The sequence below is a fragment of the Callospermophilus lateralis genome, chromosome 1 (assembly GCF_048772815.1).
Source record: "Callospermophilus lateralis isolate mCalLat2 chromosome 1, mCalLat2.hap1, whole genome shotgun sequence".
NCBI classification, from domain to species: domain Eukaryota; kingdom Metazoa; phylum Chordata; class Mammalia; order Rodentia; family Sciuridae; genus Callospermophilus; species Callospermophilus lateralis.
In genome coordinates, this window is record NC_135305.1 from 67,579,063 (window position 1) to 67,651,151 (window position 72,089).

General features: G+C 36.6%; 2 protein-coding genes across 3 annotated transcripts; one reads left to right on the forward strand and one right to left on the reverse strand.

Annotated features, from left to right (window-relative positions):
- Positions 1 to 18,759: 18,759 nt before the first annotated feature.
- Positions 18,760 to 27,644, reverse strand: Thap5 (THAP domain containing 5). Of its 2 annotated transcripts, XM_076835161.2 has the most exons (4): positions 27,476 to 27,535; positions 26,444 to 26,610; positions 24,016 to 24,208; positions 18,760 to 23,543 (listed from the first exon to the last, which is right to left on the reverse strand). In XM_076835161.2, the coding sequence occupies exons 3-4, from the start codon at positions 24,160 to 24,162 to the stop codon at positions 22,632 to 22,634; spliced, it is 1,059 nt and encodes a 352-aa protein (XP_076691276.1). In that variant the 5' UTR covers positions 24,163 to 24,208; positions 26,444 to 26,610; positions 27,476 to 27,535; the 3' UTR covers positions 18,760 to 22,631. The 2 variants fall into 2 exon arrangements, with proteins under 2 accessions (XP_076691276.1, XP_076691274.1); XM_076835159.2 differs by lacking the exon at positions 26,444 to 26,610 and having other exon boundaries at positions 18,761 to 23,543; positions 27,476 to 27,644.
- Positions 27,645 to 27,840: 196 nt separating this feature from the next.
- On the forward strand, positions 27,841 to 32,200 carry Dnajb9 (DnaJ heat shock protein family (Hsp40) member B9). The gene is made up of 3 exons (XM_076862846.2): positions 27,841 to 28,103; positions 29,693 to 29,919; positions 30,651 to 32,200. The coding sequence occupies exons 2-3, from the start codon at positions 29,703 to 29,705 to the stop codon at positions 31,100 to 31,102; spliced, it is 669 nt and encodes a 222-aa protein (XP_076718961.1). The 5' UTR covers positions 27,841 to 28,103; positions 29,693 to 29,702; the 3' UTR covers positions 31,103 to 32,200.
- Positions 32,201 to 72,089: the final 39,889 nt, after the last annotated feature.

The window sequence follows — 72,089 nt, forward strand, 5'->3', positions numbered from 1 at the left end:
GAGAAGTGTTCATGAGGATTATGAATTTGAATGAGTAATGTGAAAACATTGTTGTTTCATTTTAAAATAATCTCAAGCTAACAAAAAATAGAAAATACTTATTTTTTTACTCCATTTGAGTGTAAGTTAGTGTATCTGATGCTGTATGCCTTCTACTATTTTAGCATGAATTTTCTATAAACTAACTGTATATACCCATAATATAACCATTGAACTCAGGAAATTAACGTTGTTTTGTGACTACCATCTGACCCTTCAGTCCCATTTAATTGTCATGTTTCTTTAGTTTCCACTAAAGAACTAAAGTTCTTCAGTCTTTCTTAGTCTTCCATAGACTTGACACAAACAAGTTTGTCTTTCGGTTTAATTTTGGTTCATGAATAGATTCAGATTATGTATTTTTGGAAACAATACCACAGAAGTCATGCTGTTTTCTCATTGTTTCTCATTACATGGGTAGTACTTGATTTTGACTTGTCTTATTACTGATGATATTCACTGTGGTGACTTGATTAAGGTGAGATCTGCCAAATTTTTCCACTGTGAAGATCTTGTTGGTCTCTTTGTAACAAATGTTTCGAAAGGAGTTATTTAGAAACTTCTTATAATCCTATCCAAACATAAATTATCAAATTAAACCCAAAAAAGCCTCTTATAAGGATCATAAAATAGTTTTTTTCTGTACTTTTCCTCTCATTACCTACCCTCATCAGAACGTTGAATGTAGGAGTTAGAAGAAAACAGAATTCAAATATAACTTTATAAAAGGCTTGAGTTCAGACTCTTGAAGAAACTGCCTAAGAACTCTAGTTGAATTATCAGAAACAATAGCTACACAGGCACATGAATCTGGTACACTGTGATGGAATATTTTAGCATTTCCAGGGTTGAAAGGAACTGGAGTGATGGGGAAGTGATGGTTTGAATAGAGGAGAAAGCAGAAATAATAACATGAATGATGGGTAGCTGAGGATACATGGCCATCACCTGGCAGCTGTAACCATGGTGACAAACCTTCAGCCCTGAGTTACTGTCTCTAAGATATGGTAGACAAATGCCCTCAGAACTGAGAATGAACATCAAGTTCATTATAAAAAGCATGGAGCCAGACACAGTGGCATATAATTGTAATCCCAGTGACTCAAGAGGCTGAGGCAGAGGGATCACAAGTTCAAAGCCAGCCTCAGCAACTTAGCAAGGCCCTAAGCAACTTAATGAGACCTTGTCTCTAACTAAAAAATAAGAAGAGTTGAGGATGTTGCTTAGTGTTTAATTGCTCTCCAGTTAAATATCCGGTATAAAAAGAGAAAGGGGAAAAAAAAAAGGAGCAAGAAAATGTTGCTGTCATCAATCAATCTAGGATATGAATTGAGGGCAATCAGCATTCTAGAACAAATTTCCATTATCCTCACTCACAGCAGGAACCTTGATTTGAGTAGGTGGCCTTGTAGAAGACTTCTCCAAATGACATTGGCAGGAGTTCAGCATCATTTCCTAAACAAGGTTTGAGATGATTGTGTGGAAACTCCACTGTTTTGCTGTGGTTGTTACTATGGTTACACAACTGTGTTTTGTAGCCCTGAACACTGCCCATCATTACCATGATGTTAGGTCTGCCCTTAAAGAGTCTTATTCTCGACTGAGTTTCACACCTTCACAGAAGCAACATGCAATGTAGTTGCTCACTCAAGTGGATATATTTTCTCCTTTCCACTTATCTCAATCCTGCCAGTCCCTTGAGGCATTCTTAAGGCTCATTGACTTCAGAAAGTCCCCATTACTCCAGTAACATTTCTCTCTCTCTCTCTCTCTCTCTCTCTCTCGAGAGAGAGAGAGAGATTATTGATTCTGCTATCATTTATATGTTATGTTTAATTCATAATCTTATCTCCTGTAATTCATTACAACAACAACAACAACAAAACAAAACAAAGAACCTCAACCAAAACCAGCATTTTATTACAGCTTTTATAATATCACAATGCAAATGTAAGCCACAAACTAATATAATCTGCTCAATGGGTAAAATAAATCTCTGTGTTTTTACTGTTTTATTTCTATACTTTACTAGTCACAAGTATTTAGATAACTTTTCTACTCATTTCCCAACCATCGTTACCGAATACAAGCAACTCTATTACTCAGAGGCCTTTCTGTGTCCTGAAAAATGAGGAAACATTTTTTCCTAAAATGCTCATTATTATTAACTTGCCTAGCAAAGAGAAATTTCTGAGAATTGGGACTTGATGGGGGTGGGGGGTGCTTATATGTTCTTTCACTACTTTAAAGCCAAAATAAAAAGAGCTAGCTATATAGAAGCCTGACATCCATATGAGTCTTCTAATGATTTTTAATATGCCCCAATGAGATAATTTTTTGGAGGTATCATTCAATAAGAATGAGGCTTCCTTGGACAAAAAAGGAATCAAGGGCTTTATATATTGACTTTATTTATTATAAACAATTATTCTACATTAAAAATAAAAAGGAAGATTAAAAATTCATAATAGATATTCAATTGCTTCATTTACAATTTCTAATTAATTAAGTTCTCATAAACCAAATTAGTTATTAGGCTTTTACCAAAACTATTTATGAACAAGGATGTTGTTTAAAAAGCTTCAAAGATCTGATTAAATTTCACGGTTTTATTTATATGTATACCTTTGGGATATTATAATTCTTTGGTTAAATCAGCTGCAAAGTTCAGAGTAACTTTTAAGTTATGTGGAACTCCATCAGCATCTAATATAAAGTCTTTTTAACACTAATAAGAGAGAATTTTCTCAAGAAACAAATTGCAGATTCATTTAATTATAGAAATTTGTTTCAATGAATTCTGAATTGTTAGCTATCCCAGTATCCTTAACAGCCCAAACATCCTAGCTCAACCCTTGGGTTCCAACTCAAATATTTCCTTATTCATGAAGATCTTTTCATTCTCTATTCAAAAGGACATCCAATAATCTGGTAGTCCTATTCATTACAGCATTTTGAACATTAAAAATAAGTCTGAATCAGCTGAAGATCAGAAAAAATATAATTAATTATCCTAAATTGAGATAGCAATGTTGGCAGGAACTTCAACAATTTTTAGAAACTGTATACCTCTCCTAGATATACTCTAAAAAGAATTAAAATGGTTTAATACACATTACTTAGCATGGTAAATTTGGGTGAAATTTTCCAGGTTCTTTTCCAATTAATTTGGAATAGCACAGCTGTCATTATAAGGCCAAATGGTAGGAATGTTTGCTTCCATTTGTTCTGGTTTATCTTTTTCTATGTAACCAAAACTTAGTGGTTTAAAAACTTGTTTGCTTTATTATATTTCATGATTCCATTGGTTAAGAATTTAGGCATGAATTGGTTTCTTCTATTCATATGAAATTGACCAAAGTCACTTAGTGGCAATCAGCGAGCAGACAGCCTGATCTGGAGAGGTCAAGATGGCTTCACATACATGTCTGGTGTTTTGGTGGAATGGCTAGAAATCTTGGCTCATAATTCTTGACTACAGCATTGTCATGTGACTTCTAGAGCATGGTGAGCACTAGATAGTCTGACTTCTTACATAAAAGAATTTTCCAAGAGATCTTGGCAGAAGCTGTAAAGCTTTTTACGATCTAGCTCTGGAAGTCCCAGAATGTCAAGCATGTTACTGAGGTCAATCCATATTTGAGAGGAGGTTCTGCCCTCTGCTTCTTGATGGAGTATGGCATGCTTTCCCAGGGAAAGAAATTGATGGTGGCATCTATCATCATGATGACTGGGGACTGATATAAAGCAGTCTATTACCAAATGATTACTTTCCAAAAGAAAAGTTATCTTTAAAATACTGCAATTTTTAGCAGCTATGACCTTCAATTTTTTACATTTATGTTTGAAATATTTCCTATATTCTTTTTTTATTGCTTTACTAAATTGTTCTAGATAAGGAGACCTATGTGACCTAGATTTTCCTTGGTACTATTTTTCATCCCATGAGGGTTTTGACCATGTGTCAAATAAAATTATGTATGATACTTGAGATAAAGATGTACATGGGAAAACACAATGCATTGCACATCACAAGTTAACATCAAACCTTAACATTTTGAGCCAGCAAGTTATATAGTTCAGCATTGAGGCTTGCCAGCATATGAAGGAGATTAAAGATGATACTTAAGCTCAGGGAATAATCATTAATAAGAATAAAAGGGGGGAATGAATATCATTACAGATCCTCTGGAGATCAAAAAGATGTCTAAGACTATTATGTACAACCGTATGTCAATAAATTTGACAAATTACATGAAACCGATTTAAAAAAAATACAATTTATCAATACAAATACAAGATCAAAAAGAAAATCTGAATAGTCTTATTTCTATTTAAAAGAATAGAATTTGTATTTAAAAACCTCTCCACAATGAAAACTTTGGGCTCAAGTGATTTTGCTGGTGAAATCTACAAAATAGTTAAGAAAATTGAGATTATCCAACGTCCAAACTACCAAAAATCTTCTTTAGCAGGACATTTACATAAAACGGGTTAAAAAAAAAGAAAGAGGTAAAAAAAATTCATGTAAAACAAACTTTCCACAGATTCTCTTTAAAACTCACATTTGAAGTGCAGTAAAACAAATTTAGGAAGACAGCACAATCAAACAACCTGACTGAAAACATGACTCAGCTGAAAAAACAACACCAAATTATATTAAGTTTCATTTTTGTCCTACTTAGAGAAATATAGATTACCATAAATTATGTGGAACTTGTGGCTACATTTAAACAAAGACACACACTACTAAGAATGACAAAAACAGCTGAATTATTCCATAAAATGAATTGATACAAGATTTAGGAAGACCAGTAAATGAAGCATAGAATTATTCATGAAGATGTAGCATTTAAAAAGTCTACACTGTGTTAAAGTGTCATGAAAGTGTCTAAATAGATGAATATAGTCTCTAGAACAATTATAAAAAAGAATACATGTCACTTCTAGGGAGTTAGCAACAAATTGTCCATGGCAGTAAGATAGAATGGCATGTTCTCTGTAAGCCTCAAATTACACTTCATTTGCTTTGGGTTCAATTGTGAAAATCTTAACTGAAATATTTATTAGCATTTTTAAAAAACATTTTTAACTCTGTGGAGATGAACAATAAATTTTGGTAGAGTTTAAGCTTCACAGAATAAAATCCAAACCAAGAGATAAAGCATACTAGGTGAAAACAATTGTTTAGAAAAATATCCATTTAGAAAAAATATCAAAGACTTGACTTAAAAAATTCAACTTAGAAATTAGATAAATAAAATACAGGGAAGATTTAGGAACAGGCAATAAATCACTTAGTACTGCTTACTGCTTTAATTTTTTTTAAGTTCTATTTTTTTAAAGTCATTCTACATATTGCAAACAGTAGTCCTGAAGTAAATATTTCATGACTTTCTGAGTTGGGTCTCAAGGCTTTTAAACCCTGACCCTGAAGCCTGCTTTTCTCTTTATTTTTCTAAAGTTCTTACATCCTTTGAAGTCCTAATTTTTATAGCCTCTTCTCTACTTGCTGTTAGGTACTATTGAGATATATATTAGGGTCAGAAAACCAGCACAGAGTTAGGAATAGGCTTTGAGATTGAGGATTATAGTGTTTACAGTATTTAAACTAACTAGATCTGAGCATAACACAATTCACGTTATCAAACTCTATCAAATATAACCACAAGAAATAGCAGATTATTCTGGTGTTTTCCCACAAACAATTGAAGCCCTTTTAGGTACCAAAGATAAGCAAGTTCTGGCTTCTACCTCTTAGGAGCTTGCAGTAAAATCACAGAGATACACATAAAAGGGCAATTACAATAAAATATGATTTAGAATAATGATAATTGATATAATTTTAAAACAATGATATCAATAGAGTATGTGAAGACAGAGGCATGAACAACCAACTAGATGTTACTGTCTTGGTTTGTTGTCTACATTCAGCAAAGAATTAAATAGAATACAGATTTAGTGAGCAAGTAGCAGGTTTATTCAAAAGTGAGAGAGAGTCCTCTCCGAAGAGAAGGGGTCCCAGAGCTGCGTGGGAATCCAGTGAGTTTTGTCCTGCTCTTTTTATAGTCTCTGGAATTTCCTCCTTTCCTTATCTCCTCCTGTGTCCACATACTCCTCACTATTATTGATTGGTGCCCCTCCATACATCTGTTTTAGTTTTTCTATTGGATCCCCTGCTTAGGAACATGAGTACAGAGGTGTCTGTCTGATTTGATCCCTCACTTGTATTCATATGCTACTTTGTTCTGCCCCCAACTTCCTCACTCAGGATCTTGCCCTGGTTGCCTAATCCCTTCTACATTTCCCTCATGGTGAGTATAAAATAGTGGGGAATTACCACATGGAAGAGATGATATTTGAACTGGTTTGTGATAAACAGAACCCTTATTCACACCCAAACCCCCAAAGTTCTGATTTCAGTTTTGTCACGGATTAAAGGAGGAAGAGTAAGAGGAGGATGAAAGAGGAGCTCTGTGGAACTATTTTATTGGGGTTTGGAAGCAAATTCTCCTATGCCATGCAGTAGTTTTAAAACCAGAGTGATCTCTATTCTCCTTATTTTTTAAAAAATATTTATTTTAGTTGTAGGTATACACAATGAACTTTATGTTATTTTTATGTGGTGCTGAGGATCAAACCCAGAGCCTCACAAGTGCTAGGCAAGCGCTTTACCACTGAGTCACAATCTTAGCCCCTAGTCTCTATTCTTAATAGGGTGTCTCTTTACTTCGTATAGTGCTATTGCTAAGAAATGAATATTGCTTTGTATGACATGAGCTGACTTTGGTGTTCTCTTTATCTTATTAAAATGGTTTTGTTTACAGAACTCTTCTTTAAAAAAGAATTTCTATGCTGTTAGAAATGTGCACAGTAATGTACTTCTACATACCCACAGAAGAGACTAAATTATATTACCAAAGCAAGCTGGATTTTTTTTTTTTAATTTTTATTGTTGGTTGTTCAAAAACATTACATAGTTCTTGACATATCATATTTCACACTTTTGATTCAAGTGGGTTATGAACTCCCATTTTTACCCCGTATACAGATTGCAGAATCACATCGGTTACACATCTACTGTTTTACATATTGCCATACTAGTGTCTGTTGTATTCTGCTGCCTTTCCTATCCTCTACTATCCCCCCTCCCCTCCCCTCCCCTCCCCTCCCATCTTCTCTCTCTACCCCATCTACTGTAATTCATTTCTCCCCCTTGTTTTTTCCCTTTCCCCTCACTTCCTCTTGTATGTAATTTTGTATAACAATGAGGTTCTCCTTCCATTTCCATGCAATTACCCTTCTCTCTCCCTTTCCCTCCCACCTCTCATCCCTGTTTAATGTTAATCTTCTTCTCATGCTCTTCCTCCCTACTCTGTTCTTAGTTGCTCACCTTATATCAAAGAAGACATTTGGCATTTGTTTTTTAGGGATTGGCTAGCTTCACTTAGCATAATCTGCTCTAATGCCATCCATTTCCCTGCAATTTCCATGATTTTGTCATTTTTTAATGCAGAGTAATACTCCATTGTGTATAAATGCCACATTTTTTTTTTTATCCATTCATCTATTGAAGGGCATCTAGGTTGGTTCCACAGTCTAGCTATTGTGAATTGTGCTGCTATGAACATCGATGTAGCAGTGTCCCTGTAGTATGCTCTTTTTAGGTCTTTAGGGAATAGACCGAGAAGGGGAATAGCTGGGTCAAATGGTGGTTTCATTCCCAGCTTTCCAAGAAATCTCCATATTGCTTTCCAAATTGGCCGCACCAATTTGCAGTCCCACCAGCAATGTATAAGTGTACCCTTTTCCCCACATCCTCGTCAGCACTTGTTGTTGTTTGACTTCATAATGACTGCCAATCTTACTGGAGTGAGATGGTATCTTAGGGGGTTTTGATTTGCATTTCTCTGACTGCTAGAGATGGTGAGCATTTTTTCATGTACTTGTTGATTGACTGTATGTCAGAAGAGACTAAATTATATTACCAAAGCAAGCTGGATTTTTTAAAAAATTTTCTAGTTGTAGTTGGACACAACACCCTTATTTCATTTGTTTATTTTTGTAGGTGGTGCTGAGAATTGAACCCAGGGTCTTGCATATGTGGCAAGGCAAGTGCTCTACCGCTGAGCTACAACCCTGGCCCTCCCACAAGCTGGATTCTTGAGTTTTCTGAGTACCAGCTCTATTTCCTTCCTATGTCATATAACATTGGTTCCTTTGCATTTTATTATTTCCCAAATTCAGGAAACAAAATTGATGGGCTGGAAGTGGATGTGCTGAATGATGTTTCAGACCCTCAACATCATCTTACTTGATTTTTAAAAAATTTCTTGGTACCAGGGATTGAACACAGGGGTCCTTAACTACCAAATAACATTTTCAGCTCTTTTTCTAAGTTTTATTTTTGAGACAGAGTCTTGCTAATTTGCTAAGGCTGACCTTGAACTTGTAATCCTCTTGCTTCAGCCTTCAGAGCTGCTTGGATTATAGGTATGTGGCACCACGCCTGGCTAAGCACTTTTTAACAAGGCAAAATAAATATTTAACATATTACTTAATGTTCCAAAGAATGATAGACATTTATTACTGAAAGACTTTCCTAGGATTATTTGAATAATCTAAAAATTGTCCTTTGCCTGTCATTCCTCACTTCTCAAAAGCACATTTTCACATTTTAATACCTCACCAGTGAATTGATTGACGTCTTCATGGTTCAGGTACATTCTAATCTAATGCCAGTGAATTCATTTTCATCTAGACTAACCAAGGTTTCAACCTCAATAAAATTAACCTCATTTTACATTTATGATATTCTAGTTCATTGTGTGTATTTAAACATCACACATTTTTATTAATGGAAAACCTGAACCATGCACTAAGCCAAAACAAAACAAAACACTTAAGATTAGGCTCTCTCTGAAATTGGCTTCTGCTTCATTGCTTTTTTAAAATTATGTTTCAGAAACCAAGAAACAAGAATCAAACTTGTGATGGAGGTTTCAAGATGGCAGATTCCTGGCTGCTCTGCAGTGGCATGCAGTCAAGAAAGTAGACAGGCAGCTTCTTAGCAAGGTGGGTGAAAAAATAAAGGACTGTACTGGGAATTAATTTTGGACATTCAAAGAAAATCAGAGACTCAGGAGGTTGGATATAATAAAAGAAAGAAGAAATTCCCAGCACCACAGCTGCTGCCACCACTGATGGCACCTGCCAAAGCAGTCCCCCCCCAAAAAAAAGTGGAGGGATAAAGGAATTAAAGGTACCCACATTTTTAGGAGGCTTGTGGCTTGTCTGGGTACAGAGAGGTCAGAGATCAAAGACATTGCTGGACTAACCTAAAAGGTATGCTGCACAATATGCTTGTTTGGAAAGATGCCACATCTCTCCCACTTGTCCACAGAGGACAGAGAAAGGAGCCATTTTGCAGTCACAGCACAGCAGCCAGCAGCTTGGGGAGCCAATTCCTGGAAAACTCGAGCTTGGCCTGAAATACAGGCCTGGCAAACCCATTCTGGTCAACACAGAGTGTGCCTAAATGACCAGGAGAAAATTAAACATGGAGGGGTTTACACAGGGTAAATCGAAGTCATCCCCCCTTCTTGAGTCTGGTGGCTCTCAGGTCTGCCTGGGAAAGAAGTGCCTGCTCCTGGCCAGGGATTTGGAAAGGGCAGAGGCTGGGACTGACTGAGTTTGGAGACTGAACCTGAGAGACCAAGAAACACAGGATCCATGAGTGATAGAGGGAAGATGCCTGGGGTGTAGTCTTCCAGCATGGGCTGGCAATTGCTGGGCCTTGGAGGTGTGCTGATTTAAAATCTTCAGACCAATTGCCATTCAACAAATAACCTGGAGCCTACCCTAAGCCTAAACCCTGCTTCTACAAGCTCTGCCTACGGGATTTCCTCTCATACCCTAGAAATCCACCTAACACTGCTGAGAATCTTTTGAACTCGAACAGAAAAATTTCTTTAACATTTTATCAAGATTTTTTTTTAATTTTTATTTTTTAAATTTACTTTTTTTTCTATATTATTTTCTCAGTTCAATTGTGACCTAAATGGTTCATGGACACTTATAGTCATCTTTTTCTTTTCTTTTTTTTTTTTGGCACTGGGGATTTAACACAGGGACACTTTATCACTGAGCCACCTCCCCAGCCCTTTTTATGTTTTATTTCGAGACAGAGCCTTACTAAGTTGCATATGGCTTCACTAAGGCTGAGGCTGGCTTTGAACTTGTAATCCTCCTGTCTCAGCCTCTCAAGTTGCTGGGTTTACTGGCATGTGCCATCATACCTGGCTTCATATTTCTTTTTTCTCATTTTTAGAAAATTTTGAAAGCAGTTATTTTTCATGGATCAGTATTTTGAAGACTAGGATGTTTGATTACTATAATTTGGTTTGGTTTTGTATTTTTTTCTCCCACTTATTTGTTTCTCTTGATTCTCTTTTTTTCTTTTCTTCTGCTAACAGCCAATCTGTTTTATTCTCTCTTTCACTCTTCCTTTAATTCTTTTTACTTCTATTGTCTCTCCTCTGTTCTCACCCTGTTCACCATTCAAAATTGTAAACCTTTTGCATTCTGTTTTTACTGTGGGCGATAACTGATCACAACATTTCTGTTTATTGTGACAACTGATATTGTAGATATCATACCGGGAACTATTTGGTTTAATGCTGTATATTGTTTGCACTCATTGTTGTTATTATTCATCACCCCCTAAACTGTTAAGTATTGAAAACCTTCAGGGACACTATCAGTCCATAGGGTAGAAACTCAGCTCCATACTGTTAAATGGGTAGACACACAAATGACAAGAAGAAGCAAGGGAACAAATCACCCCAAACAAACCAAGATACTCTAATAACAGAATCCATCAAAACTACACTGGAAGAAATGTCAAAGAAGGAGTTTAGAATGTTCATAGTTAAACTAATCTGTGAAGTAAAGGGTGATGTAAGGATGAAATCATAGAGAAAATGCAGGCAGTGAAAGATTTATATAAAGAGATGAAGATTCTGAAAAAAAAATTAAGCAGAAATCCTTGAAATGAAAGACTAGGAAAACCAGATTAAAAAGTCAGTGGAAATCATCAACAGTAGACTAGATCACTTGGAAGAAAAAGTTTTAGGCAATGAAGACAAAATATATAATCTTGAAAATAAAGTTGACCATGGAGAAAAAATGTTAAGAGACCATGAAAAAAACTTCCAAGAGATGTGAGATAAAATGAAAAGGCCAAATACAAGATTTGTCAGGATGTAGGTTCAGAGATGCAGACCAAAGGAATGTGCAATCTTTTCAATAAAATAATATCAGAAAATTTCCCAAACCTTAAGAATGAAATGGAAAATCAAATATAGGAGGCTTACAGGACTCGAAATGTAGAAAATCACAATAAGCCCACATCAATGCATGTGATTATGAAAATGCCTAACATACAGAATAAGAATAGAATTTTAAAGGCTTTCAGAAAAAAGTGAGAGGTAACATTTAAAGGAAAAACCAATCCAGATCTCAGCTGATTTCTCAATGCAGATCCTGAAACTAGGAGGTCTTAGAATAATATATACCAAGCTCTGAAAGAAAATGGATGCCAGCCAAGAATACTATACTCAGCAAAATTAAGCTTCAGAATTGATGTTGAAAAAAAAATTTCTATGATAAAAGTTAAAAGAATTCAAAACTAGAAAGTCTGCACTACAAATCATATTCAATAAAATATTTCATGAAGAAGAAATAAAAAATGAAACTGAAAACCAGGAAAAGGAGGAACTGTACTAGAAGAATAGTCAATCAAAGGATTAACTAATTCAAATTAAAAACCAGACATAAATCAAAATGACAGGGAATAAGAATTATTTCTCAATTATAACACTGAATGTCAATTGTCTAAACTCATCAATCAAAAGACATACATTAGTAGATTGGATTAAAAACATGATGCAGCATCTTTTTAATTAAAAACACGATGTCTCTAAGAGATTCACCTCATAGGCAAAGACATCCACAGGCTGCAGATAAAAGGATCAGAAAGAACATAGAATTCACATGAGTCTCATAAACAAGCACTAGGTTCTATCCTCATATCAGATAAAGTAGACTTCAAGCTAAAATTAATAAAAAGGGACAAAGAAGGGCATTTCATACTGCTTAAGGGAATTATACATCAACAAGACATAACAATCATAAATATTTAAGCCCCAAACAATGGAGCATCTATGTACATCAAACAAACCCTTCTCAATTTCAAGAATCAAATAGACCACAACACAATAATACTCAATGACTTTAACATGCCTATCTTATCACTGGATAGATCTTTCAAATAGAAACTAAATAAAGAAGCTATAGAACTAAAAAATAAAATTAATAAATTAGACTTAACAGACATTTATACATAATATTTCATCCATCAATGATTAAATACACTTTATTCTCAGCAGCACATATGTACTTGTCTAAAATAGACCACATCTTAGGCCACAAAGCAACTCTTAGCAGATACAAAAAAATTGAGATAATGACTTGCACTTTATAAGATAATATGGAATGAAGTTAGAAATCAATGATAAAATAAATAATAGAAGCTACTCTATCATGTGGAGACTAAATAATACACTATTGAATGACCAATAGATAGCAGAAGAAACCAGGGATGAAATAAAAAATACTTTGAGTACATGAGAAGAGCAACATAACATATTAAAGTCTCTGAAACACAATGGAGGTGGTTCTAAAAGGAAAGTTCATTGCACTAACCACATTCTTAAAGTGTATGTGTAAAATCTGTGGAATCAGTTTTATTCATTCTTCATCTCTTAATACTCATCGTTTTATGTAGAAAGTCTTCATTTTCCCTTCAAAATATCCTTCTTATTTAGTTTATCATTTCCCTTTACTTAATTCTGTTATATTCCTGTTACCCACTATCTATTATTATTCTTTCTTTGTTTTCATACCTCCAGCATACATTTTCATACCCCAAAGTATAAGTGTTTTATGAGTTGCCTAGCACAATTTCTTTTACAGTGTCAGAGTTCCATGAATATTTGTGAAGTGAACAATAGCACCTACTAAACCATATTTCAGAAACTATTTTGCTGGGTCTAACTCTAACTCCACAGTGAGACAGTGAGTATATAAATTAACCAATTTGCAGCTTCATGACTGTATTATTGACTCATAATTCACACAGACTGTATTTAAAAAGTAACTTGAACTACAGTATTAATAATGCTACTTAAATCTCTCCTAGCATGTTATAACCAGGCTCTACTAAAGATAAAATAGCATTGCTTCCAGACTAGGGTTTTGTATCTATACTATCAGAGGCCTCCAGGAAGGTCATTGGATCCCCTAAAATTTAATACGAAGTTTTGTGGGATAGGCATTTGTTCCTGGAAAAATTAGGAAAATTTCCTATTAAATTAGGAAAAATTTAATTTTCCTCTTAAATTAGGAAAGAGATAAATGATACCCCCAAATTTGAACACCACTGCTCAGGGCAATAATACCTTACATTTTATCTTTGTCAGTTTTACAAAAGTATAAAGCTTTTTACATATTCTTTAAAATCCTAAAACGCAGAAATGACAAAGCTATTATTCTAGATTTGAATACACAAATTCCAGTTCAGGGGCTGGGATTGTGACTTAGTGGCAGAGTGAGTACCTAGCATGTGTAAGACACTGGGTTCAATCCTCAGCTCCACATAAAAATAAATAAAGGTATTGCATCCATCTACAACTAAGTAAAAAAAAAAAAAAATTCCAGTTCATCTATGTGATTTTCATATCCCAAAGTATAAGTGTTTTATGAGTTGCCTAGCACAATTTCTTTTACAGTGTCTAAAAGAAAAATTGACACATATACAAAGCAGCCTGGATAAATTCCATACAGAATTCTTACAAAAAATGCTATTTCACAATTTTTTGGGAAATAAATTCTAATATTCAAATTACTATATGTAAGAAAATAAACTAATGAAGTGTCCTTTTGGATCATGGGAAAATAATATGTAAATTTGATTCTATTTTATTGGTTATTTTAGGTATACATGATACATGACAGAGTATATTTTGACATCCATACATGGAATATAACTTTTTCTGATTAGGATCCCGTTCTTGCAGCTGTACATGATATGTAGCTTTATGGTATATTCATGTATGAACATAGGAAAATTATGACTGATTCATTCCACTGTCTTATTCCCATCCCTCCCCGTGTCCTTTCATTCCATTTTGTTTAATCCAATGAACTTTTATCCTCTCCCTCTCTCCACTTATATTGTGTGATAGTTTCCACATATCAGAGAAACTGTTTGGCCTTTGGTTTTTTGGGGATTTGCTTGTTTCCCTTGGCATTATAGTCTCCAGTTCTACCCATTTATGAGCAAATGCCATAAATTTCATTCTTTATTATGGCTGAGTAATATTCCATTGTGTATAGATACCACATTTTCTTTATCCATTCATCTGTTGAAGGACACCTAGACTGGTTCCATGGTTTAGCTATTGTGAACTGAGCTACTATAAACATTGATGTGGCTGCATCACTGTAGTATGCTGATTTTAAATCCTTTGGCTATATACAGAGGAGTGGGATAACTGGGTCAAATGATAGTTCCATTCCAAGTTTTCTGAGGAATCGCTATACTGCTTTCCAGAGTGGTTGCACCAATTTGCTATCCCACCCTTAAAGTATGAGTGAAACTTTTACCCCAAATCCTTGCCAAGATTTATTGTTATTTGTATTCTTGACAATTGTCATTCTGACTGGAGTGAGATGGAATCTCAGTGTAGTTTTAATTTCCGTTTCTCTAATTGCTAGAGATGTGGAATATTTTTCATGTATCTGCGGACCATTCGTATTTCTTTTTAGGCTTTATTTTTGCCTCTACTACACATCCATAGTCATATATCATTAAAAGTTTTCACTTGAAGAATCTTATTAGATGGCTGAAATGTATAATGCTGGACTTCACATTTTTAAAGCCTGTCTACCAGAGTGCAATTGTGCTCCTTAGTTGCCATTAAAAATGGTCAAACTTGGAGCTGGGGATTTGGCTCAAGTGGTAGCACGCTTGCCTGGCATGCATGTGGCCTGGGTTCGACCCTCAGCACCACATACAAACAAAGAAGTTGTGTCCGCCAAAAACTGAAAAATAAATATTGAAATTTTCTCTCTCTCTCTTTAAAAAAATGGTCAAACTTATTGATTACTTAAAACAATAAAATTTTAACATCTTTCAATAGAAAAAAAAAGAACAGCCTAGGTTTTAATTCCTAAAGTGAAAATAATATTTAAATCATTTTAAAGGGCATACATGCACCCCTTTAAGGACAAAACCCATGTTTCCAATCCAATATATCTTTAAAAGTCCACTTTACCAATCAATTAAAATTTCCTACCTTTTTAAGGACAATTTATAGTCTAAGGTACTTTTTCCTTTTTTTTTGTATCAGGGATTAAACCCAGAGGCACTTAACCCTGAGCCACTCCACCAGCCCTTTTTTATATTTTATTTAGAAGGAGGGTGTCACTAAGTTGATGAAGTCCTCACTAGGTTGTTGAGGCTGGCTTTGAATTGTGATCCTCCTGCCTCATCTTCCCAAGCTGCTCAGATTACAGGTATGTGTCACAGTGCTTAACTTCCAATTTTTTAAAGTCATGTATTTTCTCCTGAATATTAAACAATGCAATCTCTGTATAGTTCTTAGGCAATAAAAATAGTTTTTTTTATCTTCTTAGGTAATGTGATATGGTATTAAAAAGAAATGAAGCTAGGTGTGGTGGTGCACATCTGTAATCCCAGTGTCTCTGGAGGCTAGAACAGGAACAGTGCAAGTTCAAGGTCAGCCTCAACAATTTAGTGAGCCCCTCAACAGCTTAGTGAGACTTTGTCTCATTAAAAAAAAAAAAAAAAAAAAAAAAAAAAAAGAAAGAAAGAAAAAAGAAAAAAAAGAAAAAAAAAAAAAAACCTGGGATGGTAGAGCATCAGTGGTAGAGCACTCTTGGGCTCAATATTCCAGCACCCCCCACCAAAATAGATTAAGTATGAGAAATAATGTTAAGAGTTCACACAACATAATTTATACATTTTGTTAAATATTGTCCAAGTTAAAATATACATAGATGTTTAGAATATATTTATAAGAACACTTAAATTTTCATATACTTTAGAATTGGTCAGTTTGTTTCTAAAGTGAAATACTCATTTGTTTTCATTACTTGAGTGTATACAATCAGATATTCTTTTGAATGTATGCAATGCTGACAAAAATATGGTTCTGTACTATAATACCTAAAGAAGGAATTGAATAGAGAAATACAATCATACATGGAAAAGTTAGAACTTTAACAAGTTAATTTCACACCACAAATGTATGAGATAGAGGCAATATCATAGCCAAAGGTGTAGGATCCAGAAATATGTTTTAGAAAATGAATTCTCTGTAATATGAAAATATAAGAAAATGTTTCTCTACTATCACCAGAAGATATAGAATTCATGGAAAGAAGACAAATTTACTAATGATGCAGGAGAACAATGGGTTACCATATTAGACATTGTATACTATTTGTGTTATATGCTACAGAGACACTATCAAAAAGCTAACTTTAGAAACTTGGGACAAAATCACTGGTAACAGATTGTCCTTAAGGTTTCTGTGAAATAAATTGTAAATAAAATGAGATCAATATTTAGAGCTAGTTTTGTTGAAATATCAAATATATATATATTTTTCTATTAACATCTTCAGGTTATTTATTTCAAACTTGGGGAGGATAGTAGCTTTTATATTAGAACTATTTAGTTTATTAGTTTTTATTAGCTTTAAAACTACTTTGGTATTGCCTGGTTTTTCCTGTGAGAATAGAGAAGTGTTTTAGTGGACTGTTACAAGCTCAGGGAAGGATGAAGCTAGAGGAACTTGCTATCATGGGAAAGGTAATTTATACAAACATCATCATATGTAGTTCGTATTTTATTGCTGCACAGAACCAAAGAAGTTAGCTGTTTGCCATCCAACAGCCTCCTTTGAATAGTTTACCTTTGAGTAGTAATTTACCTCCAAGGTAAATTACTACTCAAAATTTTAGTGAGGTAGCATGGTCTCTGTTGTTCCATGTGACCCTTCCCCACCCTATTTACTGGATGTAACTGCAACCTATAAGACTTGACTCAAGTGATGCCAATTCATAGGTTTACTAGAGTTTCACTCATTTAAAAATGTACAGTGGGTCAAGTGGATCATTCTGTTGGGAATTTGGAATTGAAAAACAAAATGACTGAACTAACTAATATTGGAATTAAAAAAGCTAAAGTACACAAGGTAGTCAAACCCAGGGACCCTGTTTATGAATTCAGATTATAAGATTTGGCTGGGAGCGGGGATGGGGAACAAATGTCCTTTAGGAGGCAGTTGCCATGAAGGAACTGCTTGCTCTTTTAGATGTTTCTCAGTGGCAATTATCATGAGGCACAGCGGAGCTACAATTCCTATCTCTGGATTCTTGAGCCATTCTTGTTAAGATTTAGTCTTCCTTATGCCCCTTCCTGAACTGGACTTTCTGACAACAGAAAGAACCCTAATTCAAATCTTTAGCATGATTAGACTTGCTTTGATCATTGGCTGAAATCTCACACATGTGCCATGGCCATGGTGGGAATGAATTCATTTGCTGGCAAAAACATGCTCTAAATTTGGGGAGAAAACTCTATAATAGTATCTTTTGTATTGCCACAAATCTGGATTTGGCAATGAGCATGTTCAAACACTAATTGTTTCTTGACATCTTGTAACTGATGAAGATCCATTAATTGCCGCAGTCTCTGGCTGGGCACAAATCATGAGTCTCCACACAGCTGTAGATTCAAACAGCAATTCTTTATTCCCGAACTCACACCGGCCGTCTACAAACACGTTCTGGGGGAATCCACGTTCTCTGCCCAAATCCACTCTGCATGGGCTTCTGTCTCCCAAAATATACTGTCTGACCCTAAGCACTCAAGAGGAACTCAGCAGCAGGATACGCCCTATTCTAAAGGGGGAACACCCTAATCTCCTATTATGCTAACCTGCCCTATTCTAAAGGGGGAACACCCTAATCTCCTATTATGCTAAACCGCCCTATTCTAAAGGGGGAACACCCTAAACACGGATCCTGCCCTGGTCCTTGAGCAAGGTCACCTTTCAGAAGTCCTTCCACTAGACAGCATGGGAGTAAGCTGGCAAGGAATTTGTCATACCTACTTGGCTGATGGCTCCCAGCAATTAATAATGAAAGTCTTACTAAAATGAGGGTTAGAAATCCAGACTCTCAACTCACAAAGATGATTTCCTGTTCTGCTCCTGCAGATTGAGGGGATTGAGGAAGAATCTTCACCTGATTTCTCCTTCACAGTCTTGAGCTATTTCCTAGGAAAGCACAGTTGTCAAACCAAATACATTTATATGTCCATCTGTTTTCCTTCCTCCCTCCCTTCTCCTTTCCTTCCTTTTATGGAGTCTTCCTCTCTTTCAGCCATCCATTCATCTTATTTTCCCTACTTCCTTCCATACAAATTCTGAAAAATACTCTGATAATTTTTAGGAGGCTCACAGAGTTTCAAACTTTCTAATTCTATAATTTAGGAAATCTTGGTTTTAGAATGCATGTTTTAGTAGCAAATCTGTGACTTTTTTTTTTTTTGCCTTAGTGACAAGAATTGAATTTCTCTAGCCAGTTCTCATATCTGGATCATGACTGTGAGTTTCCACAGTAGCAAAATATTGAGGAATGACTATAATTTTTTTTTTCATTCTTAGAGGAGAACAGTAATAAAGTCTCTATGTATAAACACAAGAATACAAATACATTTTTTGGTTTTTAATCTAAGACCATTACAAAGAGTAATCAAACAACAATGTTACTAGCTGGCATTTCTATAGCATTTTAGTTTACAAATCATATTTGCATATGTGATGTTATTAAATACAACCTCTGAATAAAGCACTACTTGTATTTCAGTAAAAAAGCTGAGTCCTCAGTAAACTAAGTAAATAAAGTTGAATCTCAGATTGCGACCATATTATTTTACTATTGCTGCGTTAACAATCACCTCACCTTAGTGGCTTGAAACAACATAAATTCCTTATAGTTCTACAGGTTAGATACCAGGTATAGGTCTCACCAGACTAAAATCAAGGTGTTGGCAGAGTGTGTTCCTTTCTAAAGTCTCTAGGAGAGAAACTGTCTTGTTTATTTTAATTGTTGGCATAATTTGGTTCCCTTTGGTTGTAGGACTGAAGTTATCATTTTCTTATTGGCTATAAAATGAGAGCTGTTTCCAACTTCTAGATATTGCCATGTTTCTTGGCTTGCAATCTATTCTTCCATTTTCAAAGCTAGTTAGACGAGTTGGGTTTCATGTGCATTTTTCTTTGACTTCATGTGTAAAGGTTCTCACCTTTAAAGGACTCATGATCAGACTATATCCAGTTAGATAATACAGGATAAGCTTCCCATCTCAAGGTCTGTAGCCTTAATTGCATCTGTAGAGTACCTTTTACCATGTGAGATAACATCCACATGTTACATCTTTGGAGGGGGACAGCATTACTCTAACAAATACATGTTAATTGATTTCAAATCAATTCTTTCACTATGTAATCTCCCTCCATCCACATCTCTGGTCTTAAACCAGAGAGTAACAATAGCAAAACCATTCGAATGAAGCCTTAAATCTTTAATTTCATAAAAAGGGTAACACACTCTTTTGTCATTTTAACTAAAGTATGTAATTTTTTTAACTTTGAGACATTTAAAACATGGAGTAATAAAGCAAATGTGTCTCTATCATTGTTTAAATATTAACATTTTGATACTTTTATTCAGCTTTTTAAAATAAATGAAACAAAATCTCCCATCATCTCTTCTTGCCTCCCCACTGAACAGTACTTTTATTTTTGCTACATATGCAATATAGTATGTATATAGTAACACAATCTATATTACTATGTTGTATATTTAATTATAAATAAGCAGTACACAGTTTTCAAATCTTTTGCAACTTACTCTTTTTGGAATACTGTTTGGGTTTATGTTGATACATCGGATCTGGTTTATTCATTGTAACAAATATAGCTCATTGTTTTGGATTATAAAGGCATTTTAGCTTGGGCTGCCCAAATACCATACACTGGGTGGCTTTTTTCAACAAAAATTTCTCACCAATCTGGAGCCTGGGAGTCTGAAGTCAGGTTGCCAAGCATGGTCAGTTTCTCATGAGGGCTTGCAGACTGCTGTATTGTGGCTGTGTCCCCATATAGGGAGAATAGTTTCCTGGTATTTCTTCCTGTAAGCACACTAACCCTTTGAATCAAGACCCTACCCATATCCCCTCATTTAACTTTAATTCCTTAAATGCCCTATGACCAAATATAGATGCGCTTCAAAATATGTATAGGAGGCCACAATTCAGTCCCTATCAGGGGTGTTTTATGATTGTTTTGATTTTCTCAATGAAGCTTGTCATGAAATCCTCAGGTTGGAAGACAAGCAGGCAGGAAAAAAGTTCACCAATGCTGAAATATAATTTTGACAGACTGGTTGAAGGAATAAAGCAAGCAGACACAGGGACAGATGCATGTCTGGCATCCTTGCAAAATGCTAAGAAATTCAGTGTAGGTAGATAACAGGATAAACAAAATTACAGAGAATCAGATATAACAGTAATAACTTTGGCTTTATCTTATAGGTATTAGTGAGTAATGTGAGATGTCTGAGCTAGAAGTTATGGGGTGGGTGGGTGATAGATTTATAATTTAGGTTAAAAAAATAATAGCAGAATCCAAGATAATATGGAAATAGAAGACTGAAAACATAGGCAAGATTAGCTAAGAGGCTTCTGTAATAGTCCAAATAGGAAATAATGTAGGCCAGAATCTGAAAATATTAATTTAGAGGTTAGCTGGGTTAGGTTGAGAGTATCTTCAATTATTTATAAAAAGGCAAGGGTTGTGAATTTCGCAGTAGAGCACTTGCCTAGCATGCACAAAGCGCAAGTCCTCCAGTATTAATGATTCAAGTATGTGCATATATATGTATGTATGTATATGTGTGTATATGTATATATGAAAGTCATGAAAATAAATACTTATACTTTATTAAGTTTAAACTAAGTTAAAATAATATTTTGTGACTTGTTATTTTTATCTGTGTTATTCACTTTAAATATGCAATATGGGAATACTTAAGTTTTCCCCACCATGGTCATTTAATAAGATAGTTCTGATTTTTTTATAATTAGCAAACACATTATCAAATACCAATTAATTTTATTAGCGTAAAACTTAACTGAATAATAATAAAAATAATTACCATTCATTAACAAAATGATCAGCTATTCAGTTAACTAATAATTATTGAGCACCTCCTATTTTCCAGGTCCAAAAATTATGTGTTACCTCATAGAATTCTCAAAACCATCCTTTTAGATAGTAGTATTTTTTATTTAACAGATATTAAAGAACATATTGTCTCTTGTTCACATTTGGGTTGTTACCAAAACGACTTTGCTTTTACATTTATATTTCTTAGTTCATGCAGATATAAACTTTATTTTTATTTATATCACCAACACTTCTCTTTCCCAAGAGAAAAACTTTGTTTTCCTAAGGACATCATCACTTATCTATAATTTTCTTATAAATTTTAATAAAATATACATATGTGGGAATATATAATAAAGTATTACTCTATTATTTCGGATTTAAAAAATGATACAAGCATATACTTTAAAAGCTATGCCTATTAAGAAATAGATACAGACTATAATTTCTAAAATATACATACATATTTAAAATTAACCTATATTTTTGGTTTATAAATATAATTTTATAAATAAGGATGTTAAAAAACTTAAATGACTTAAACACAGTCAGCTATATATAAGGTACTGAAATATATATTCTTTCAAGTTTAAGGTACCTCTCCTAAAAGCTGAGTTCAACTGAATAAAAATTAGAATAGCCATATTTTCCTTTATGTAAGATAACCTAACTATAGCCAAAAGGTCAGAGAATGCAATAATAGTGAATATCAAATTCTCCCCAATTTCTATTAGATAAGTACATATAATCTTATAGAAAAACTGTTTTAACAAAAGAATCAATAAATACAAAGGGAAGGGACTACAAAGAAACCGACTGAGTTCTAGTAAGGGCCCTTATTTTTACAAATTAGGGATTATTTTACAATCTTGATAAGTACTTTGGTCATGTCATGTGTCAGTGGTAGAACCAACCTCATCTATTTTGGGGTGTTTTGACCATATCATTGGTCTCTTATTACTGACGTATTATCTATTTACTATATTTTAATTTGGGAAACTACCCAATAATATAACTATTTTTCTCTTCTTCACAACAACTATTTTTCTTATTAATGAGCATTTTAAGAATAGGATGCGGTTCATGATATTAGAGCACTTTTGTAACTTCATCAAGATGAGAACATTATACAGGAAAAAGTTCACTTTACAGGAAATTTGGTTTAGCTGGAAAAAGCATATATAAAACCATAGCTTTAAAACTTCTTTATATCATAGTGACTTCATATGTTGTGAAATGGTTTTCTATAATCTTGACATTTTCTTCTGATAACCAGTTTTCCTGTTTTAGCTGGCTTATAAGAGCTTCCAAAGACTTTAATCTTCCTAGAGTTTGTTGCTCTTGTAGCTCTAGAAGGGTTATCTTTGAATGTAGTTTAGAGACTTTTTGCCAAAGATGTTCCTTATTTATGTCTTGTCTACAATAAGAATGTTCAATTTGTAAAACTTCTGCCCCATGATCTATATTCTTATATAAGGAGTCTTCAGTGTCTATGTCTTCCATTTCCATGGTTTCTTTGGGGGCAGGTATAAAGGAATTAACTACAGGTTTAGAATTTTCTGTGGGCACAAAAATGGCAATAACAGATTGTTTGTTTGTGTTTATATCTTCAACTGTTTGATTAACTGTGCTGAATAAGAATGGATTTTCCTGTGATTTAATTTCCATGGAATTATTTGTAAAGTTTGGATTAGCAAGATGACTGGTTGTCATTTCAAATACTTCTTGGCTTTCCAAAGACTGGTGACTACCTTCTGAATTTGAAGTTGTCAAAGTAATAGTTGTAGAATTTTGATTCTCAAAAGATGTATGAAATCCTCTTAAACCTAAATCTTGGTTAATTGATTTTTCCAGGGTAGATTTCAGTTTTTCAGTGTCTTGCTTAACTAGATTAAGAGTTAATACTTTATTTTGTAAGCTTCCTGGCTTTGGAGCTGTTGGCTTCACCAAGGCAGATGAATCAAGCAATTCTGCATGTTCAGGAAGTACATCTGTGTTAACTACTGTAATATTCTTTGCCTCATTTGATGCAAATGATTCTTCTGACCTGGCTTTTAGGCACACTTCTTTCTCTTCCAATTTTTTCTTCTGAGATTTTTTTTTTGAGAGGTCTTTTCCCTAGAAAATAATATTTTCAAATTCTAAAAAGACTTATTCTCTTATTAATTAGTCATGACTACTTAATTGTAACTTTAGGCACTATGCTGGGCAAGCACATTTGTTTAGTTAAAAAAATACTCTAAACATATGATTTAAATATATCTTAAAATGCTTTTTGAAAAGCATTAAGCACATTCAATATATAAAACATTTCAAACCATTAAAACACCCAACGAAAAAGCTTAACTTATTATTAATTTATGTTAATAACTTAAGATTGTATACATTATCTTCTGTTTCTTAAACTACACTTCACAACAATTTAAATTTTTAAAAACTACATTGCTTTTAGTAAAAGTGCAAAATAGTGTCCCTTTTCCTCAAGTATTCATTTTCCCAAAAGTTATCTTTCCCTCTTACTCTCTGTACCCATCACCTGCCACCCTATGATGTGTCACCATGCTCAGTATTACTGCCCCCACTCCAATACCTGATAGTCTTCAGGCAAAGAAAATATTGTTGGAATTGCAGTTTGTTTTAAATAACGAATACCCCATCTGATGTCAAGAGAGTCAGGAGTAAAATGGTCACTACATAGGAACTGGTATTTACTAGGAACCCAAGAATCACGTTTCATATTCTTTAACCACTTTTCAAGTCTTTCTTTGTCATGTAGAGGAAACCTGAAATTAAAAAAAAAAAAAAAAAAAAAAACAGAAAAAGAAAATTTGCTGTATGTTTACATTTTGTTAGATTCTAGACATATATATCTAGCACTATTTGTCAAGTGCTGCAAAAGCAAGATACCCATCCCCACTAAACAAGAGCATCTTCATGACAACTACCATATTATCTCTCTACAGTAAGAGTACTAAGACACAATATAATAGAAGCCAAAGTTTTTGCCTGAGAATAGCTTGTAAAACAGAATTCAGAGTCCCTTCAAGTAAAACAGGTATTGCTGCAAAGGATAAAATCTACTCATATTTTCTGTGGATTATGTTGCACCTTTATTTTATTATACAGTTTGACTAGAAGTAGGAAAGAGCATTGCATAAATTACAAATTTCCTCTCAAAAGTACTTCATATTAATACTACAAGTCACATAGTTTCTTGCCTATAATTTTAGGCAGCATTAGCTTTAAACTTTGATTATTTTTAAAATAAGGCAACATTAATTCAAACAAATGATTTAGGAGAATAAAATGAATACTTGCATAAAACTACTAATATTCCATTCTCTTTACTGACATCAGCTTCAATTCTACCCATGTGATATTACTTAATTTCTGTAACCTACTTACTGGGAACTCTAAAATTCAAGTTCTAAAAAAGGAACTCTGAAGCCAAAAAAGAACTAAACATGTTAATAAAGACAAACTTGGATATTTTATTTGAAAGAAATAAGATATAAAAGAGAGAAAGGCAAGATAGTTCTCCATACATTTTGTTCCTTTATTGACAATAACCTGGGTTTAGAGTTGGCTTTAACATATTGCAGTTTGTTTTAAAGGCAAAACTGGACAATGGCAGAATTTGGTAGGAAAAAATTTCCAACTAGGGCTGGGATTGTGGCTCAGTGGTAGAGAGCTCGCCTAGCAACCCGGGTTTGATTCTCAGCACCACATAAAAATAAAGACATTGTGTTGTGTCCATCTACAAAAAAGATTCTCTCTCTCTCTTTAAAAAAACAAACTTCCAACCAGTTTAAATGTTTGCGTTAAAGTGTTCTAAACAGAAGTTTACAGTGACATATATCTCATTTAATGATTTTCCTAGGCATGTTCTAAATAATAGTTCCCTATTTAAAAAAAAATAGTAACAATATGGGTTTCTCATACAAAATGTAGCTATCCCACATGCCCTCTCATCCCAACTACTTAGTTTATGCTTTATAGTAAGCAGAATTTTTTTTCCCCTTCCTAAATTCTGCTAAGTTTATAAGATCCTAGGGGAAGAGAGTCTAGGTATTTTGTAGGAAATATATATCCTATGTGGAAAAAAAAATTAAATGATCTTTGGAAGTTACTACCATAAAAACAATATTCATATGTTTTAAAATATTCTAAGCTTGCATATGACACTTAGATTTAGAAGTATGATAGGCATAACCAGAAAAAGCATTTAAAGGTAAAAAAATAAGTTCAACCTTTTGGTATGTCTAAAATGAGAAGAAGCCTTTTAAAATAATGCTTTCTCATATAATTCTTATGTAAGGATGCTGTTTCCAAATTATTTCCATTGTATCTATAGGGTAAGTTAGCAAACCATTAAAAAAACAACATTTTGTGACTATTCTAATTACTAACTGCAATGCAGTAATTCCTCAACAAATAAATCTTTAAGAAATCTCTTAGGACGTTTCCTGAATAACTGAGTAGCTTCATACTTGTTTAATTTGTCTGGTAATTTTGTTTATTTTATGTAATCCCCCCAGTACATATAAAAATCACAGTATAAATTGGACATTGTATGCCTCTATTTACTGAATTACCATTCATATAAACTTATGTACTACAGCTTGCTATAATGTGAGGATGAGCAAATTCAAGTCTTCAAGTTTGGTAGTTTGGTGCTATTAGGGAATAAAACTGAATTTTTATTTTGTGGATTACACAGGTAACTTATAAAAAAAAACCCAATTTTTAAAAATCTCACTTTGAGGAAAAAGTCTTTACAAAAGATCTTTATAATTCATTTGGAATTAGTTTTTCCTCCTTAAATATAGTAACTTTGAGATCCAAAGAGGTTAAACAATTGATTAGTGCAGGATTATGCCTCCCAAATCAAAGGCCAAATAAACCTGGAAAATATTAGTTTAACATGATCTTTTACTACAAATCTTAGAACCATTAATATAGTAGCATCTGCTTTTTAACTGACAATGGATTAGATTTTTTACTCCCAAAATAACTACCTCTGTGGAAGGGATCCAAGGAGACAATACTGGATATATTGTCATGTAGTAAGAATTACTTAAAGTTATCAATTTTTTTCCCCTCAATACTTCAGATGATGGAAAGCAGCTGAACCATTAGTGAATGATAGATTTTGGTCTAAAGGAAAATGGGATTCACAATACATCTGGTGAAAATAAGAAAAAGAGACAAGGAGATCAGCTCTAAAAAATTATTTTTAAATACAAGAAAAAAGGAAATAGAATATTTTAAATATGTTGATTTTCACAGGCTTTTTATACACATTAAGCATGTACCTCCTGCAAAGTAAGCATGAGTAGGTTCCACTAATATCTCCATTTTACAAATGAGAGAGCTGAGCACTGACAGTTTAAATTACTTGTCATTCAGCCACAAGTAAAGGAACCAGGATTTTTTAAATTTAGTAAAAATATGGCTTTGGAGCCTGGGACTCTTTACACAACACTGCTTCCCTGTTCTGCATGGAAATCAGTACTCTGTAATTTCACGGAAATAATTCGGGGTCCTAGTCATTCAGAGTAACGTTTACCCTGTTCTATTCATAAACAGCATACACATCTCTGAAAAGGGCACAGGTCATAACTCCAGCTTTGACACCAAACTTTGAAGGTCGTCTTTCCTGATCAAGTTTCTCAGGAGGAAAAAAAATGGATTTAAATTACACCTGTGCGATCTCACAGGGAGTGCAAATTAACTTTGGGCGCACCTTCCCACCTAGCAGGTTTGATGTACCCTAAATGGTGGTAAATGTCATTTCAGGAAATGAGGTCAGGTAAAGTGGAGTAAAGGTTCTGAAAAATCATCGAGCATCTCTCAAGATTCACTGTTTTAACTCCTTTGTTGAGCACCAACAGGCCCCTCAAGATATACACTGAACACTCCTCTTGCGCGATGACCACTACGCTCAAGCGGCTGAAGAACTGACACGAGATACCCAGGTCCTAGCTCCAAAGGCTACAGGACCACGGCCTAACGCTAACGCTAACGCTTCTGCCCAAGGGACTACTCACGGGTAAAAGCTCAGCTTCCGGTCTTTATTATTCGGTCCTCGGCGGTTTTTACAGCAAATCGCTGCGCAATAGCGGGGCATCACTCGGGTAAGGTCCCGGAAGACCGGGACCAGCGAGGGGCGCAGGCGGGCTCTTCTTCCTGAGGCGGGGCAGCAGGTCCAGCAGCCTAAGCCACCGCGCCTGCGCAGAGGTTCGCCCAGGGGAAAGACGTAGGAAATGTCGACTCACTTCCGCCTCCGCATGCTTCAGTACGGCCCTTCGAAGGGGTGGGGCAGGAAGTGACGCACAGGCTGAGCGGCAACAACAGTTTTCCACGTGCGCGTAGGGCGCCAGGGTCAGGTGGGTAGGTGGGAGCCAATGGGGAAGCGTTTCGTGTAGGTCTTCTCCTGAGGCCGTGGCTCCAGCAGCAGTCGCCCGCCAGTTGGGAGCGGGCTGAGAGGGGACGCGGTGGCTTAGGCGGTGCGGGAAGCGAGAGGTGATTGTGCCGGAGGCAGTGGGGCACGCGCCGGCTCCAGGAGGCCGTGGAAGCTGGGGTGAGGGGCCGAGCCCCAGCAACCGAACGGAGCGGTTCGTGAGCGTCACCGGCGCCTCGGCTCTGTGGAGGAGGAGCGGTAACTGGAGAGTGCGGGTGAGGGACGAGGCCGGGAGTCGCTGGTAGTGGGATTTGAAGCGTTCCCGGAACAGTGGCTTCTTGTTTGGGGCAGTATTGGCCTCCATGTTTGTCGCGGTCGCCGCAATGGTTTCGGGCTGCGGGTTCTTGGCGAAGGAAACATCAAGAGATGACCAAACCACAAAACAGAGTGTTCTGTGTGTTGGGTTGTGTGGTTGGCTTTCAGACAGCTTCTCGCTGGACTGGGCCCCGGGCCTCAGGGAGCCCTGGTGGTGGGGCTTGGACGGACAGGGCTGGTTGCCTTGTGATGAAGGTTGGATGGTCCAACCGCTGGCACTGGGAAGTAAGGCCCAGGCCGCTGTCCAGCGGGTCCGAATGAGAAGTCAGCTTAATGGAAAAGTTAGAGCACTAAAAAATTATCAGATGTTCAACTTGAAACCTTGGAGTAACGTTTATTAGCCATCGAGGTGCCTGTCAGTGGTTAGACCCGCCCTTGGAATCTGGATCAGCCCGCCTTGGATGCGGTGTCCACTGGACATGTTCTCTTTGTGTTCTTTACACCAGGAGGTTGCACTTGATCTTTGGTACCCGTGACTATGAGTAACGCTCTGGGGAAAAAAAAAGTAATACACCTGCTGACTATTCCCAGGAAAGGCCACAGGAAAGGAAGGCAGGCAGTTTCAACAAACCATAATGCCTTTTCGTCAGCCTTGTTAGGTCATCATAGGTTATTAAGGATTTCTATGGTACAGCATTAAAAAAACAGGATCACTTCGTTTTGAATCTCAAATCATTAAGTATATATTATCAGGAATTCTTAAGTTGAAATCTAAGTTAAAACTTCTAGTAATTTAAAGTTAAGATAAATATTTTAATTACTTAGAAGTTTGAAAATAAGAATCTGCTTTAAAGTACCCATCAAATCACTTCATATTTTCTGACAGCCTTAATAGAATTCTTAAATTGGAGTAAATTTAAACAGAACTTATTTGTCCATACTTCTTTGTTGAACATTTGGGATCTTGCATTTGTACAAGTTTTATAACTTACAAATTGTGTTGACCTTTTAAAGAACAAGTAGAATTCAACCAAATTGAGAAACATCTTTCTTGGTTTTGCCATCCACTCATACTTGAGTCAAACACAGAGGAGACACAAAACTTTTAATCACTGATTTTTACTAGATATTATTGAAGACCCATCATATATACAAGCATAACAAAAATTAAAGAAAAAAATGCAAAAGTAATTTAAAAGATCCCAGTCTTCCTTTCAAGAATTTGTATTCTGAAAAGAAAACAATGTATTTAACTTCACAGGGGGAACAGTGCATTACCAATGTAAATAGCCCAGGATATCTAAATAGTAGAATTCTTCCTTCCCTAAGAAAGTCAGCATTCACTTCAGCAGGTAAGCCAGACTGGAAATAGAGATGCAGTGTCACAAATACTAACACTACCAATACAATAGAATGTACAAGATAGTATTTGCTGAACTTTTTTGTGCTGCATTGTTTACTTCATATATAAAGGTTCATTGGGTTTCTTTTTAAAAAAGTGTTAAGATTAGTTCCATGGGTAAAATTTTTTTTCCCCTTTCTCTTTTAGGATATTAGAAATGGCTACTCCCCAGTCAGTTTTCATCTTTGCAATCTGCATTTTAATGATAACGGAGTTAATTTTGGCCTCAAAAAGCTACTATGATATCTTAGGTGTGCCAAAGTCAGCATCAGAGCGTCAAATCAAGAAGGCTTTTCACAAATTGGCCATGAAATACCATCCTGACAAAAATAAGAGTCCTGATGCTGAAGCAAAATTCAGAGAGATTGCAGAAGGTAAAATAAATGATTTTCCTTATGTCTCATGGGTATTAACCGGTAAAGAGAATGCTAAGGAGTCTATGTATTTGAAGGTTTCATGGAGATGGGAGGACACACAAGTGAGGAATTTACATGTAAATATAGTGAGATTGTGAGACTTTTTTTCATAACAGATAATACTTTGGTTCATGAATTGAATGAATAGACATTCAGATCTTAAAATATTGAAAATATTATTTTATTATTATTTGTAAAATCACTGCTGTTTCTATGTAAAAAGGAATTTAAAAAAGGAATTCTTGCAACTGATTTATGAAACAGAATATTAAGTATGTAGATTAAATATAAAAAACCTAATATAGTCTCTGACATTTTCTTCATTTAATCTGTATTTCAAAACCCATTTGTCTTTAAAGGAAAAGTATGAAAAACATTTTAACTTAAGACTAGTTCTAAAATAAATTGCACTTTGTGAATATTCAAGAGTTGATGGTAACTGATTAGGGAGTTGGAATTAAACTTTTTCATTAAGTAGTAAGGAAGTGAAAAATCAAATTTCTTAGAACTTTGTAATTGTTGTTAACAAATTTCTTTTTGGTAATGGTAGCATTCATTTAACTGATATTGGTTATTCATTTAATGTTTGTAGGGCTTTGCTTTTACTTGTGATATGACCTCCTTCCCTAAAATATAGAGTTGAAATCATATTTGAAGAAGTTTGAATATATGTAATTTATCTCTTTCAGCATATGAAACACTCTCAGATGCTAGTAGACGAAAAGAGTATGATACCCTTGGACATAGTGCTTTTACTAATGGTAAAGGACAAAGAAGCAGTGGAAGTCCTTTCGAGCAGTCGTTTAACTTCAATTTTGATGATTTGTTTAAAGACTTTAGTTTTTTTGGTCAAAACCAAAACACTCGGTCTAAGAAGCATTTTGAAAATCACTTCCAGACACGCCAGGATGGTTCTAGTCGACAAAGGCATCATTTTCAGGAGTTTTCTTTTGGAGGTGGATTGTTTGATGACATGTTTGAAGATATGGAGAAAATGTTTTCTTTTAGTGGCTTTGATACCAGCAATCGACATACAGTACAGACTGAAAATAGATTTCATGGCTCTAGCAAGCACTGCAGGACTGTCACTCAACGAAGAGGAAATATGGTTACTACGTACACTGATTGCTCAGGACAATAGTTGGTTCTTTTTCTTTTCTCACTAAACCCACCTAGTTGACTCTTCGTCAGTATCTTTGATGTAAAACAGTTTTCTGTAAACTATTTTGACAAGTGCATGATTTCACTTACTTTAAGCAATTTGACATAGCTATTACATATATTTAAATTGTTTTTGAAGAATTCAGCAACATTCAGCTAGTAGACAAAAATCTAATTATTAATTTTTCTGATTAGGAAAGGTCCTTTAAAGAGAGAGATAAATCTGCCTGGGTTTTATTATTATTATTATTTTTTCCTTTCTACCTGCCCTTGGGTTCAGTAACATGGCCAGTTTTATCATCCCCTTCCCTCACCAAAAAAAAAGATTGAGTTTGCTTGATACATCAGGATTAAACTTTAAAAGTTATAATTGTGTGAAGTTGAATGATTTTTGCAGTGAAGCCTTTGCTAATTTAAAATTGCATGCTCTGTAGCATCTGAATTGGGTTGCTAAATGTATGTGAACTAATTTATTCAGCAAAGGAGAGCAGTATCTTGGTTAATTGCCACTGAAAGCTTTAGAAAGGGATGGTTTGATATTTACCACAGAACTGTGTCTTTCTATTGTAGAATTGAGGTAAGAGAAATTATTATACTGCTCTTAGTTAAGCTGGAAAAAAAATTGAAAACTTATGAAACATTGCCAAGAGACTGTTATGTGTTTAGTCCCTAGCTAATGATTTTGTAGGGTTGAAATCATAGCTACTTATACATCTTTTTACATTTCTTTCTTAGTTGTTGGTACTCTAGGTCTTAATATGAATTTATGTGTATTTTTTTTTTGTGCGTGTGTGTGTAGTTCTTCCTCTTTGCACTTACTTTTATCTAGAGATTGACTAATACCTCATTCTGTTTGTAAACCCAGCCAGTAATTTCTGTGCAACCTTATTATGTGCAATATTTTTAAATCCTAAGAAATGTGTGCTTTTGTTTTCAGATAGATTTATTTCTTTAGTTCTGCACTTTTTCACATTATACTCCATATGAGTATTAATCCTATGGATACTTATTAAAACTAGTAATGTCTCATACAGCATTGTGTGTGAGTGCAAGAAATATAAATATTTACAACCCAATATTCTCTGTTGTCATTTTATTGTTCAAAGTTTATTATGTGCTTCTGGAGGTATAAAGGATGTATATAAGCAATGGGACATATGCAGATTGTAGAGTGTATTCCCCATGAAGTTACTTTTGTCTAACCCGAAAACTGATAGGATCTTGTTTTATTGTCATTTGATAATTTGCTGTTTTCTTTTCCTTCTCTCCCAAATTTTGGTGGCTTGAAGATTTTATTTACAATAGTTTTGGCCTATTTGCTTTCCCAAACAAGTGTTCTGCCACCAATTTTTTCTTCTTTAGGCCTGGTTGGGAAAAAGCAGAGACTGCAAAAAACTGTAATTGTTAATTACCTTTAATTTGAGAAATTTTTTTTTCTTTTTCTATTTCACAATGTGTGGGGGGTTGAACTCAGGGCATGCTAGGCAGGTGCTTTAACACTGAGCTATATCCCCAGCCCTTAATTTTGAGAATTGTTAAGAAAATTAATTTATTATGTTTGTGTTCCTTACTTTTTTCTTGAATGTTATACCTAGTATTTTGGGGTTTTTTAAATTTTTTTTCGTTGTAGATGGACACAATACCTTTATTTATTTATTTTTATGTGGTGCTGAGGATCAAACCCAGTGTGTTAAACATGCTAGGCAAGCACTCTATCACTGAGCCAATCCCTAGTTTTGTTTGATAATAAAAAAATATCCATATCTTGAATTTGGGGTTGAGGCTCATAAATAGCCTATAAAACAGAATGAATGCTGCAGAAAAGGGTAGAGGTCTCATTTTCAATTTTTTTAACTTAAATTTTATTTTTTTTACAATGACAATAGAATCCGTTTTGATATAATTATACAAGCATGTCTTATTCTAATTAGCATCCCATTGTGGATGTATACAATGGTGGGATTGACTGTCATGTTTTATATATATACATACGAACAATTCATTCCACTGTCTTTCCTTTTCCTATCCCCCTTTCCTTCCCTTCATTCCCCATTGTCTAATCTACTGAACTTCTATCCCCACCCCCTTATTGTGGGTTAGCTTTCACATATCAGAGGAAACATTTGATGGAGGTCTGATTTTCAAATCAGTATTAACTTTAAGGATACATTATCTTTGTATTGTTAGTATGTGTCCCTCTTTTTCTCCAAGGCCTGATTTTCTGATTATTGTTCTTTTCTTCATTCTGAGTATTTATATATTTATTTATGACTTGACTTTTGACTGTTTGGCATAACTTTTTTCCAAGGAAAAATTGGCCCTGAATCATAGAAACTTTAGATAAAATATCAAGAAAGATACTTGGGTAATTGTGTGTGTGTGTGTGTGTGTGTGTGTGTAGTTTGGTATGTAAGCAATTGGAAATTAGACTAATAATCATACATTTCTTGAATAAATGGTTTTCTGGTTTGTACAGATTGAATGTATAAATAGAAGTTGGAAAACTATGAGGAAATGACAATAGAGTAGTGTAATGTGTACTTCCTTCACAAATAAAGTCTATCAAAGTCCCTACCCTGAGTAAAATAGTAATTTTCATATGACTTTTATCTTTTCCTTAAACATTTAAGTGTCTTGAATGCTATAGGAATATGATAGATATAGATGATATTAAGTCCATACAAATTCAGATCTCTCAAATTCAGTTAAGAATTTGTACCAGGCATGATGGTGCATGAGTTCAAAGCCAGTCTCAGCAATTTTGCAAGGCCCTAAGCAACTTGGCAAAACCCTGTCTCTAAATAAAATATAAAAAAATGAGCTGGTGCTGTGGCTCATTGGTTAAGGCCCTGGGTTGAATCCCCAGCACCCCCTGACCAAATTATACATTCTTGGGGTTATGGTTTTGAAATAGTTTTGTTGAGCAATTGAAGGAATACACTAGGCATGTTCTGTGGTACATGGTCTGTAGTCCCAGCGGCTTGGGAGGCAGAGGTGGGAGGATCTCAAAGTGCAAAGTCAGCTTCTGTAATTTAGTGAGGCCCTAAGCAACTTAGCAAGACCATGTCTAAAAATGAAAGGGCCTAGGGATGTGGCTTAGTGGTTGTGCATCCCTGGATTTAATTCCTGGTACCAACAAACACTAGGGAAAATTATATCATTGCCAAACAAAATAAGCAAATATTAGTTTCTTACTATAGAGTAGGTCTCTAAAGTTTTTATATTCTTTCTGTTAATGTTGACATTTTAAATTCAGAGAGATTGAATACAGTAAAGTTATGATTGTTTTCTTTCTTAATCCCAAGGAAATGATAGAAAATAAGAATGAAAACATGAAAGTGCTAGAAAACAAAAGCCAGCAGTTTTGAGACATTCTAGCAGAGTATCAAGTGGAAGAGATTGGACTGAGAAGTTAGAGAAAAACCATAGCCAAGATATCCTGCAGAAGCTTTGAGGCTCATAATGGGGGAAGGAATTTGCCATAGTTTAATCATGTTAATTCATAGAAGAATTGCACTGGGAACCCCTGCTCTTTTCTCTTCCCACGTAAATAGTTGAAAGAAGTAACTTTTCTTCAGGCTGAGGACTAAGAACCACTATTGAAGAAAAGGATTGTTCCTGGGGAGCTCCTAGGGAAGGTATGGGGTTGTGATAGGAAGGCTAAGTGAGTGGAGAAGTGAAAAAAGCAGCAGTTCAGTTCCATAGTAAGGCCTTTTTACTTTGCCCTTTGTAGAGAACAATAACTTCTGATTTGTCAACCACATACTTCCCCAGAACCTAACTCCTGTTCAAAGAGGAGATCTGAAGCAGACACACTGAGGAAACTTTGTCAGCCATTGGCAACTTCATGAAGTTTCCTAGATACAGATTTCCAAGCACTATCAGACATTAACGAAAACTAACAGCTGGGAAGAGAAGCCCCAACAACCAACCCTGACATAAAGAAATATAATTCAGGGACTAGAAAATCTTAAAAAAATTTAGTAGTATCAGATTTTTGATAAGTCAGGTACAAATTCTTGTCTAACTTGCTTATTCCAGGGGTTCCTTCCATATAATGATGGCATCAGGCAAAATAGATGAAGCAATGTTAATCCATATGTAGTTTACATGACAACAAAAGTCAGCAGGGGTGCGGGGGTGGGGGAATGTGCAGTTCATTTGTTTATTATGCAGGTTTACCTTGTCTTACAAAATTCAGATTCTTCCTTGTAACTTTGCTACTCAAATGTTCTCCCCAGGTGGAACTACCTAGGTAATTTGTTAGCACAGTTCCATTTATTGGTATAATACAATAATTTTTCATCATAAAAGGTGACATAATACATCATAAAAGGTGAGGGGGTACTTACATTCTTGTAGAAGGAGACAAAACCATGATAAGCCCATCCCAAAAAACCAAAGAGCAAATGTTTTCACTGATAGTGGAAGTTAAACCACAATAAAGTGGGGGAGGGGAAGAAGAGAAGTTCCATAGATTAGACAAAGGGAAGGAAGGGAAGGGAGCGGGGATAGAAATAGGAAAGACAGTAGAATAAATCTAACATAATTTTCCTATGTACTCATGAAAATACCTAAGTGAATCCCACCATTGTGTTCACCCATAATTACAATAAGATATATATCATGTGTGTATAATTTTATCAAAATTGACTCTACTTTCAAGTATAACTTCAGAAGAACCAATTAAAAAATACCAAAATAAGGTGATAAACTGAGGATAAAGAAAATAGCACAGGAGAGAAAATTTGGTAAGGCAGGCAATTTGAGAAACTGTTGTAATTTTCAACAAGATGGTCAGTGTAGGCCACACTGAGAAGGTGAATTTGCACAGAGACTTGAAGGGAATTATTTACATGTGTGAGAAGCTCTAGTAATAGCACAGAAGCCAGTGTAGTAGCTGGAGGCCAGTGAGCAAATGAGAGTAGCAAGAGATTTGTTCATAAATGTAATAAGAGTTTGGAGGTGGCCCTATAGTTCATGTAAGACTTTGAAGCCTTTGTAAAGGTTTGGCTTTGGAATGTGATGTTTTAAGTAAATAAATGTCTTGATCTTTTAAACATTTTGAAAGGATCACTGTAGCTGCTTGTTGAGAATAAACCATAGAGGGGTAATTTCTGTGGTGGAATAGGAAGACCAGTTAGGATATTTCAGTGTTTTAGACTGAGAAATCCTTGCAGTATGTGCACTGCACCAAGGTGTTAGTGGAATTGAGATGAAATGGTAAGATTCAGATGAACTCTGAAAGTAGAACTTCAAATATTTGCTTATGAATTTTGAATATAGATGTGAAAGACAGGAGGAAAAGGATGATTCTGAGCCTTATATTCTAAGTAACTATGAGGACAAAGTTACCTTTAACGAAGATGGAGAAAGCTACAGGAAGAAGACATTTAAGAGGGAAAATCAGAAGTTGAGTTTGGATATACTAAATTTGAGATAAAGATGTTTTTGGAGTTTGGGGAAGAAAGCTGAGCTGGAAATGTTTATATTGGAATTGTCAAAATACGGGTGATATTTAGAACTTTGATATTGGATGGAATCACTAAGGGAATGGTTGTAGATATTAAAAAGAAACAATTGAAGAAATGAGCCGTCAGGTACCTATAAAGGCATCTGAGAAGCAGCAGCTAGAGAGTCATGGAGTTTTGTGACTTGGAGGAAAGTAAATGTATTAAGTAGTAAGAGGGGGTCAGCCTTGTAAAATGCTGCTGCTAATCTGGGAAGATGCTGACTTGAACTGACCATTGTTTTATTTAGAATACAGATGTCAAAAATGACCTTGACAAGACAAATTCTTACCAAGTGGTGAGGGTGTGTGCCTGACTGCAGAAGGTTTAAAACAGAATGGCAGTAAAATTAAGTGCTCTTAATGGAAGTTATTTGGATAAAATAATTATTGGTGGAGGCATTTCTGGACAAAATTTTCAACACAGGCATTTTAGTAGAGTTTTAGTTATGATTCCTTCAGTGAGCAACAACTTGTTCTTCAGAATGGTTTGCTACAGAATTTTAATAAGTATTCTGTGAAAAAACAATCATGTTCAAATAAGTTTGTGAAATCTGTATTAATATTTAAACCTTGTTGTACATATTATATTTCTTTATAGGTGGATACTGTGGTCTGAATAATTATGCCCCTCCAAAGTTCATATGTTGAATCTTTACTTGCCAGGCATGGTATTAGGAGTTGGGGCCTGTGGGACGTGATTAGGTCATAGGGGCAGAGCCCTCCTGAGTAGGATGCCCTTGTAAAAGAGCCAGAGAGACCACTGGTCCTTTCTGCCATGGGAGGTTACAGTATGAGGACAGCTGTTTCTGAACCAGGAAGAAAGCTCTCACCAGACAGCAAATCTGCAGGTACCTTCATCTTAGACCTCCTAGCCTTCAGTTTGAGAAATAAATTTGTTTTTTATAAGCCACCGACTAAACAGTATTTTGTTATAACAGTTCGAACAGACACTGTGCTTCTTAGAGCTTTCAGTCTTTATCTTGAATCTTTGGTAGAAAATACCCAGTGTTATTTGCCATACTTAGCAGACCATGGAACCATTTTTACCAAATACCTTTAACCATATCCAAGTGTGCTACAATAAAAGCTTGGTGAATACTAGATTAAACAATCAAATTATAACAAATATTTTGAACACATACATAAACACATACCAAATAATACTTAATGTATAGGATCATGGCATATATTAGGCTGATACTTGTGCTCCCATTAGCTATAGATTAAGCTCTGATTGAAAAAGGTTATCCCATCAGAGCCCTTTATGGTTTTCTTTAGACTGCATTTCATCAACGTGCCTTTCTTTTGATTACTGTTCTAACTACTTGAATAATGTTGATAATATTTTTTCTTCAGGATTATTTTTCATCAATAATGACATCAAGCAAATTATGTGATTATAATTTAAATACAAATTCCTTTATTTTCCCAAGTAAATAGAAATCATCATTACTAAATTGTATTTTAAAAATAAGATAGTATTTTAGGAGGGACAAATCAAACTGTGACTATTAGGTTAAAGGGCAAATCATTATTATGACAGTCTAATTCTTTTACTAGTTTGTTAGAGTCTATAAACAAGTCAAGATGGCGCCTGTCATTTTGCAGAGGGAGTGGTTTGTGAAGTAATGCCAGCGAGCCATTAAGTGTGGAGATTCCTTATTGGTTGACTGCTGTGTCTAGTTAATTAAGATAAGCTGTGTGGAATGTATATAAACCCCTCCTGTCCTACAATAAACGGCTCCCACTCCTGTATCAATGTACACAAGTTGCTCGTCACCCCCTGGTTATTTTGCTGCAGCCGGACTGCGGCACTAATTGGACCAGTATTAGCATTTGATGGTCTCAAACAGATTCTGAGAGTTGAATAGTAAACTGAGGTATTTCTCTTCAGTGATAAAATAAACAGTCATTCACACACATACATTATATACATGTGTATGTATTTTTTTGTGTGAAATATCCTTTGTGACTGCAAAATAATGGTATTAATATAAACTGGTCAAAATATTAACATATGTAATCAGTCTTTCTGGAATTATTTAATTTTTTACTTTGTATATATGAAGTAAAAATTATTGGTCTTATGTCATTCCTGATGTAAATTTATATAACAAAGTGCTGGTGAGATGCTGTCTGCTGTAGAAGAAAACAAAGGATTCTTTTCTCTTCCAACCCTCCAACCACATAAAAAAATAAATCAAACTGTGACTATTAGGTTAAAATCAAAAGGATGAAAAGGGAGAGAAAGGGTGAGATGGGAGGAGAAGAATAGAAGGCACCAAGTCTAGATAAGCAATGTATTGAGTTTTGGGGCCTGGAGGCAGGAGAGGGGGAGTTGCAAGTAACCTGTAGTATTTGGTGGGGGAATGTGGTCAACAGAAGTTTCTCTACAAAGTTTTAATTAAACAGATTTATAAAAAGTAATATCAGGGTCTGAGATGAATGAGCAATAACTTTGAAGTTCTGAACAGGTTTTTTTTTTTTTTTTTTTTTTCTTTCTTTTCTGGTACTAGACATGGAACTCAGGTACACTCTGCCACTGAGCCACATCCCCAACCCTTTTTTGTATTTCATTTAGAGACAGGGTCTCACTGAGTTGCTCAGCATCTTGCTGTTGCTGAGGCTGGCTTTCTCCTGCCTCAGCCTCCTGAGCCAATGGGATTACAGGCATATGCCACTATACCTGGCAGGAAAATAGTTTTGAGCCTAGAAACAAAAAGATCAATTATTAATCAAGGATGAGACCAAAAAACAAACAAACAAACAACAATAACAACAAAAAACCATCTGGTACAACCTGGGAAATGAGACAGAGAACTGAATGTGTATTCTCACATAGGCATTAAGAAAGCTAAAAACAAATTGAGAGCAAACATTATAATTTGACATTTGGAAATTTCTTGAAAAAATTTTCTTTCATAGATTTAGTTATTTAATTTATAGTGAATTTGTTTATTATATTACAGATGTTTTCTAATATATATACAAAGCATAAAATATTCAATTGCATTTATAGGTAATTATGTAAACTGTGCCTAACATATGGGAAGGAAATGAGAAGACAAGGTTAGGTTATTAATTCTACCATTTCTCAGGGTAGGTAATCATCTGTCTAAAGTTATAAACCAATACTAGTGATTTAAGGATATTTGAAATTTTAATGACAACCATCAGAAAAGCTCTGACAACAGATACCAGTAATACAACTTCTAAGGAGTGGGACTGGAAGGCTGGGGAAGACTTCTTTTGCTTTTTACTTCAATCTGTAATGTTTGAATTTTTGTTTGTGAATGCATTTTGTTTATACTAGTATAGAGGCTTGCAGGTTCAGGTAACAGAAAATTGTAAATTAAATTTCCTGAAGCAATAAAAGGCTTATTCTCTATCAACAAGTCCAGAGGTTGGGCAGCTCTAGGAGTGGCATGCTTGGAATCTGTTTTGCTTCTTTGAAGTCTTTTTGGCTCTGATCTCTCTGTGTGTTGGCTTCATTCTCAGACTGATAATAAAATGACTATTATGAGCAATGAAACCTTTTAGAATGCCTTGAAAATATTTCCCATCTTCCTGGCCAGAAATGTTACCTGCTGTGACATGTCCATGCCCAAACCAATCACTACAAAAGGGTAATATGACCACCATGATTCATTTAGGTCAGTCAAGACTCAGCCTAGTGGCTCTAGTCCAGTCTCTAAAACAGAAAAGGGTGGACACCTGGCAAAAAGCTGTTCTACAAGGATGGAGGGGAAAGGTGTGCATATACTCTTAACCAGTTGAATATCAAAAGACCTCAGTGGTCTTGAACTTTTCTACTTCGTGATTTCTTCTTTACCATTTAATTATTTAGATGTCTTTAAAGGACATTAGGTACCTCTTTTTGTATTCTGGAATGATTGCTGAGTTTTTGTTTTACTCAGGGACCAACCTTACCTTAAACACTGTAGAATGTTGGCATTAGTAGATATAACATTTATGGTTTTAAAGTAGTTGGGACAGATCTCAAAGTTCCATAATAATAATTTATGAATTTTCTGAAGTCCAAAATTGAACTGCATGTCTTGGTAGTCCATTAATTCAGGTAGTGAGCCTAACTACATATTTAACATCTATATATCGAAATATCTTGGGTGGTTTGTAAATAATCTTTATTTTAGGGTAAAGATTATGTAGGCATTTAAAAAATTTTTCTTTTTTTTTTTTTAGTGTAGGTGAACACACACATTGTCTTTATTTTTATTTATTTATTTTTATGTGACGCTGAGGGTTGAACCCAGTGCCTCACCCGTGCTGGGTGAGCACTCTACCATTGAGCCACAACCCCAGCACCTACGCAGGCATTTTAAGGGGGAAATGTTTTGCCAAATGGTATTCACTGTATTTAAGACCTGAGTCTATCCTCGAGGTCCAGGCTATTCTTTTTTTTCCTTGAGTTGGTTGTTTTAGGGCCCTCTCCTTTCCTGCCAGAGTCAAACCTACATTTTCCTCATTTATTTGAATACTGGCTTTGAATTTTAAACTACTGGCTTTTAGGGAGTCAAATCTATACTAGATTATTTCCCTTAACCTTGGCCCAGCAGAGTTCTTGTTTTCACTCTTTCCTCACCAATTTATGCTGCTTAGGTCCTAAGAATGCCTCTGATAGAATTTTTTTGAGTTACGATACATCATGCAATTGCCACTCGTTAATTAGAAGTTTTATTTTTTTTTTTTTAGTTGTAAATTGGACACAATGCCTTTATTTTATTTATTTATTTATTTACTTATGTGGTGCTGAGGATCGAAACCAGCGCTTCACATGTGCTAGGTGAGCACTCTACCCCTGGGCCACAACCCCAGCCCCTCATTAATTAGAATTTTAATAAATCTTTCAAAAAATTTATACTATTCAAATTTTTAAACTTAATTTCCTATTATTTAAATATAATTTCACATAATCACTTGAAGAAGTGTTATATGACATGTATTAGGGAAAAGTCATTAAAATTCTCAGCTGATGTTTTACAATTTACTTTTAGTTAACTTTTAGTTAGAACTTAAATATATTAATAGGTAATTATTTAAATGTGCTACATCATTTTCTTTCTTTAAATTAATTTTACCATAGCATTTTCCAAATGGTTACTGTAAGATGGGTTATATAGTTCATAATCAGAAGGGACAATTGTTTGATCACGAATGGTATTTGGTTGTCTATATTCACTTTTGTCACTTAAGTAATACTGATTCCCTGACCCAGATCACTAATATAGGCACATATATCTGGATATAAGATATGAAGAAAAACTTTTTTTTTTGCCTTTTGGGGATGGTTATGATCCTTTCATCTCTGTTCCCTTTTCTGTGTAGGCAGAGAAATATGTTAATTAACATAGGCTAGTCAGTGCTATAATGACAACCCCAAACCTTAGTGACTTAACACTACAAAAGTTTCTTTTTTTCTTTTCCTTCTTTCCTGTCTTTCTTTTTGCTTTTTGACAGAACCCTGGGGTGCTGTAACACTGCCCTACTAAACCCAAGCCCACATCCCCCTTTTTTTTTGGTACTAGAGATTGAACCTATGGATGCTTTATCATTGAACTACATCCCGAGTCCTTTTTATGTTTTATTTTGAGACAAGGACTTGCTAAATTGCTGAGGATCTCACTACGTTTCAACTTGTTTTCTTCCTATCTCAGCCTCCCAAGTTGCTGGGATTACAGGTATGCACCACTCTGCCCAGCAAAGTTTATTTCTTATTCACAAAAGTTTCCTTATTATCCAGAGACTTCTCAGAGTCTTTAATATGCTAATTTTCACTGGACATCTCCAAGAAGCAGGTATGCTTTTTTTTTTTTTTTTTTTTGGTGTGTGTGTGTGTGTGTGTGTGTGTGTGTTTTGGCGCTGGGAATTGAATCCAGGGGAATTTTGACACTGAACTCCATCCCCAGCCCTTTTAATGTTTTATTTTGAGACAGGGTCTCATTAAGTTGCTTAACGTCTCACTAAGTTGCTAAAATTGGCCTTAAACTTGTGATCTTCCTGCCTCAGCTTCTTTAGTCACTTGAATTAGAGGCAGGGACCACTGTTCCTGGCAAGAAGATTGAGCATTTGTAAAAAATATGCTTAAGAAACCTATTTTTTCAAGAAATATCGCTCTGGGCCAATTAAATAAAAGAAGAATTCCGTGTGGTGCTCTTTGAAAACTGTGGACTAGATATACCTTTAAATCTAATTAAAGAAAACACTTTTGTGGAAAGGCAAACTTAAGCTTTACTATAAAAGCTTGTCATGAACAATTGCTACATTAATGTTCCCCACAGAGCTATTATGAGCTCTGTGAACATTTACTAGAAAAGCAATTTGAAGAGTCATAACCTAAAAGATGCAAAGTACATGTGCATACTATTATGTTGTTTTGTTATTGTTGTTTTGAACACTAGGAAGGTCTGAGTTGCCCAATCATGACATATGTACTTCATTTTACTGGCCAACTGTGGTCTTATGGTGGCATTTAAAAGACGGGATCTGGAAGAAGGGACTGTAGTAGAGTGAGAAAATGGTAAATGTTAGTAATATCTATTTTAGGGAAGCACTTTATAGGTAAAGTGGTCCTTCTGTCCTCATCTTCTCCCCTCTCTTGCCTTCCTCATTCCCTTTCTCTTTTATCCCTCAGTTCTTTTCTATTTCTGATTATACTCATTTCCTAAGTGACTTCATAGTTTTAATATCAATATACCTGCAGTTCCAAATTTCTGTCTAACCAAGATTCATTCATTCAAAACTCAAGATTCATATATTCAACAGCCTAAATTATACCTTAACTCTCACCTCAAACCTGTTGCATCTCAGCTGCTTGCAAATTAATCCTTCCAGTTGCTCAAGTTTAAATCTTGGAGCGATTTTTAATTTCTGTAAAGCTCTTGCATTTGCACCTGTAGTGAATCCCATTGGATATTCCTTCAGCACATTTCTGGAATCTTACAGCATTTTATCCTCTCCAATGCTAACACCACCATCATCTTTCATATGGATTATTAGGTAAATTTCCATGCTTTACCCCATATATTCTGTTATCAAGAAACACTTAGAATTATTCCTTTAAAAGGTAAACCAAAACTTGATTGTTCTCTGCCTAAGGCCTTCCATCTGCTTCTTTCTCATTCACAGTAAAAACTACATAATTTAAAATGATCTACACAGTCCTATGCAATCATCCCATCCTCCCCCTCAACTAAGTTTATCATATTGTACTTTTCTCCTTGTTTATTCTTGCTGAAAGGTTTACTCTGTTCTTACTAGGAACATGCCTGGTATGCTTCCTTTCAGGGCCTTTAGACTGGAGGCATCTGAACTATTCTCCTATCATACGGTCAGTCCCTTCAACTTCTTTAACCTCTGCTCATGTGACACTTTTTCCATGTGTTTCTTGACCAACTTGCTTAATACCACACTGTGTCCCTCTTCCCCCATATACCATATCCCTCTCTTTCACTCTGGTTTTCTTTTTTTGCAGAGCACTTATTTTATTATTATTATGGTATTATCTGTTTCTTCGTGATGGAATGTAAGCTACTTGAGGATAAAGATCTTTGTTTTGTTCACTGTCATACCTTAAGTATCTAGATCTGGGACTGTCACAGAGTGGATTCTTATTACTATGTAGTGATCGAATGAGCTAGATGTCTCATAAGATGTACTTATCTCATAATTTGGTTTTCTGAAGTGTTACAAATTCCTTCATTTATAGGATATAATAGGCTAATCTGAATTGGGAGATTTTGATTATACCAAATGACATCTATTCATGAAGATATTGATATACTGATTTAGTCATGCACAAAATGTTTTAAAAATCCCTACTAACATCTCTCTTTTTTTTTCTGTCATTCTATCATTATTTTTCTTTTGGGTATTTTAATGTGAGAAAATAATTTTCCATTTAAATGCTATTGTCTAAATTGTCAGAGATACTATCTTTTAAGACATATGGTTGAAAGGAGACAAAATCAGCTTATATAGCAATATTGGTGGATCTTCAGATATTTAGAAAACTTAGATTTAGCCCTTTAATTATAAAAAAGATTATAGGGGAACTTAAAACTTTGAATGAAAGTAGTTAAAATAAAGTGTTAACTCTTATATAGACACCATTTCCTGAATGGGACTGCATGAGTTTATCTTTTAAAGACCTATGAAAGATTAAATCCTCTGAGGGCTATTTTGTGGGACTTGACAAAGAGCTTTCATTAAGAATTTTAGAGCCATTTAGCCCTGGATCCAGCTATTCCTGAAACCAGCCCTTCTCTTTGCTTAAGCCAGTCTGAATTGAATTCTATCGCTTGTCACTCAAGTGGATGGACCCTTTATCAAGTGTCAAGAGCAACTAGGAGGAGTTATACTGAATTGCTCCACAGAAGGAAAAAATAGGAGTCCAAAGGAAGCTAGTATCTATATAAGAAGATGGAAATGTGCTGGGCTGGGGAAAGAGAGTCCTCCTCTGAGGGAACTGGGAAGAAGTAGGAATGGCTGATTAATGAATGGCAGAACTTTTTCTCCCACACAGCTGCCTGGAGACCCCATGGAGTTAATGCATGCATGTTTGTGATTTGTTCCTTAAGTGCCTTGGTCTTAAGATCCAGCGGTGTGAATCTCTGTGACCAATCCCATGGTCAGTGCAGGCTACAGGGTTTCCCAAATGTCCTGTGGCATAACAGGGTAATCCAGCTGCCCAGTATATACTAGAAAAGTATTTCCATTTTTGTTGTGTTTTCTGATATTAAAAAAGAGGTTGGGAAGTATTCTTAGAAGAGGATTGACCTATGGAGCTTCTCTCACACAGCCTGTAGTATGTTAGTCTTCCATCCTCAAAGATGTTCACTTCCTAATCCCCAGAAACTATGAATATGTTCAGCTATGGCAAGGGGGAAATTGAGGTTGCTAACCAGCTGATTTGAGAGCATCTTGGATTATCCAGGTGGGCACAGTGTAATCCCAGGATCTATAAATGGGGACAGGGGGGCAGAAGAGTCAGAACCTGGGACTTGGCAGAACACTGGACCTACCTTTGTTGGCTTTGAAGATGGAAGAAGGTGCCACCATTTAAGAGCTATAGGCAGTTTCTGGAAAAGCTGAAAAAAGAAAATGAATTCTCTCCCGTGGCCTCTAGAAAGGAGGTTTTAAACTAGTGAGGCCCATTTTGGACTCTGGATCTCTCAAATTGTAATGTCATAAGCTTGTTTTTAGGCTGTTGAGATTGTGGTGATTTGTAACAGCCACAATAGGAAATAAATACAATGCTCATGGAGGGCACAAGTTCAGCGCTTGTTAGCAAAAGTCAGTAGTAGAAGGAGGATCAAAAATGACAATGACAAGTGAAAGTCAGGGCCAGGCCTCTCACTTCTGTTGTCACCATGTCAGTCCAAGAATTCCTGTGCATTTCTCAGAGGGATGGCGTGCACCAATAATGATGAAGTTGACTATCTCATCAGCAAGCAGCAGGAAGATACAAATTATATATATATATATATATATATATACACACACACACACACACACACACACACACACACACACATTTATATTTGTAGTGCTGCCAGGGCTTTGTACATGCTAGGTAAGTGGTTTACCACTCAGTAATCTCCAGCCCCAAACCAGATTTAATTTCATTTGGGAAATTACTAGAATGTCATGGAGCAAGCTTATATTCAATAATTTTCCTTATCAATTATGTAATATCAATTTAGAACTTTGTTCACTTATAGTCTTTTGAAATCACTTTTTGGAACAATGGTAACTTCTTGAACTATGTCTGTCCTTTACCTAGTAGAATTCTACTCTTATAGAAGTGCCTAGCTCTCTGCTTAATGTTATCCTCATCGGTAATAAGCACTACTTTATTTTTGTTGGCAATTGTCTCTAAACATTTGTAACATGTTCTTCAACTTGCCTACACTTTGAGCAGTACCCATCAACTACAAAGCTTATCTCTTCTCCTATTCTTGACTGCTTCTTCTACCTCAGTGATCAACAGGAGGCCCAAGCCCTCCTTATTTGTCCTTCCATTCTCATTTCTGAGGACATCCTGTGGTCCTGCTGTCTTAAAGATACAAATCATCTAAATGATTATTAAGTTATCATACGCTAAGTTTCTTACTAGTCTTCTTTCTATCGAAGCCCTGTTGCTTGCAGTTTGTCAAAGACTTTCTTTTTATTCCATTCTCAGATCAATACCTTACTCTCTTCTTTTTTTCCACTAAACTCTAAGCATTATTAAAAATAATGACCATTTGTCCAATCAACTGCCAAAACCTTTAATTAGAAGTTGATTTGTATCAGTGATATGGGTTCATCACATAATGAAAATGCAGAAACATTAAATTCGGTTTCCTTTCAAATGGAAGCACACCACTAATTGGACTAAAATGTTCTCGTATTAGTGGTACCTAGTCACATTTTTGCCACTCACTTTTCTATATCTGGCTGCTCTGAGTCGTCCTGGGAAACTGTAGTTTAAACTTGCAGTTTTACTTGTTGACTGTGAGTGGATGGTCAAATGCAATTTTTCACATATCTTAAAGTATTTTCCATAATAAACCACAACAAAAAGAGTAACTTTGCAGCTTTCAGTGTGCTATTATTTTTCATAAAAATCACATGTCATATATTGATTGAATTGAAGTTCTAATGTAGCATTTGTTTTAATCAGATGAATCAGATGCCTTAGGGCTAAAATGTTTTTTTGAAATGGTCATATTCTTCACTTTTCCGCTATTATTAAGAAAGAAGATAAAATCACCCTTATTCTTTTTAGCTGACTGCCTGAGGGACAAAATTTTTTCATTTAGTTTCACTGATGCATTAGCATTTGTGACACAGCAGAAGCTGGAACATTACAAATGTCTGTAATTGTTTGCATTGCTGTAGGGAATATAATGTTGTTAATATCTATTACTGGACTAAATGAGTGAATTAAGTAGCCAAAAACAAATATGATTGTCAAGGATGATTTAGTTGGCGTATAGCTTTGGAACAGCTGCCAAATTTAATATGGAGGGTGGAGGAGGTTTCATAACATTTGCAAATACCAATGTTGGACACCTCCATTTCCCCACTAGATGGAAGCCTTGCTTTGCTTTAGATCTAGTATAGCCTGCAGTGTGGTGTAAAACGAATAAGCTTCTATTGATTTTTCCCTTTCCTTCTGTATTCCAGTGCTCCGCTTCTATTGTTACCTCATGTATGCTTTGGCTCCTTTGTAGTGGGCCATAAAAATAAGGCCAGATCAAATCTGAAGGAGGGAAGGATGGAGAAACCAGAGGGTGAACTGCTACTAGCACAGACCCTATGGTGAGGAAGGTGGAGGTTTTACTTTAGTTCCTCAATTTCCTGGTTAGTAGCTCCTGCCCTGCTCTTTGATTCAAGACTGTACATGGCTGCCAAAAGTCTTTCTTTCTTGCATATTCCTGGTATGTATCCAAATATACCTTCACAATGTACGTTTCTGCATAAAGATTTGCATTCCTATTTGGCATCAACCAATACTGTACTCACGAAATAGCTTTTTTGATTAAGCAGAGGGCTAGGCACTTCTATAACAACCCTCTCATTCTCACAATTCTGAGACAGAGGTTATGATCCATATCATAGCTGGCTGGCAGTTAGCTGTTCTGGGAAGTTAATCTACTAAAAATGTATTCCAAACTGGATTGCTGTCAACATTTCCACAGTATTTCAGTATTGTGGTCAAATAATCTTAGAGTATGAAGTGACATCATTGGATTTCCTAAATTCTGTAACAGTGATTCTGATTGTGGGAAGTCCTTACCCCTTTACCCATCAATTATATTTCTGCTGTGTTAAGATTCAAAACCCTTTCTTATATGTCTGAAGATCTTGATATAGAACAATTCTTTTGAAAAGACCAGCTGTTTCTATTAAAAATGCAACATAGAATATCCCTAGCTCTAGCCAGCATCTCTGCATGACTTCTGAGGAAGAGAGGGATTAGGAGCCTGTGAAATCTCCAGGACTGAAGATGAAGTTAACTTTCCTGGCAGGAGGTAGAGTGGAAGCAACCAACTACGGCATCTCTAGTGTGTCATTTTGATTGCATGTGTTTTAAGAGGTCAGTACCTTCTAGGACTTTATTAGATTTAATGAGTGGCATTACTTCTTTATCAATTCCTGGACTATTATGGGTTGTGACTTTCATTTTCAGGTTGTTTCAAATCTGTAGCTGGATTTACTGTTAATATCCATGATATTAACACATATGTATCTACAGGCTGAATTGTGTGAGAGATTAATAAAAAAAACAATGTTTCAGTAAATCAAATGTACCATTTCACAGTAGGGCTGTTAGACTTGGAGGAAATGAAGCTGTGAATTTCTCAGTTCTCCAAAGATCAGGATCTTTGCAGCTGTCTGCCTTGAGATATGCTACAGTCAGCCTCAGATAAGACCTAACATCACTACCCCTCCTGGATTACCTGACTGGATGCTGGGTCCAGCTCACTGGCTCTTTTAATCTCTCTTGGTAATTTTTTTTTTTTTTTAAACTAGGCATTGTACCCAGGGGGGTTAACCACTGAACCACATTCCCAGTTCTTTTTATTATTATTTTTTAAAATTTTGAGGCAGAGTCTTGCTAAATTGTTGAAACTGGCCTCCAACTTGCAATCTTCCTGCCTCAGCCTCTTGGGTCACTGGGATTGCAGGCATGTTAAGTACTCCCACATTCTAAAGCAAAGAGCCAGACATAGGAAAACATGAAATTTGGTTCCACAGCAGTTATCATTTCAATGCCATCTCCAGATGGTAGGGCTCAGGATCTGCTTCTCAGCTGGCCTTTCTGAGTTTCAGTATTACTTACTCCAGTTCTGCCTTCCCCTACCCACACTCACGAGGCGTGCTTCAGGAAAAACTAGGATGGCTTGACATGTGCCTCCTAGAGTGTGAGAATCACTAGGACTGAAATCTGACACATTAGAAGGTCTTGAGACTATGGCTAGAGCTTCTCCAGCTGTGAGGAAACACTGGGTTGTGCTGGGAATGGCTGCCTCTTCCAGAGTCCTGGAGCTGGGGTGCATTGCCATTTGGCTAGAAATGAACACTGTGGAAGGCAACTGGAAAGGATTGTCTTAAGAAGGTTCCCATCCTAAAGACTGCCCCCAAAGTCAAAGCAATCCCACTTTAAGAGCAAATAGACGGTGGGGCAGGAGACTGAACAGGAGGTAGAACAACAGGTGCTACAGGTGGCCCAGCATCCAGGGGATGCAGAGAAGGGTCCTCTGACAGTGTTTCTCCTGGGGCATGCTCTCTGTAGGGCCTCCCAGAGTTTTCCATAACAGTTCTCTTTGGCTATCTACTCAGCCCAGTGGGCCCAAAACAAGATGATGATTTTTCCCAGGCATATAGGATTTCATGTCTTTTCTGCCCCTCTTTGTCCTTTCACGCAGGCCCAACTTTGGGCCTCAGAGAGTCTTAGCAAGTAGAACAAGGAAGTGAAAAGACTATGTCCTGTGATTGCCCAATGCAGGTTTCTGGCCTGAAGGAGGAAGGGGAATAAAACTGAATTAAAAACTGAAGTTTTAGTGTTTTATTTGGTCAGATATTTGATTGCCTTGAATGCTCAGAGGACTTTTTTATGACCTGAGACTGACTTGAAAATAGATGGGACCTGTCAGGATTTCCTGCAAGAGCTCCAGAGAGCAAGCTGAGAGCCACTTGCAGAGCTGAGGGGAGGAGGGACTTACCCTTCTGTTTGCATTCTCCACCCTGTGAGGTCTGTTATTCCAGTAATTGGCTCTATTGGGAGACCCTATTCAGGTGGCAGTGGCTGTTAGGAAGTGGCTGAGGCTAGTCTGATTTCCTTGGTCAACAGTACCCTGGAGAAAACTTCTGGGAAGTGATGGACACATGTATCACCTTGACTGTGGTGATGGGAGTCATCTGTGTTCAAATGTGTTCCAAGTTGTTACATTGCACACATTCAACAGATGCAATTCTCTGTGTATCAGTTGTACATCAATAAAACTGTTTTAAAATCAAGCAAGCAAGATTATAAGATTTAAAAGAATTACAGAGATACTCTCACAACTCTTGAGTTTATCAAGTCTTTTTTTTCCTACCAGAGTGGTTTTCCGGGTCCCTCCTCTCTATGGAGTTTTGAGGTCAGAATGAAGAGTACCAAGATCTGCAATTCAAAGAAATGTTCATGATTTCTTTCCTCTCATTGACCAAAATTTCCTTCTTTGGAGAATGCACAGTGACACATAGTGTCCGTCTCTTATTACCTCAGCTTTCTCAGTAGAGGAAATTGATTCTAATTTAGCTCTTTTTATGAACTTACTCATTTGTTCATAAAACATGTTCATAAACCTCTACAGCCATGGTCCACATTTAAGCAATTAAAGAGAGCCCAGATGAACATTTTTTTTTTTTTTTCTGGTTGATAATGACTGAATGAAGCAACTCAGGGCCTAAGGGGAAACTGAGGCTCCCTTACCCGACATTAACAAGCAATGCTAACTGATAATCCTTGGCAGTTATCCTTAGCACTTTGCAAACATTAAACTTAATACTCTTGTGAGTCAGATGCTGTGTTATCTCTGTTTTTTTTTTTTTTTTTTTTTTTTTTTACAGATAAGGAAACTATGTTAAAAATTAAGAAGCAAATGCAATAAAAGTGTATCTATCTAAGCCTTTGGCTTGTCACAGTCCTGTAGTGGGTACAATGGGAACAAATACATTGTCTCTCCTTTTCTATTCCTCTTTCCCCTAACTAAAAGACTGCTGGAAATTTCAAGGGCATTTTGGAAACAAAATTACTCTCGCCACACCACCACCTTTTCTGCTTAGGTCTTTGAAAAATTTAGAAATCAAGAAACATCTAGCCCTGTAATTAAAATGTGAAAACAAAAGCTATTTGTAGCAGAAAAACATCCCATTAATGTGATTTCCTTGTGGCGGATTGACAAGTTCAAAGCAATGAAGCATGTTGCCATGGGCACCAGATTCTGTTTGCTTGGCTGGTTCATTTTACTTAGCAGCTGAAGGAGGAGGGGAGCATTCAGCCAGGAGTGGCTGAGCACTGTTAGAACAGATTTGTAATTTTTATGTAATACCTTCTCCTTATAAGTCTATATAGATAACAGCTTCAAACTGTTTACAGTTGCTTTAGGGATGGAATTTCCAAAATCTCTTAGGAGTATGAACTGCAGAAGGGGGCAGCAAGTGTCTTTCTCTTTTCTCAAATATGTCATCCGTAAAGAGCTGCAAATAAATATTTGTCCAAAAGATAGGGGATGGACGAATGGGTACTCGATCATGCACTAGCTGCCTGAATTAAACTTTGGGTTAAGGAATGGGGGTTGTGACAGAAATTGTAATGAAGGAGAGAGGGCAGGGAATGTTAGGAGAGGGAAACAAGCAGACATTGTAGCATGGTTTGTAGTCATTAGACACCAGGGTACAGAATTAAATGTTTCTTTTTGTAGAACTAGAGTGGGAGAGAACAGGAGTGAGGGAGATCAGAATGCTACTTTTCCTAAAACTACTGAAGTCAAATACATAAAAAGCAAATAAATAGTGTCAGGCTGATTATGTCCTGTGTCCACCCTCATCTAACTCTTCCTTCATTAGATGCTTAGAGTGCTTAGAGCCTTTAATAGGAAGCATGGTTGGTGCTGGGGGGACTTGCCCTGGAGGGGCAGAAGTGGTTTCCTGGAGCTGAACCAAAGAGTGAAGTTTTGCTTCATTTGTTTCATGTTATCAGGGCCAGGTGACTTTCGTTTTGAATTATGCATTTTTCTTCCCTGACAAATGAAGCCTCCTGCCAATGCCTTCAAATCAGGAAAGTCTCCTGTTCCTTGTATGCAGCAGCAAGCATTTCACAATTTAAAATGATGCCTCCAGGATTGCAATGGAAGTGGCAATATTTCATAGTGATTTTCTCCCTTCCCCCTCACTCCTACCTCCTTGTTCAGTGTCATCTAAGCAAATTCTGGCAGTGTCTTTTGTATCTGCATGATGCCTAAGTAAGCAAAAGACAGGATAAAGCAAATGTCTTCCAAATCTCCATTTATCATGAATACAAATTGTGATTTCAGCTCTTTTGGTTGATGCAAATCAGCTGACAGATGTATATCACTGGCAGCAAACCTTATGACTGACGTGGCCCTTTCTGATGCTGAATATATATCTATTTTTTTTTCTGGAAAGTGATACAATTATGAAATGTAATCAATTGTTGTTAATGCTCTCTGATCTCTCTACTCTCCCCATTCATCACTCAACACAACTTTTCAAAACTCCAGTCCCCAGATGGATTGTCCCCAGGGTTCAGGGTAGCTCTTCTTGGTTTCCCTTTCTGAGAATCAATCTATTCTTCCACTCCTCTCATTTCCTCCTCAATACCTCCAAACGTCAGATGCTACCAGTTACCCTTTACTGTGTTATTCATTGGTGCTTGTGGGTAAACATTTCATGATGATTTCTGATAATGTGATAGATGAATTCATAGCAACCATTAATGTGCAATAATAGCATAGTGCATAACTCCAAGAACATTTTGGTTAAAATCCTCTAGCAAGAGGAAAAAGTGAGACAGGAGGAGATAGAGGGTAGAAGTGAGGGAAGCAGAGCTGGTGGAAAGAAGGCCTGAGGGAAAGTGCTTAAATCTGTTTTAAATTGCCTACTGCTCTAGTTACTAAATGCTTTAGCCCTTTCAAAATTTCCAGCAAAATTTACTCTCTGGAAAGATAGGACATTTTCATCCTGTATTTTGCAACCTCCCTGTACATTGCTGTGAACTTCTAAAGGTGGGTAGAAGTAAATCTTTCCTTCAACAAAGAAATTGACATTTGTTATTTATATTATCCTTTTCAAAGTTTTATTAGTATAAATAGATACCATAAAAGTAATATGTGCCCTTGTAAACTCTTAAAATAGAAGAGTGTGAAGAAAAATGTCCCTTTTCTCAATTCCATTCTTTCAGAGATTACTATTAATAATATACTATTACTATTAATAATAAGGCTATTCTTTTAGACTAGAAATGCATATCAGTATGTGGCTTATGATTTATTATAAATGCTTAATTGTGTATGTTTTATCTTTAATCAATACCTTAGGGCTGATAAGTTAGCTTTGGCAGGCTCTGGTCAAGAGAAACATTCCAGGGATGGCTAGTCACCACTGAAAGACTAATCAGAAGGTCACATTCTAAAACTGTAGCCAGCTATCTATCTATCTATCTATCTATCTATCTATTTATCTATCTTAGTAGAAAAATTTTTTTCTTTAGTAAAACTATCAGTGCTCAAGATATATGAATTGTCTGTGAGTGGTATGACGGCATTCTTGCCCTAACTGCTGAATAGGGATCAAGAATCTGGTTAGGTTCCAAACTATCCTTTTGCACAGCATGGAAGTCTAGGATCCCACTGTGTTCTGTGTGCAGTTATAAGGGAAAACTTTACCATTTATCGCCAACTAGGTGTACTGCACGCTGCAGGTAGACTATTGTCTCATCTGCATTCTGGTGGCACTTTTAATATGAGGTCATTTGCAGTGCCTAAAGGAACAGAGAACTGATACTTCCTGGAACTAAAGAAGAGATCATGACTGCGTTTATGCCTCCCTGTTAATAAATCTTTGTCTCCTCAGCTAACGTGCATCTGAGGCTTGCTTTTGCTGTATCCCCTTGTGATCAGTTGCAGTAGAAGAGGCTCTACTGTCCCCCTGCTTCTAATCTTTAGAGGTTGCAGCTCTCTATCAAAAAGAATCTCATGATTCTGAGTAGATTGGCTTGGGTCAATTCCTAGTACATGTATATAACATGAATAAAAAAGAAATAAGTAGATATTAAAAAGTGTGCTCATTTAAAAAACAAAAAGAGGATTATACGATCTATACTGCTTGTTCAGTGGAGCTAATCAGTAATTATGGGAGTTTTGAGTACCTGTAGGATACTGAAAGAGATTTTGGGGTAAGATGGACTTTAACAAAATGTTCTCAAATTTCTTTCATCTAAGTGAATGTCCATTCTATTGGTGAGGAATTGAATGATCTCTTCATAACAGGCCAGGCATTTAAAAAATATTTATTTGTTTTTTGGTTTTAGTAGTAAAACACATTCATGATGAAATGGTTGAAAAATACAGAAAGAAGAAAGTTGAAATCATCACTAATACTCCCATTAGGAGAGAAGTTATTGACAGTTTGACATTTCTTTCTACTGTGAGAGAGTATGTCTAGACATCTGTGAAAAACACTTATAAATGAAATTATATCTCAGGTGCTTTTAGTATCACGTGTCTCTCATTTAACATTATATGGAGAGCATTTTTCTAGATCATTAAAATGACTTAAAAGCATAATTCTATGGCCATCTAATAACTCTACCATATAGATATACCACAACTAAACCATTTTCCTATCATTGGACATTTAGATAAACAGAATTTTGTTGTAATATTTTCATATTGTCATAAATCAGTGTTGAAAGCTTTGGTCTCATCTCTTATGCTAAAATACTGGGTATTGTTTGGAAATTATAGTTTATACATGACCTATTTCAACCTGCTCTTTCGTCTATCATCCTCCGAAAGTAAACAAACAGATAACGCTGTGACCCTGTGCTGTACTGTTTAGAAATATTTGAAAGGTTTCTAGGAAAAAAAAAAAAAGTAAAATATTCCAAATAAGAGTACTGTCAGTGCTACAAGCTATGTTTTGTTTTGTAAAAAAGAAAGAAAAAAAAAAAGACTCTTTATTCTCTTGAATGTAGTTTATTAGTGTGGGTTTAGGGTTCCAGTCTGACTTGATCACTGCAGGAGTCCCGTGTTCAGGTTCTGTTCCAAGTCCATTCTGTCCCAGTGGATCTGTCTGGTCATATCATTTCAGTGCCATCCACTGGAGCACCCAAATGAGTTCAGGTTATTGAGTTTATTCCTCACTGAGTTCAGGTCATTTCTTGTCCATTGCTGTTTTCTTGAGGAAAAATAAACATTTAAAACTTAGGCAGATGCCAGTTGTATCCGAGGAGCATCCTAGCCTCAAGCTCTAACAGAGCAGGGGAGAGGTGGAACTAGCCATCTTGTTTCACAGTGAAACAGAGAATTCACAGCTGTTCTCTGCCATCCCTCTCATCTCATGAGTCTGTGAAGTGACAGTTTCCATGGGCTCAGGGTAGATGTTGGGAAGCTTTCTAGAGTCCTTTGACCCTGGAAACTGCTAATTAAAGTGCCACCAAGATGCTTCCTGCGACTCCCAGTGAGTTACATATACATTTTAAAGAGCTGACCTTTCCTCCCTCTCTCTCTACCCCATTGTGAGTGCTATGGGTAGTCAGCAAATAATAACAGATAATAATCCTCTCCTGTTCTTTCAAACCTCTACAGAAATGCAAATCGCTGCCTTCAGAAGGAAGCACACAGGCATATGAATTTTATATCAGCAGGGATTGCCAATGAGTCATGCTTGATGTTGTTGTAAAAACTATTCAGGTAGGAAGGCTAGCGCTGCAATAAGAAAATACGATGGGGAGCGACAACCTTTCCTGAATGCTCAATTATGGAAGAGCGCAAAATGCACAACCACTCACACATTCCACCAAACAGACAATTAGATAAAATATCTGTCAAAGTCACCACAGGAAAGGGAATTAAACTCTTCAAAATCAAAATGGTTATCAGAATGCCAAATAGAGCCAATCTGTAAGGTGGTGAGCGGTGCTAATAGGAGGGTGAGTGCCAGAACTCATGCAGATGTGTGTTATTTATGCTCTTAATTGTTATTTCCAGAAGATGTCTGGCTGCCAGTGCACATGACTTAAGTACTGTAAAATAACAGATGTCACACATCACAAGAACAACAGGGAGTCAATATAAGCACCACTGTAAATCTGACTACCTTAGATAAAAAAGAGAAGAAGAAAAAGTACATAAAAACAAATGAGCCCATGGCTATAATTTATAAAACAAATTATTTCCTTCAAATATGTTCTGTAGTAATTATGTATCTGCATTGAACACACTTAGAAAAGCTATCTTGGAATAATATCTTATTTGGGTAACAAAGTTTCCCTTCATTCTTTTTTATTCTTTTTAGAAATACATGACAGTAGAATGTACTTTGACATATTATACATACACGGAGTATAACTTATTCTAAATTTGATCCTATTTTCATGGTTGTACATGATGTGGAGTTACATTGGTCAGGTATTTATATATGATCATAGGAAAGTTATGTCTGATTCATTCTACTGTTCTACTGTTTTTCCTGTTCTCAGCACTCCTCCCTTCCCTTCATTTCCCTTTGTTGACTCCAATGAACTTCTGATTTTTGCCTCCTTACCCCGCAGGTTGTGGATTCCCTTTATTCTTCCTTTTTTTTTTTTGTACTGGGGATTGAACCTCAGGGGCACTCAACCACTGAGCCAATCCCCAGCCCTATTTTGTATTTTATTTAGAGACAGAGTCTCATTGAGTTGTTCAGTGAGGCTGGCTTTGAACTTATGATCCTCCTGTCTCAGCCTCCAGAGCTGCTGGGATTATAGGCATGTGCCACTGTGCCCAGCTTCCTCCATTCTTAACAGGACAAAGAGAGAGAGAGTGTGAGAGAGAAAAAAGAAAGACAAAGAGAGAGATATTGAGAGAGACAGAGAGAAGAAGAAGAAAGAGGAGGAGGAGGAGGAGGAGGAGGAGGAGGAGGAGGAGGGGAGGAGAGAGAGAGTGAATATGAAAGTCAAAAAAGGAAGAGGACCAGCCAGTGACATTTTCTAGTGAAAGGCATGTGGGATGCAAGAAAAAGATTCAAAGAAGCCTTGGATATAAATGTTAAAAACATTGCAAATGATCTGGCAGGAGATGTGCCAGCGAGGCTTATAACACAGCACTAAATGATAGTGATGAGCCCCCATCGGACTGAGACCACCAGACTGAGAGAGTTTTACAAAGACTTATGGGAGCTCAGAGATTTGAGCATAAAGACAAATTAACAAAACAAGATTCGACTGAGGAATGTGAACACAAACACATTTGGGGAAAATAATCTTAAATAAAGATACCCAATTGGAGAAAAAAAAAAAATGTGTAAAGCCTGGATCAGGAGTGAAAGCAGATAGTAAATTCTATCTGAATTGCAAGGTATTACAACAGCTCAGATAGGTGAGAATTCCCTTTTGGGGTTTTCAATGCAGAGCTGCATCATTATGAAGCACTAACAAAGGAATTCCTGTCCCTCTTTACAAACAGAATGAAATCCTTATTACGTATCCTATCATCCTATCGAAGTAAATGAATCTTGTATGCCCTACAGAACACATTTTGAGGTGTGCGTGAACGTGTGCAGTCCCGAGGAACCAACGATGATAATAGCACTTACTATGTGTTGGGCACTGTTGTAAGCACCTTACATATCTGAATTATTAAATCCTTAAAACAAACCCTCTGAATAGGTGCAACTGTGTCCATTCTAAACAGAGGAGGAAAGCAGAGTACAGAGAGCTCAATGAACTTCCCAAGGTCACACCTTGAATAAATAGCCATTCTGGGTGGGATTCTAGCCCGGGCAGACCAACTCAGGGCTCATGCCCTTTTAGCACTACTTAAAACTTCCTGTCTGCAGGCAGGAGGAGACTAACTAGGCATTTCCTGACAGTTTGGCAGATAAACTTGGTCTCTGAGAGTGAAGGGGCTGATGCCACCACTGCTCATCCCTGTGGATGTCTTTCTGTTTCCTTGATCCAGTCCTCTGCCAAGTTCAACTATGTAGCCCACAGCACTGAGATCCAGGTTATATTTGGTGGCTCCAGACCCTGGACATTTGTCATTTTTGGCCCATTGAGCTGCAACGGTCTTTGAGAGACATGGATGTGCTGAAGACTGTGAAGAGCCCAGAGAGATCTAAGGATCCCTGATGACTTTTGTCCTTTAGTTGAGAATTAGATTTGTCATTAATTTTAGGAAGCTGTTTAAAATAATTGCAGTAATTTTTGAAAATTACTCTGTGCAAACATGTGTGCTATTTAAAAAATATTGTTTTATCTAGAGGATACCAGAAATGGTTTGTCTCCCCAGAGTCTTGAATCACAGATGGCTGCCCTGTTACTATGTTTTGAAGGAATCCATAAGATCATGACTATACAATACATGTCTCACCATACCACCACAGTGCTTGTTTTTCCTCCCTGGCTCAAGATCCTCACTATTGAAGTCACTACTTTTATTAAACAACAAAAGCACACTGCCTTTGGAAGAGCATTATACAAATCCAAGTGAAATGCACATGAGTCTCTTGGAAATAATGAAGCCTTCCTCTGGGCATTGGCAGCAATGAGCCTTAGGACCTGAGTTGTGACCCAGTTTTTGCGACTGTATGGCCACCCTTTAGATTCATCATCTTTCCTATTATCATTTTCTCAATTTCTTGACTGACATTATTTTACTGTAATGTGCTAGATTGTTTCCCTAAAATCCATATACTGAATTTCCAAACCTTCTGAATGGTTTTTATTACCATAGTTGTGGGGGAAATATTCGTGGACCACAGAGTTCCTCTTTGTAGTGTAAAAAACCTGGCATGTTTTCCACTCTTGATTCTGCACAAGTACAGCCTTCTCTTGGGCATCTCTAAGCTACTGTGGAGAGAGTCAAATTATGTCAAGCAAGGAAAGGAGCCCAGCTTCATTTGGCTGGATAGCAGCTTGAGTGGGAGGGGCTTATGGAAAGAGTCATGGGAAAGCTGACCCAAAGGGCGTTAGCTAATAGATCACCCTCTTTTCTCTTTCCCTAACCCTGGAGAAATCTTGAGCACATTTTTATCCTTCTTAAAATTCTACAAAGAGCTAAACCAGTCAATATACCCTTAGAGTTTAAGAAGAAGGAAAAGAAACTCACCTAGAAGCATTTGCAGATAATCTATAAACCAATCAAAAGCAGCAATTATGCTCTCATTTTCTTTATATCATACCATTCACCCTAATTTTGTTTAACTAATTTGGCAAACATTTCTTGAGTATCAGATACTGTGCTAGATGTTGGAAATTATAAATGATTAAGATATGATTCCTTTCTTACAAAAGGCAGAACCTAGAGGGAAGAAAGATGGTCACACAATAATTATAAAATAATGTGTGATGTACATTCCTAGTTCTAGGAATAACAGGTTATCATATCTTTGAGGGGGGGGATTAATTCTGACTGGCTTTAAAGACACTCTGGCATTTGAGCTTGGCCTTGAAGGACAAGATAGTTTCTCAGTATCTCATTAGCTTGGCATCCTGAATATAGCAAACACTTAATAAATGTCATTGCCTAATAATCTCCAAGATAGAGGAAAATAGAATTCCTTGAAGGTTAAGTCAATTGTTGTTTCCCCCAGATTTCTGCCTGGATTGCTCAGAGCCCTGCATGGTTCTAGCCTGGCATCATTTGACCCATATAAATAATCAAGGCTACTGAGGTGATCATACAGACAGTGCAAAGGAGTGAGAACTTGACATACTGTGAAGGCCCAATTGTTGAAATTGTTATCTCTCCTATTTTTTCCTCTTTGAGAGTTTTATATTTTTTACGTTTTTGGTCTTGGCACCACTCGTAATAACACCAGTAATTCAACCCAAAGTACATCTTGATGAATGACAAAAATTTATTGCTGTGGTGACACATCATCTGGCCCCAGAGAGAAGTCAATTTAGAGCTGTAAGTTTTAGGTTTTCTAATGAAATTTTGATTAAAACAGGCTTTTTCTCTAGTGATATTTATTCTGTGGATTAACTCAATATTTAGAAAATAAATGGTAAATAGGCTGCTGTAAATTCTTCCATGTAGTTATTTACAACTTTATAGTTAACAGTAATGATTGAATTATCTTGCTGTATTTAACTTCTATTTTCAGGCATCCTAAAACAAACAATTTAAAGTTTGAAAAAAAAAATTGGTTGTTCCTATTGGTTGTTTTGTCTGTATCTGGATAGTGTCATATATCTGAGTGAAAAGGAACAAATTCTACCAATCATCAGGCATTTAAAAAATACCTGAATTAGGATGATATAGAGAAATAACCAGGTAGGTTATTTAAATTTGTCAGCAGATGTATAAAGCCTTGGAGTTCAGGGTCAGAAATAGTGAAATTCTAATACTCACCACAAGGGGGAAGTAGAACACTAAAAGTGTAATGAATTGGCTCCCAATGAAAAGATGTAAAACATATATTTATGTTAAGAAAAACTGTACTCTAAAGAAATAAGAAAATTATAAAAAATGCCAACTAAAATTTAGTAATTCTTGTGGCCTTGTGTCAGATTAATGTCAGTTTCTTTATAGTTGGTTAGATTTCCTACAAATTTTACCTTCGAACTAAATACATAGTTCACAAAATGAAAGAACAGGAGTAAAAATCACCAGTAAAGGGAAATACCACACATCTAATTTTGAATAACATGTGAAACCTTAAATATTCGGAGTTGATTATCAATTTTTTTTTCATGTGATTGTCTGGCTATCTATGGAGTATATATATTTTTGAGGCTGAAGTATCAGTGGAAAATAGGCTCAAGTAATGATAAGCTATGCTTTAGCATTTAAAGAGAGCCTAAAAGTATTTGAAATGGTAAATTTTCCATCTGTGCTTTTGGTCTTGCTTATTGAGCCTTTTATCAAGAGAGAAAGTCCAGCACATCTTCCATTTCTTGTCAAGTCTGACTCAATGCTCTCTTCTTCAGGAAACAGTCTTAATCTCATTGTCCCTGAAGCAGATGCCTCTCCTTTTCTGTGTACTGGAATCCCCTGGAGAAGTTTTGAAAACAGATGATTAGGACCCCTCCCCAGAGATTTAGGTTCCTAAGTCTGGAGCAGGGGCCTAAGATATGTACTATCTGGCAAGCTCCCAGGTGACATGGATCTGCCCGTCTGGGAAGACACTTTGAGAACCATGTTACCATGTATGCTATTCACTACTATTACAGAAAACTCTAAAGATTCCTTGTTTGTTTTACTGGAGTTTGATTTGGTTAATATTGATAGGGGTCCCCAGACTCCAACTCACATAGCCAGCCCATAGATGCCCTCTGAGAAGTAGCCATGGAGCATGGAGGCTGGCGTGCAGGCAAGCCTGCCATGCCAGAGAGGACCTTAGACACCTAGGGCTGAGGTAAGGGTGGATGCTCCGTCAGGGTGGATGTCTACTCCATATGACAACACAGCCAACCGGAACATCCAGGATGGGAGGGCCTCATGTTCCTATTTCTAGACAACTTAGTGGAGCAGTCTGGAATGGGATTGCAGGGCTAGACAATAGAGTTGGTACTTTTCCAAACCCTAATTACACAAAATTTGGACCAACAGCATTGACCCAAGTGCTGTATAACCCCCTAGGCTGGACTGCTCCAGCAGCCACTTGTTTGGGGGGTCATCTCTTGTTCCAGTGAGATCAGTGATTTTCTTTTCTTCACACCTAAATGAATCCTACTCCTTTCACTCTTGCCTTCCATTATCTCCTGAATTTCATTCTTTGGATTTGCAAGAAAAGAACTGGAAAAAAAGTTGGCGGTAAATTTCTGGATTCTGTTGCAACACTGGAGGGCATAGCCTGCCATTTGGAGCTGCAACACAAAGAGCTAATCCACTCCACTTGAATCCGGCTTTGCTGCTGGTCTCCTCCAAGCAACACAGGGATGCATCCCCTGCTGTGATTAGATATTAACTCTGAAAGGACTTTCTCAGATTCTGAGTCCTGCAGTTTAGAACTCTCAAACTCTGGTTTCAACATTACTTGAAACTAGTGTCTGTTGACAGGGGCTCAGAATGTTTTCTTATCTCTGCAGTTGAATTTACTTATTAGAATATGACTATTGTCTCTCACTCTTGAGCACACTGGTTTCTCAGGACATTTTATGTGTCTGTGTTGTATTTTTTCTAAGCACACTGTAATAGGTGGGCTTGCAGCTTTTGTTTCTGCACAGGTCCTGACTCCCCCATTGAGCCAGTGCAGAGCTGTGCACAACATTCTCAATTACCAGAGATACACTCATCTTCCAGTGCACAGGCTACCAGTAAGTAATTCATGCTAAACATAATAACGCTGATGTAAAGAGAGGATTTGGGAAGAAGTTCACCTGGCCCATTCAAACTATAGAAGTCAGCTTGCTGGAGATCCTGAAGATAGCTAATGTAAGTTCTAGTCCAGCCTCCAAGTTTAAGGTCCCAGGAAGGCTTATGTGTCAGGTTGAGTGAAAATGCAGGAAAAGACGGATGATTTAGTTCAAGCGTCAGACAGGAGGAGTTAAGACTTGAAGTGATAAGATGAGAGCCACATGCTTTAGAGAGGGCAATATGGTTTACTCAGTCCACTTATTTAAATGTTAATTTCATCCTCAAACATACTCATACATTACATTATTGCTCACACCCAGAATAATGTCTAACCAAATATCTGGGTACTCTATGGCTCAGTCACATGGACGCATAAAATTAAACATCACACTATGTATCTATCATCATCCATTAAATGGAAATTGATTTATTGTCCACATTTCTTTATATTTTGCTTCAGTGAAAGAAAGTGCAGGACAACTGGTGTGGGGATCTGACTTCTAACTGTTTTGGTCACTAGATTAGTGGGTAAATGGTAGCAGTGTGATCTGCTTTAACCCTCAGGAGGAAGATTAAAATAGTCAAGCTCACCTGAACAGATATAGTGAGTAAGACAACCAGGACTCACCTCTGTGACCAAAAAATTTCCTGCAAACACACAGTACTGTAGATAGTGCTTATTAAAGACAAGCTGTTTTCATGTGTTAGATCATACTCCTCATATATATTCCTTTAAAAGCCACTCTATTAAAAATATAAGAAGTGTATGCAGAAATGCAGGGATCCATTGAGGATAATATAAAGCAATGGCAACAATTTCAAGACACTGAAGATCAACACTGGCTCTTTACCAGTGTGGCAAAATGGGTGTTAAAAGATTTTATATGGCACATGTTCGAATTGCTTAATGAATTAATTCAGGCAAAACAAACTGGTAGACCCCATAGACTCTGCCACTGATTCCTGATTCACAAAAAGTAACACACCTACCCTCCAGAGATTCTGCAGTGTGTGTAATCTCTACGAAACAATCTGTGAAGTTTCCACTTCTAAATCACGATTCTCTTCACTCTACCCTATAAGAAAGTGCAGAATACCCTGCAGGGCCTAAGAAGACACTGGATCTTTCTCTAATACTCCAACCCTAGCTTCAGGGCACCAAATAATAAGGGTTCTTTCACAAAAGCCATAGTTAGAGTGTTTATGAAATGTTTTGAGCCCCTTAGATAAAAGAGATGTTGTACATGTTGGTACACTCTTCTCAAGTGAGATTTTTCAAATAGATTAAAAAATAATGTGTATTTTTTTAAAAGTGAGGAGAAATGAAAGAATTCTATTTACCCTGCAGAATTTGCTTTCGAACTATCCATATTTACCAAAATGGCCATTTCTAGTTGCCTGATGGTGGCTTATACTTGCTGATGTTTACAAACAGGTCATGGCTGCTGAATGTGTCTGAACACAGGCTTGGGAAGTGGTACCACACACCCACCTGTCCATCCTGGCTACGGAGATCTGCCCTTGAATTTTATTCCTCTGACTCCATTTATCGCCCCCTGGCTGCAGCCTCATTCATTTCAGTTTCCTTCTCATTTTGGTGATTTCCTCACTTCTCGCCAGTATTCCCTAGAGGTTCTGAAGTCACATTGCCTGGGTTTAGTTCCTATTAAGTTGTTCTTTGAGTCTCAAGTTTCCTTTTCCCTAAAATGAGGACAGAATCTATCTCAAAGAGAGTTGTTAAGACACACAGAGGTAAGTACAATTCCTGACAAATACTAATGCTCAATTACAGACTGGCTGTTGTTACAGTTTTGTCTTTAGCTGGTCCTTATGTGACTTTGACTCCATGACCTGGTGCTGATTTCTCCTGTTTGTTTCTGTGGCACTGGTGTCTTGTTCCAGCGCTCCTACAGTTAGGTGCCCCCCATCTCTTCTCTTACAGCCTTTGATACCTACCTCTGAGGTTCCTGTGGTCAGGAGAGCTCCTGCTTCATATATATATATATAGTTATAGTGGACAAAATATCTTTATTTTTATATGGTGCTGAGGATCGAACCCAGGGCCTCATGCATGCTAGGTGAGCACTCTACCTCTGAGCCACAGCCCCAGCCCCTGCTTCTTTAGCACTGATATCTTTGCACTTCAGTCTCAGACAACAGCAAATGCTCTTTGAATACTCTTTGGATTTCACTATCTAAGGGGCCAAGTCAGCAGTGGACATGACCTGATGGTTTTACCCATGATTCACTTAGCCTTAGCTATTGTTCTACTCATTATTCATTGATTAATTGAAGATGTGGAATTGGAGTCCCCTTTCCATGGATAATTATTCTAATGCCAGCAACATGGATATTCAGCTTCTTTTGTTTCTAGCCAAGTTTTAGGTTGAGCCATTACTTGCTCAACTTTGTATGCCTTTGTATGCCTAATAACTCATTTGGCTATTAGCTTGAAATATTTACTGACACCCCAAAACCAATTATTTTTGTTTTCCTCTAGGTTAGAGGTCAGGCCTTTGGGGCCCAAGGGAAAAAAAGTGACAAATTTCTGAAAATTTATTTCCTGCTCAATGCAGAAGAGGCAGATGGAGGATTTCTTCCCTTGCAAGATTTGTAGGACACACGTTTTCACTCTGAAGAACTGGTGGGGAAAACAGGGAGTTAAATAATCCAGAAAATTGTACACTATGAACAAAAAAGCTTAAAAAGGGTTTTACCTATGGAATAAGGCATAGCAAAGAAGCTCTGTTTGTAAAGAACTCAATCTTTGCTGGTCCTTTAACAATAAATAAATGATCCTTAATCTCCATTAACTTTGAATACCTGTACTACATTCCTGTAACCAGTGGTTTATCCTTTTGTCCCATGAATGAGCTGAAGATAGGGCCTTACTTTTATATGAAACACACAGATTCTGTTGGATTCTATTGCATTCTCATGCTGCTAAAAAAGTCTTTTCATGTTCAAATTCCACTGTGTTTTCAATGTCAGGTTTTTTTCTTTCAAAAGGAAAAGGGTCCCCTGTGGAAGTTTATGAAAGCTGACACATTTTCTTGTAAAATATCCTTCTGAGACCATATGGTTTATCGTTAAGCACATATTTCTGGACCTTTTAAAATGACTATTATGAAATTAACGTGAGATGTTTTTAGAAAAGTGAATGCTATTGACTCAGTAGGGCAGAATGCCTTTCTCCTTTGTGGTTGTTCCTCTTTATAATTCCCTGCAAAAGACATTTTCAGATAATTAAAAAAGGTATTTTGGTCTGCGGAGCAAAAATACTTATCAAAAGAGGTTATATAACACATGCATGGCAGCCACTTGTCAAAGTTAAATACACCCATTTCTTCCCCCAAAGCCATTAGATCTATTACCACCTAATTGCTTGGAAAATTCATTTTCTTTTTCTCAAATCACAGCCTTAATTGAGGTCTGAAAGCTCACCAAGTGCCTCTTAAATCAGTAAACCTAACTTTTTTTTTTTTTTTTTAATTCTATAATTTAACTTTGTGGCCGAGGCCATCTTTTTTTCTTTGAGACAGTTATGGCAGTCAGTACTAGTAGGAAAACTTCTTTGAGAAATAAGAGAACTGAAGCCCATGACACATTGTTTCTGATCATGCACATTGGGGCCAAGAGTTCATAGCAAAGTGAATAGAAATTAATGCAAGCTTATTATTCAATCATACTGAAACCAAAAGATTTTTTTAAAAAATCAAATTATGTGGGTGTTTTATCCTGTCAGAATGAGAAATGCAAATTTCTTTTTCATTCTGGCTGTGGAAATCTGCCCTCCATGTGGCCATTTGCAAGAGTATCATATAGTGTAACACACACAACCTTATTCCTTGTTATACACACCCTAAAGAATTTACATAACAGGAAATAATTTGCAGCTTTGGTTTATGGAATATCAGAGTGCTTTCAAGCAGAAACAGCGATTAAAGTATCTAAGTTGATATCTGAAATCAGATTTAATTTTAAACACAGAAGAGAAATGAAAATAAATGTGACTTTAAAAAATGAAGTAGACACAATCATTCAGGATAGCATTACTATTTTCAGAAGTTGCCTTGGGAAGCTATGGATTGATTTGAAAAATCCTACCTTTGTCAAAATGCTTTTGCCTGGTCTGGTGGTTCTCACCTACAATCCCAGCGATTTGGGAGGCTAAGGCAGGAGAATCACAAGTTTGAGGCCAGCCTTAGCAACTTTGTTGGAACCTGTCTCAAAATATAAAGTGCTGGTACTATGGCTCAGTGGTAGCATGCCCCTGAATTCAACCCCCAGGATTACCAACCCACTCCCCAAATGCTTTTAAAGGCCTCTGTTAGGATTGCCTCAGAGTTGGTTTTGGACTTATATCTCTATTACATTGTAATTGCACTTTTGTTACTGGTGTTGTTGCCTTGACAGGGCACTTTATTATCAAAATTGTCTCTGGTGATTTTTTGTTTAGAAATTTATAAGAATGTTTTTATGGTTTGGATGTGAGGTGTCGCCCAAAAGCTCATGTGTGAGACAATGAAAGATGGTTTAGAGGAGAAATGATTGGGTTATGAGAGTCTTAACCCAAACAGTAAATGAATACCTTTATGGGATTAATTGAGTGGTAACTGAAGGTGGGTAGGGTCTGGCTGGAGGAGGTGGAAATTGGGGGTATGGCTTTGGGGTATATATTTGTATCTGGCAAGTGGAAACCTCTATCTCTCCTTCCTGATCACCATGTAAGCTGTTTCCCTCCACCACACTCTGCTGCCATGATGTTCAGCCTCACTACAAGCCCCAAATAATGGAGCAGGTCTTCTATAGATAAGACCTCTGAAACGGTGAGCCCTTAAATAAACTATTTCTCCTCTACAATTGTTCTGATCAGATCTTTTAGTCACAGCAGTGAAATAGCTGACTAAAACAGATGTGGTGCAAAAGATTCCAAAATATTTTGTGCTGTGCCATGCTCTCTTGAATGGTTATATACTTCCTTTTCCAATCCAGGACAACTTCGGTTGTAATTGGGAAGGAATGAACTGGATTAATAAGCATCATTTGATCTTCCCCAAAGTCCTATAAAGCAGGTATTATCTCCATTATCCAAACCAGGAAACAGAATCACAATGTTTAAACAATTTAAGATCCCTTAGAACTAGTGAAAAATTGGGATTTATCTGGCAAAAAAATACTTATCCTTCTAAGGTAACAATGCGACTTTGGAATAACAAGTCCTGCTGTATTTGTGACAATTCAGACACACTGCTTTTAAAATATACTGTACATGTCATACCTATATAAGCTTGAACCGGTGTTTCAGGGATATTTTTAATGTTTTGTTAGCGATTATGTAGTTCTGAGAAAAGGCAAATGAATGTCACTTATTTGTGTGGAGCAAGCATTGTGATAGGAAAACTCAACAATACTGGGCTCCATTGACAGTAATAATGTTTTACCTCCTAGTGTTACAAAATTTGCCTCATTAAACAAGATCAAGCCAACGAGCCAGTAGGAAGAAAGTTCTATTTCCAACAAGCAGAATTTAAGAGTAAATAAAACAACCTATGATTCCAGTGAAAAACATGGGGAGGGAAGACCAGAGATGATTTAGGCCTTTACTTCAGACCAAAGAGCCTGTAAATATAATGAGTCCGTGTTTAGGTAGTTATGCATCCTTCTTGCTCAGGTAACTTGATTTTGAAAGGTAATAGAAATGGGAGATATGCAACAATTTAGCTATGGTCTAAAAGAGGTCATCCTCTTTCTAGTATATGCCAATTAAACAGAACTAACATGGATATACTGTTCCGGGTGGGAAAACTAACAACTCCAGCTCTGCCTGGGACTTCCTGGTTTTAGCACTGGTAGTCTTGTTTCCTGAGAGTCCCTAAGTCTGTGCAAACCTGGATGATTGACCTTTGATGCCAGGTTCTTCTCTAACACTTTATATTTTGTAACCCATTTAATCCTCATGACAGCCCCCTGTGAGGTGGGAACTGTTATTATGCCTACTTTTCAGATGAGGAAATACTTGCATAGAGAGTTTAGGAAACCTTGTCGAAGTTGCCATAGGTAGCAGGTGACAGAGACAAGGTTTGAAATCAGGCAATCTAGGGCTATGTCAGATTGCATCTTGGCTTTCTTTCAGATGGACTGCCTCTAAGAGTATCCTGTTTTTCACAAAAGGGAGAAATAGGTCTCCTTGGGGATAAAATGATGGCTGAAAAAAATCCTCCCACTGTCATGGTGTTTTTTTTTTTTTGGGGGGGGGGTTGTTAGTCAAGAAAATGGGCAATCACTAGGTCTGAGGGGTGGGGGGAAGAACTCCTGGGAGAAAGTAACCAGCCTGAGGGTAGGGACTGCCAGAATGTGAAGGCCCACATCTGCTTGCTGTGGAGGGGTGGCCATTCAGCAGAAATATCTCCTTAGCCTTCAATACTGAGAGCTCATAGAACTGACAACAATGTCTATGGCTGTAGAAAAGTGAAAATTAATGTGAACCACCCTGGACTTCCAGTGAAGCAAAGAACAGGGTGAGGAAATCTGGGTATCATCAATTGCATTGTGAGTGTCCCCAAGACCAGGGTAGTGTCTGTCTGCAAGTCCATGTGCTCCATGGAAGACTGGGTTAGGGAAATCGTGCCACTGAGTTGGGAGATTCTTAGGCATGTCCGTGATGGGAACATGCATACCACCACCACCACAATAACCACTCAAAACAAAGAGTCAAGAACAAAGTGAAAATATTAAAAAACAAAACTTGGAATCATTTTTCTAGAGGGAATGGTACTATGTTGCTCTTATGCAGAGTGATTAGCAGGTTTCAGAGCTACTCCCTGATTTAAGCCTGATTGGTAAGAGAATAATGAAACTCTTACACATAGGTTTGCTCAGGAATGTCTTAGATTTAGCACAGAAAGTTCCTGTCCCAGAAGATTCCTTAGTCCTGAGTCCTGGATCAAACTGGACAGTTGGCTGCTGTATCTGAAGACTGGCTCTGGAACCATCAAATCCCAATCCAACAGTTTGCTCCAAGTTCTACAGCTTTGGGAAAATCACTTCACTTCTTTTTAACCTCAGTTTACTCATGGTAAGAACACCTACTATATGGTTATCACAAATATTAAATGATACCTGTCATCATTGAAGCCCCTTGCACAAAATAAGTGCTTGATTAAGTTTAGTTATTATTAGGAAATACCACTAGGAAAGGGTTTTTCTACATGTCTAATATGTTTTGTCTAAACCTCCTGACATAGGCTTAGCTCCCAGCCTGTGATACTACTGGGATCTTTAGGAAGTGGGCTTAGTGGAAGAAATCATTTCCAAGGTGGCATGCACCTGGAAGGGAATTAAGATCCTTGTCCTCTTCTCTTTCATTCTTTGCTTACCAACTCCTATGAGGTGATCAGGACTCTTCTACCATGTGCTCCTATTATGATGCACTTTGCCACCAGAGACCCGAAACAACAGGGCCAAGAGACCATGGACTGAAACCTCTGAAACAATGAGCCAAAATAAACATTTTTTTATTATTAAATTGTTTATTTCAGGTATTATGTCACAGTGACAGATAGCTAGGACATCTCCCTAAAGCAATGAATTTTGATGTTTACCAAATATTTTTTGGTTCCTTGTTTAGGTACATGGTAGGATTGATGTTAGGGTGACCATGTGATTTGTTAATGAAAAAGGTGAAATGATAAGTGCAATATCCCAGTGGAAGTTTCCAAAATGAGTACATGGTGGACTATGCTGTCTTTCTCTTGTAATTATCTAAAACATTCCTGGGAAATGGGTCCTGAACTGAGGACAAAGAAGAAGAAAGGCCCTAGTCTACCTGTAATAGATTCAAGACGTTAGTGAGAATTAAGTGTTTGTTGCTTAAAGTTGCTGAAGAATCCTGGATTTGTTGCTACAGCACAAAGTAGCCTACACCAAGGAGGTGACTGGCAGTTTCTAAGCAATGCCAATCATAGGTGCTGGAGTCAGGACATAGCTGATGGACTTAACACACTGTCCATTTGATTGGAAAAGAAGTTTATTTTTGACTTTCAATTATATTTTCAGTTTTGTTATATGAAGAACCTGAGGATTCTGTGCATGCTCTATTGTGATTTGGCTTGCATTGGCAGTGGTGTCAATCTCTCGTACACCGTGCTTATTATATTTTACCTTACATTTGCTTGCTGTTTCTGTGTAATCTCTTTGTTATTCACAACCCTGGCTGCACATTATACTCTTCTGGGGACATCTAAAAAGTATCTCCATCCAGATTGTGTCCTAGACTGGTTGTTTTGTAGAAGTTCCCAGGTGATTCCAATGTGTAGTTAGAGGCTTCAGCCTGAACCAGATCATTTACTCCCAATGAAGGGCTATGACCTGAAATTGCTGGATACCCTCATGTCTATTTTAAGAAGAAGGCCATAACACAGAGGGCCATGGCACCATGAAGGGGAATGAATGACATAACTTAGAGGAGGGCAGCAGACCATTCTACCATATTTTGAAGTGGTATTAGCCAACCCAGAACAAGCACTCAGCAAAGTCAGACACCTTTTTGGGAGGGTAATTCAGGGATGTAGGTGCCAATTAAATTCTTGTAGAGTTTAGCATGTTAGGAATGTTCACACCATCAGGAAGATGTAGTCTCCTTAAGAAAGAGAGGACCACTTCTTGGTAGGCATACTAACAGAAGTTCTCCATTTTCATAGAAGGATAAGGCTGATCTACAAGCACTGTAGGGCGACTCTCTCTGGGAGGTGACACCATGTCTCCTACTGTTTCTTTAGCTTCCCTTGTAGCTGACCTTGGGTCTTTTACTATTGTATCAACTGTTCATTGTCTTTTTGTTCCTGGTTTCCTCCAACGGACACGCATACACTTGTAAAGGCCCTAGGATTTTATTTCTGCCTCTGTCCTCATTTGTGCTAATGAATGTCCCTTTATGGTTTGGATCTTCTCATCCTGACTCCTGGTGGGTACATGGAGCCTGTGTTGCTGCCTCTGGGGAGCATCGTCCATTCTCCTCTCTTTGTTGCTTTGCCCACCTGGAATGTTTCTATTTTTCAGCTCAACCTGCCAGCTCATGCCCACCCAGGCTCAGAGGAGGCTGAACGAAAGCGAGGTCCCCTGCCTCTGTATGGCTTTTGTTGGCCTCCTTGTCCTTTGATATCTACAATCTGACTGAGAGCTGCCTTACTCCAGGAGGAAGCCTTTGCCTCTCTTTGACTCCTATCTCTGCCACCTTCTCGGAGCATTTAAATAGATCATAAGCAGAAGTTAATTGGAGATAAAAGTTTATAGTTAAGCAGGCAGGTTGTAACACAATATTCCTGTAATCTAAAGTAAGTGGGGCTCTCTCGGGGTCATTGGAATGTACAAAGGTA

What these genes read in the sequence shown, in the direction of transcription:
- Dnajb9 (XM_076862846.2), top strand. Translation starts at nt 29,703, where the DNA reads ATGGCTACTCCCCAGTCAGTTTTCATCTTTGCAATCTGCATTTTAATG. An exon ending in ATTCAGAGAGATTGCAGAAG is followed by an intron (nt 29,920 to 30,650) that starts GTAAAATAAATG and finishes TATCTCTTTCAG; the next exon opens with CATATGAAACACTCTCAGAT.
- Thap5 (XM_076835159.2), bottom strand. Translation starts at nt 27,555, where the DNA reads ATGCCCCGCTATTGCGCAGCGATTTGCTGTAAAAACCGCCGAGGACCG. An exon ending in CGGAAGCTGAGCTTTTACCC is followed by an intron (nt 24,209 to 27,475) that starts GTGAGTAGTCCC and finishes TTTTAATTTCAG; the next exon opens with GTTTCCTCTACATGACAAAG. An exon ending in CTTTGCCTGAAGACTATCAG is followed by an intron (nt 23,544 to 24,015) that starts GTATTGGAGTGG and finishes ATTATTTTCTAG; the next exon opens with GGAAAAGACCTCTCAAAAAA.